Source organism: Chionomys nivalis, chromosome 1 (genome assembly GCF_950005125.1).
Source record: "Chionomys nivalis chromosome 1, mChiNiv1.1, whole genome shotgun sequence".
Taxonomy (NCBI): domain Eukaryota; kingdom Metazoa; phylum Chordata; class Mammalia; order Rodentia; family Cricetidae; genus Chionomys; species Chionomys nivalis.
Window position 1 is genome coordinate 9,824,979 of NC_080086.1, and position 72,089 is coordinate 9,897,067.

Genomic DNA, 72,089 nt, shown 5'->3' on the forward strand with positions numbered 1-72,089 from the left:
GATAGATGCTGAAATTTATCCTGAGTGCTCCTTACAGGTTATCAGAAGGTAATTAGGACAGAGGGATTGGATTCACCTAAGAGACACACTTTGGAGTATATCAGTGGTGGGAAGATCTACCTTGAATGTGGGCAACACCAGCCTATGGGCTGAAGACCTAGATTGAATAAAGAAAAAAAACACTGAGGACAGGATGGAACCAGCATATCTCTTTGCAGTGTGAATGGAATGTGGCCAGTTGCTCCCCGCTGCTACTCACAAAATTTCTCCACCATGATGGAACATATATCCCAATCTGTAGCACGAAATAATCTTTTAGTCTTTAAATTCCTTCTGTGTTTCATATTTGCCAAGATTCATGAGAAAAAATGGTAGATAAACAAAGGCAGAGAGAAGAAATGGTTAGACATAGTGTAGAGAAGAATGGCAATAAAAATGGAATGGGGGATTTTTTTGAAATTTATGTCTTGGAAAAGGCAAAGTGGAAGTGCAGTTGGCTCTCATGGTCCTGTGGAGGAGACACTCATAGAAAATGCCAAGCTTCACAGGGAGTTTTTATGAGCAACTACTAAGGCAGTAATACTGGGTTGTGTTCATGGAATGTGGAAACTGAAATAGACCTCTTCTCAAGAAGGGCAGGGTGCAGTAAAGTAATGACACTGAGTGTTACACCCTTGGTGATGAGAACAAAAGAGGAACTCGTCCCCTTTCTAAAGGACCCATAGAGCTTTCTAGAGAGAGAAGATGCTGTGTCTCAGAGGAGTTCCTTCAGCTGAGACTCACGGGCTTAAAGGAATCAACTAGACATAGGATGAGGTCTTTTGAAAGGAAGTGTTTATGTAAGATATACATCATATACAAAGGAAATACAAGTTTGCATTGGCTCATTGGCTGTACAAAGTCCAGGGGAGAAATGAAAAGAGAATGAGTTGGCACAAGCCCATGGAGATGGCAAATATGGGAATCACAGCCTTGAATACAAGAAACTTCTATAGGACTCATGTGTCATTAACAGTCAAACAGCTTCGTCAGAAGAAGGGGGAGTTATTGTCCATCCTTGTCCCTTCAACTCCTTCCCACTACAGTCGCAAAGACCTTAGATTATGAAACTCAGCTACACTGTTATTGTTAGATCTTAAAATAGCTGTACCAGCTTACACTCCCACCAGCAATGCAGGGGTGTTCCCTTTACCCCACAACCTCTCCAGCATAAGCTGTCATCAGTGCTTTTGATCTTGGCCATTCTTACAGGTGTAAGATGGAACCTCAGAGTTGTTTCAATTTGCATTTTTCTGATGACTAAGGATGTTGAGCATTTCCTTAAGTGTCTTTCAGCCATTTTAGATTCCTCTGTTGAGAGTTCTCTGTTTAGGTCTGTACTCCATATAGCAATTGATGGTGTAAATCTAAAACAATCACAAGTGTATCCACTCACACTGCCATCCTCTGAACCTAAGATAGGCGCATTAAGACCCCAGCATAATCTTGATTGTTCAAGTATAGTGCCAGATATACTGCCGGTTGTTCATATGTCCTCATCAGACAAATAATTGTTTTCGTGTTTCTTGTACAACACATTGAAATTTCATTTTGATCTCCTCAAAATCAAGGTATTCCACTATGGAAATCACAAGATTTCATTTGGAAAACATCTTAATGATTACACAGTCCAAATATTTACAGCACTATCTGAGTTTAGCCCATTATTTCCAAGGCTGAGAATGCAGCTCAATGGAAAAATGTTTGCCTAACATGTATGTGTGTATGCATGTATGTATGTATGCTGGAGGCTGCTCATTCATTCCCTGCTACCCAGACTCAAAATGATCACAATGAAACTATATTAATTGTAACACTTCTTGGCCAATAGCTTAAGTGTATTAAGTGCAATAAGCTAGTTCTTATATTCTAAAGTAACCCATCTCCATTAATCTATGCATCACCACAAGGTTGTGGCCTACTGGCAAAGTTTCAGCAGGCTCCAATGGAGGCATCTGTCTCCAGTAACAGCTATATGTCTTATTACTGACTCCCCCTGGATTCTGAAAAGTTATGTCTACGGTGAATGTCATTGGTTAATAAAGAAGCTATTTTGGCCTATGACAGGGCAGAATAGAACTATGTGGGAAAACTAATATGAATGCTGCTAGAAAGAAGGCAGAGTCAACAAGATGCCATGGAGCCATCATAGGAGACAGACATGTGGGAACCTTGCTGGTAAACCAACAAGCCTCGTGATAAAATATGAAATAATAGAAATGGGTTAATTTAAGATATAAGAGCTAGTTAATAAGAAGCTAGAGCTAATAGGCCAAGCAGAGATTTAATTAATATTATTTCTGTGTGATTATTTCAAGTCTCGTCAGCCAGGAATGAATGAGCAGTCTCCACCAATGTGTGTGTGTGTGTGTGTGTGTGTGTGTGTGTATGTGTGTGTGTGTGTGTGTTCCACCTTTGGCACTACAAAATATTTCATACATGTAATCTATCTCATAAAATGAACAGTCTATGGAGCAAGACAATTTGCTACATGCCTTGATAAGTTTTAATTCCCAATTCTAGGAAATAAGATTTGAGAACCTGGGACTAGAGTTGCACAACTGTTTCACAGTCCCACATTCTGTCCAATTCATTCTCTTATTTGTCAAGTTGTAAAGTCAAGGTGAATTTATTTCTTCTCCATTGAAATGTCTCTTGCATTAATGTAAGAAGGATGCTCTGGTGACATTAGCCCTTGGTTGCTTAGATTTTGGCTGGATTCTATCTTGGGAAAGAAGAACACAGCTTACAAGGAGTATGAGCTAGAGCGTACGTGGTGAGAGGGATGCCTAGCCATGGGGAATGAAGTCACTTGACTTCCCAAACCAGAAACTCACATATCTTCTCAGATCTTATTTTGAATAATGTATCATGAGATACTATTTAAAAACCCAGTTCTACAAGCAGAACCACCTGGTTTTAAAAATTCAACTGGGTGCTGGAGAGATGAATTGGTGTTGGTGCAGACTGCTTGTTCATTCCTGGCCAACCGGAATGGAATAACCACAAAGAAAACTGTATTAATTAAAACACTGCTTGGCCAATCACTTAAGCATATTGCTAGCTAGCTCTTATATCTTAAATTAATCTATTTCTATTATTTTATATTTTACCACAAAGCTCAGGGTTTACCAGTAAAGTTCTTGGACGCATCTGTCTCTTCCAGCAGCTACATGGCTTCTTCCTGACTCCTCCTTCTTTCTTCCTCTATCTGCTTGGAATTCCTACCTAGCTCTCTATTCTGCTAAATCACTGGTCAGAAGAGCTTTATTTATTAACTAATAGAAGTAAAACACATATACAGAAGGACTTCCCACACGAAATCAGCATTTAAGTATATTTGCTGCCCTTGTAGAGGACCCAAGTTCATTGCTTAGCATCCACATGGCTGCTAACAATCACATGCAACTCCAGTGCTAGGAGATCTGACACCATCTTCTGACCTCCACAGGTACCAGCACTCACACTGTGTGCATACATACAGGGAGGCAAAGCACATAGAGTAAAAAAAAAAATCTAAACTTTTGTTGTTTTTTTAAATTTTTTAAAACAATTTTTTTATTTAAATATTCACTTATGTATTTTACGCATCTGAGTACTCTGTTTACATGTATTCCTGAGTGATAGAAGAGGACATTAAATAGAAGAGGACATCAGATCCATTACAGATGGTTCTGAGCCACTGTGAAGTTGCTGGGAATTGAACTCAGGACCTCTGGAAGAGCAGCCAGTGCTCTTAAACACTGAGCCATCTCTCCAACATAATAAATCTAAATTTTAAAATTAACTAGTTGAAAAGCATAGTTCATCAGCTCTGATTGGCGGATTTTCAACTTTTAATAACAAATGATGGTTTACAGTGTCCCTTTTAAGAGAGCTTAAAGTGCCTAATTGTAGAGTATTACGTGAACTAATTCAACCTAAAAGTATAAGCCTACACCCCACCCTTTCTTACAGAGTTCATATCAGAGTCTCAGATTTCATCATGTAGATTTAGAATATCCTTGGCAAGTGAAACAAAAGGAAATGATAAATTATTTCAATTTCTTTTTAAGTTTTAAATACATCATGATTTGTGTGTGTATGATATAGGCCAGCGTGCATCTGAACACATGCCACAAGGAAAACTCTGGGGAGTCAGTTCCACTGTGGGTGCCAGGGCTCACACTCAGGTGTCCAAGCTTGCACAGAAAGTGCCTTTGCCATCTCGCTGGTCCCGTTTTCATTCCTTGATAAGTCATTCATAGATTTATGATGGCATGTCTGAATATAACTTCAAAGCATCGAATGCTTCCTATCAGAGTGGGCTATGCATTCAGAAACATGAGATCAAGTCATGATGGATGATGTTGTGCCTGAGTGTATGGGATGACAGCCAAGGGCCAGATGCCTGTGAATAACAGTTTTCTAAAAAGCACTACATATACACTCCAATTAACACTGTGCTTCTCTCGTGGTCATTCGACAAACAGGGAAAGTCCCCTGCTATCCTGGATTTTCTTCTCTGCTCACAGCAGGTGAGTGGGCACAGCGGCCGATGTTAGATCTCTTTGCTGGGAGACTTTTGCTTCGAGCACAGCAACGCTTGTGCTCCTTCCCTGTGACTGCAGAGATTGATAAATGTCTACCCTGCTTGGTAACATTTTCCAGACATCCAGACAATGAATTCATAACATACACATCCACTTCCCTTGAAAGCATGGGGACTGATACTCCTGTTCCAGAGAATACAGGGTAAGTTTATTTTTAAGGAGAATTAATGGAATAAGAACATGATTGCCTCACTACTCTCCCAGCCACTGTTTATCCAGAGAGCTGCTTGTTGACGTCCGTCTTTTTCCTCAGGGGCCTGTTCCAATTAAAATGGGTCTATCTCCAATCAAGCGCTATCTGGCCATGGCATGCTTGACAAGGAATTCACTACCTGGTCTCTCCTGACTCAGAGACTGTCAGGACAAATTGCTATATTTTGGCTTATGTTAAATGTTGGCTTTGTTGGATAGATATGTGTAAAATGTACTGTTGTTGCTTTTTTGCCTTGTCTGTTTTGATTTCCCAGTAAAAGGGCAAGAAAATATTTAAGAATGAGATTTTCCAATTTCTTGTTGTTCTTTGCAAATTTCTGTGTTTTCTCCATCAGAATGTCTTCATCTGAGGACATGTGTCATATTTAGAGTTTCATGCCATACAGAAAGCTACAACTATTTTTAAACTATAGATCAAGATTATGGGGCTGGCTTAGTTTGTAAATTATGAGGACTTGCTAGCAGGTGGACTTCAGTTCTAACACAAGAACCCATGTATTAAGAAAAGAGGAGTCAGGATTGATAAAATATACATCTCTTCCAGCACTGGGGAGACAGAAACAGGAGGGTCTCTGGAGTTCATTGGCCCATCAGCCTGATCTACTTGGGGAATTCTGGGTCAGTGAGAGAGACCCTTGCTCAGATGTGACACCAGGAGTCATAGATGTCTTGTAGCCTCCACAACCACCTTCACATGCAGACATATGAATCTACACACACACATGAACATGTATATACACACATGTACACAAACACACACACACATCCCACATTTGATTCTTTTACCACTCCTCTGGAGGCGATGTTGATTTCTTTAGATATATTTATGTTGGGACAATCTACTAAGATTAATATAGATAGTGAACTTATGGTGTGACAAATGGCTAATTAATTACGGTTTTCAGAGAGTGTCACTCTGGAATTGAATTTCTCTAAATATTAGTCTACCATGACAGCTTGGGAAATTAGATTGCGGACATGCACTAACTAGCGTTAGAGTCCAACAAATGAGCAGCATTAACCCCGATTCCTCTGCAATTGTTTGACATTTCATTAGGTAACTTGATGACTGTATCTATTCCTGCAAAGCTCAATTGGAATCTCCCAATTAGAGCTGAATTCTTTAATGATGTTCCCAATGCCACAGAGCCAACAACAACCCAGAAACGACTGCAAATTGGTATGAACTAAAAACCTTCTGTTTCACAGCAGGAAGAACACCATCCATGCATGGTCTTCATTCTGCATCCAAGGCATGTTACTTTTCCTAAACCTAGGAAAGTGCAAAGTAACTTATTCTACCAAGTCAGAAGCCAGAAGTTATCTCCAGCAGACTAAATATGTGTCCCTCAACATGCATGAATTGAAACTTAACCTTCAGTATGATATTTGTCATTTGGAAAGGGCTCTGGTGGCATTTGGGTCATGAGAATGAGATTAGTGTCCATACAACAGAGACCACAGAGAGCTATCTCACATTTTCACCATGTGAAGACTCAGTACAAGGAGGCAGTGCCCCTCCCAGGAAAGGTTCCTCACTGAAGGCACCATGCTGCACTGTGAGCTTCCAGTCTCACAGAAAATAAACTTCTGTTGCTTGTAAACTCTTAAGTCTATGGAAATTTGTTGTGGCTGCTCAAACGAAGATGCCTGCTGACTCCACCCCTCTCTATCAAGCAACTTACAAGTAGTACTTCAGAAACCAGGCTTTCTGATTCCAACGTTTCTGGAGTTGGTCCCTGCTTCATTGTCATTCTGCTTCTAGTCCGTGGAACATGCTTTAGCTTTTTCTTCTTTTGCGTAAGTGCATGCACACAGACACACACACACATGCATACACACACATGCATACACATACATACACAGGCACCAGCATAAAATCTGGAGCAACGCCTTGAATATCCTAGGCAGGTCATGTGTTACTCTCTTAGTCCCTGCCTATCCCAAAGTTGCCCTTCCTGCTACATCAAACCTTATGCCTTATTCTACGATCATAGTAAATCACCCACTCCCCTAAACATGTCAAGGGGTTTCATACTTCTGCAACTTTAGCTACTCCAAGCCTTCCTAACCTGTAGTATGAGATCACTTGTTCATTCCCAGCAGCTTAGACCCAAAATAATCGAACAGAAACTATATTATTTACAACATTATTTGGCCAATAGTTTAAGCCTATTGCTAGCTAGCTCTGACATCTAGAATTAACCCATTTTCATTATTTTATATTTTATCAAGAGGCTTGTGGCATACTGGCAAGATTCCAGCTGATGTCTTGTGTGTTTTTACTCTGGTGGCTCCTTAATGTCTCCTGACTCTACATTCTTTCTCCCAGCATTCAGTTTAGATTCCCTGCCTAGCTCAACTCTGCAAAGTCATTGGCTGAAAGTAACTTCTTTATTCATTAACCAATAAAAGCAACACACATACAGAATGGCTTCCCACACCACCAACCCTGTCCCTCAGGTCAAATGATGCCCCTTTTGTGAAGCTTTCGTGGAGTATACTCTAATGAGGGCATTGCCTGGCATACATTGGTTCTACCCCCTTCCCTGTTCCTCTGTTCTATACAGGTTTAGGAATAGTGCATGGCACAACCTTATCCAAATTTAGAGTCCCCATTATTCTATAAGTTTTACAAACCTTTATTTAATTCCATTAGTGATTAAACATTGCTCACATTCATCTTTATAATGACCATATGTAGAATGATGTTCTTTTAAGTAAATAACAGTGCTTCGAAAACTGATAAACACTGATTGGAACTTTAAGGTCAGCCTTAAAGTTCTATGCCACAAAATGAGACCTTGCTTCAAAAATAAAAAACAGCTTTTGAACACCTGTTATTTACTTAACAGTCATCACAGAGATGTAGAGGGGCATTCAGTTGTCTTAGTGTAAAATATGAGAAAGAAATTCAACAATTTGACATCAGGAGGAACACAGAAATACAAGCATGCCAAACCTGGATTCAAAGTATGGCCTCCAAGTTTCCAACCAACAGATTCTGGGCAAGTTTCCTAGTTTCTTTATTAATCACCTGCAGTAAATTATAGGGGGACTGCACATTTTCAACTGAGAAAATTACTGAACTTGACCCTTAGGGTAAGGAATCAGCAAGAAGCAGCAGACAACAGAAATGTTACAGGCAGCCACGAGGTTCAAGTAAGAGAGTAGTTGGGGGATGGGGGCATGAAAGGTTTCTTGGACAGATGCGACAGGAGGATGGAATTGAAATCATACTAGAAGAGCGAAGGACCCTTCCACTAGAGAAAGCAATATGAGTGGTGACACTCAATTAGCCAGGATGAGAGCAGGAAGCAGTTTGGTGTGGCTGGTGGCTACCTCAGCAGACCTGTTGAGCTTATGCAAAGTAAAGAAGGCTTATGAATAATTTACAAAGTTGAAGCTCAGTCCTCAGATGCTGGAGAAGCTGGAACACTGCTGCCTTTCTTGAGTTGCTCCCTGGTGTTCTATGCCACATTCACTCTTTATACTCTCCTCGAGAATATGGTGACCTGCTTCATTTGTTTGTGTCACTTCGTGTGTTTGGTTTCTTTTGCTTTGTTGAGCCTGGGTAGCCCAGTCGTCACTATGTAGCCTAGATTGTGCTTGGTCCATACCAATCCTCTTATGTGCTATTATTCTCGACTAGCTTCTATCCACTGCTGTTCTTTCAGACAAGCTCCCACAGTAACCAGAGTGATCCATCAGATTCAAGTGCAGATATATCAATGTTGATTATACTATTTAAAAATCACTGTTTCTCATGACTTTAAAAAGTATCTTAAATTTCTTAGGGTAAGGCCATCTTTCATGGTCTACACTTATATACTTCTCAGGCTACAATAAATATATTTTTCTTTTTCCTGCTTTTATACTTTGTAGTGTAGAAATCCCAAACCCCTTACAGTGTCTAACACTCACCAGGATTTCTCAAAATACTATGTAACATCTCATCTTACCCAAGAGTCAAGAATGCCCCTCCCATTAGTCTGTCCCTCTTTCAGATATGCTCCAATATTTAATTCTTCTCTATACCCAGCCTGGGTTGAGTAGCAACCCAATAGCAGAACTTGTGTCCATGCCACTTGCTTTTCTCTGTCACACTAGCACTTAGTTTCCTGAAAGGGTATCTTACTTGGGGGCTAGAGATGTGGTTCAGAGGATAAGAGCACTTGCTGCTCTTGCAGAGAACTTTGGTTCAGTTCCCTGCGCTGCAATAAGACTCCAGTTTCAGGGAATCTAAAACCCTTTTCTGGCTTTTTCAGGTAGCAGGCACGCACTGGTGCATGGACATACATGCAGTCAAAATACTCATGCACATACAGTCAAAACATTCATATGCATGCAGTCAAAACACTCATGCAATGAAATAATTTGCTTTTTTGAAAAAATAGTGTCACATTAATCTTGAAAATTCTCCAGTTACTCTGCAAGATATCTAACTAATATATCTGTTGACTAAAAGACAAATTGGGATGTAAAGTTTATGCCAACATAGCAGCTCCCAGAAGACCTTGCTAGCATTCACCCATAGCCTCTTGTGTTGAATAAGCCCCGTTCCAACAGATTAACATGCGCATAGACAATACTTTGATCCAGATGCCTTACTCTGTCCTAAACAAGATGGCACAAAGAAGTGTATCAACTCATCTCTGTGCTTGATTCCATTCCATTGGCTAAGCCTAGAACAATGCCACTTTGATGACAATGAACCATTCTGAATCATTCCAACAGCCACCATTCTTACAAAGACTTTAGTGTCCACATATGTGAGAGTTGGAAGACACAGGAACTTCAGAAGGCAGACAGTCTTGACTCTAGATCTTTTCTTCAGTTGGCAGCATGTATATTGTCAGATTTTATTTTTGCATTTGTGTGCTGGCCACAGAGGCCAGAATGGGGTGATAGATCCTCTGGAGTTACAGGGGGTTGTGAGCAGCCTGATTTGGGTGCTGGGAATTGAGAATGTTCCTCTGAAAGAGCAATTATCACTCCGTTGCCCAATATAACTAGCCCTGTTAATACACATTTGGAAAAGATGAAACCAGGTTATTCTCATGACTGTTCACTTCATTTTTTATCTCATTGCCTGTTCAAAGGGCTGAACCAGAAGAACCGTGATCACCGTGCTGAATAGCTTCATGTCAACATGACATAAGCTAAAGTCATCTGAGGAGAGGGAACCTCAACTGAGAAAAGGCCTCCGTAAGATGAGGCTATAGGCAAGTCTGTAGATCATTATCATAATTGGTGATTTATTGGGGAGGGCCCAGTCTATTGTGAGTGGGGCCACCGCTGGACAGGTAGTCCTGGGATCTATAAGAAAGCAGGCTGAGCAAGCCATTTAGAGCAAGCCAGTATCATCAATCCTCCATGTCCTCTGCATCACTTCCTGCCTCCATGTTACCGCCTTGCTTGAGTTCCCACCCTCACTGCTTTTGAGGACGACTGTTCTATGGAACTGTGAGTGGAAGTGAGCCCTTTCCTCCCCAAGAAGCTTTCTTCATAGTGTTCCATAACAGCAGCACTCCCCCTGGCTAGGACATTGTGCCTTGGAAGTCACCCAGTACAGTACCTGGGATTTGGTGACAGCTGAGGAATGGACCATCTAGAAACTTATAAATATGCTCCTGGCAACATATTATACCAAAAACAGCAACTCTATTTTTAACCTCCTTTTGATTCACTAGAACAAGTGTTGAGTTACAGTCAATCAGCTGCCTTGGCTTTAGTATTCTCTCCCTCCACAGTCCTTCCCATTTATACACAACAGCTTTCTAAGGAACTGAATGCATAAAGGCCAAGTACATTAAATCTCATTTATTTTCAAACAATCACTAAATTTTGCTCGAGTTTTTCTTGCTACTTTGCACTTTCCTCTGGGTATGATGGATGGTAATTGTACATATCTAACCATAAGAAGGATTAGCGCTGAGTTTCTCCTCACAAAGAAAACAGTGATGTCAGAAATATAGTCTACACCAGAGAATATTTGTCCAGAAAGAATAAATATAGATGACAGTATCCTCTTCCTTTACCTGAGTGTCATAAAGGACTATCCTCTGACCCAAAATGTCACTATCTTCCCGTAGTCAGTGGTATCTGCTTGAAAAAGATCATTACAGCCGATTTATTAACTATTGACAATCCCTCCTACGAGAAGCAGAGAGGGTCATGAAACCCTCAACTCATCATCCATTCACTCCTTGAAACCAGTTGCATACAATTCTGTCCTAATTGAATGTGTCCTCAGGGAGAGGCTAAAGTAGATAAGGTGGGAAGGAGTCAGGAAGAAGTGACCATCTGCGAAGCCATGGAGAAGCCATCATCCATGTTGAGTCCAGGTGTTCCGGGGGACCTTATGGGTCACCCACACTCCTGTTCATAACCCTTCACCCATGCTTTCTAAGCGACATTAATAAAGTCACCTACTGATGAATGTTGGTGGACTCAAAGTTTTATTTATTATTAGGGTCTTAGAAAGAGGTGGTACATGTAGCCTCGTCCCCTTTCCCACCCCAACTGAAAAATTGTCCAGACAATATAAAGGGCACATTATCCCTATAGGAATCTCATGCTAAGCCATCTCTGAGTGGTCCATCAGTGCACAGCAAGGTGCCATGCAGTCATAGATGACTCATGAATACAACCTTGTCTAGATAGTCTTTCCCAGAGGTGTTTCATATGATAAACATCCTCTTATTTAGCATAAACTTAACTCTTACTGCAGCAGTCATATAAAACCTAACATTATCAGTCAAGAATGAAGCTAGGGTAGTAGTCCTAGAAGAGAACAGTTGAGATGGAAGAATTCCTGTCTCCAAGAGATTCCATAACTGGCATTGGCATTGTGGTCCCAGTGTTCTTACAGAGGGATCTAGCTTTGGTTCCCAGCATCTACATGATGGCCCACAAACAACTGTAACTAATTCCAGTCCCAGGGGATCCATCACTCTCTTTGGCCTCTTTAGGCATGGCATATACAAGGTACACTTCCATATATACAGGAAGAACATTCAAACACATATAATTAAAATCAATGAATCCTTTTTAAAGTTTACTTTTTTTTAAAGCTAATCTAACAGCAGCTTCATATGTAGTGGTGTGTGTGTGTGTGTTTCTGTGTGTATCTTCTTATGTCAAGGTTTTGCTATGCTGCTAACTAAGTAGATCAAGCTGGCCCTGAACTCAAGATCCTCCTGACTCTACCTCTGAGCAACATGACTACGAATATGCACAAACACCTCTTACTGTGCTTACAGAGTTAGTGTTTGTGTAAGTACACTCCATGCTCACGGGATGATAACATCACCTTGGCAACACATTTCTGAAAATAAATCTTGACTCCAGTATGCAAAAGAATGCCTCATTTGAAATAGAAAGGGAAGTGATCTAAATATCAGGTTTTTATTGTCTCTGACTAATGTTGTGTAGGAGAACTGACCTTAATGTTTTTAAGAGTTGAGAGACAGAATGTGTTGACAAACATGTGGAACAAAGAATGTGAGATGATGTATAAACAGTATGAAATAGAGTTCCTTAAAACAGACTTGTGGCGGCGCAAATGAATGTAGACAGATTATATAGATATATACAGCTTTAATAAGGAAATAAACTTACAGGACCACAGGTTCCCGCGGAGCACTGGAAAAGCGGAGCAAAAGAAAAAGTGCTGCTGGGCTCACGCCCGGCAGATTTATCCGTAAACATTAGCCCGAGGCGAACACGCCCCCAATGGGTGGGGCTATGTCCCTACATCTCCCCCTTTTGTCTAAATAAGATAGAACCAAACCAAATACAACTATATACAATAATAACAAATAATAAATATAACAAACAATATTGAGAACAAAACTTTTGTTAAACATTTTATCTCAAAGAGTTTAAATAACATAGAGAGTAACTACAATTATATAATCTTTAACTCCGTCAAAGATTTGAGAAGGGAATAAATATTACTTAACAATCGAGAGATATCCAAAATGTGCAACAATTGACAGAGACAACTGACTACCTGGGCAATCACCCAAAGTCTCGTTTGCAATGTTGAGTCAACCAACTTTGGCTAAGGCCTAACATAACTGGCATACCATTATTAAAGGCAAGGAACTTTCTTAGGACTATCCTACCCTGTCTTGGCAAGATAAGACAATCCTGTTTTATCCACTTAGGGATATTTTGTATCTTTGTCAGAAGTTGAGGTATGGGCTTTTTTTAACCCAAAGGCCAGTTTTGCCAAGAAGACAAGCTCCCAGTGGAGTGTCTTTGGTGCTCAACGTTTTCTCGGGAGTAGAGTGGTGTTGTCAGGAGTAATTGTGTCTCTTTGGCATAGAAATTTTAGGTTAGATTAAAGGCCATTTTTTACAGCTCTTTGAAGAGGCTGAAGATTATACTATCTATACTAAATATAATCTCTATGTAACTAAAAGACCTGATAAACTTAAAAATAAATATGACAAACATATAATTCTCAATACCTATCTAACTTTGAAGACTAAAAGAATAAACAACTGTGCAATATATGAAGACAATGATCTTCAACTGTAAACAATGTCATAGTATCAGAGGTAGAAATGTACAGTGTAATATGGTAGATGTATCAATACAATATGGACAAAGTTATAAGCATACTCATACAAAAATAGAGGTAGGAACACTCATATTCAATATTTAACATATCAATATACAAGAAACAGTACCAGCCCGGCTAGCTCAGTCGGTAGAGCATGAGACTCTTAATCTCAGGGTCGTGGGTTCGAGCCCCACGTTGGGCGCCAAATGTGGTGGCGCAAATAAATGTAGACAGATTATATAGATATATACAGCTTTAATAAGGAAATAAACTTACAGGACCACAGGTTCCCGCAGAGCACTGGAAAAGCGGAACAAAAGAAAAAGCGCTGCTGGGCTCACGCCCGGCAGATTTATCCGTAAACATTAGCCCGAGGCGAACATGCCCCCAATGGGTGGGGCTATGTCCCTACACAGACTACAGGGTGGTTTTAAGTTAAAAAAGAAAAATTTTATTTTCTTATTTGAATCAAAAGATTCTTTTAATCTTAAATGTCCTAAGGATTCTAAGCAATTTATTTGTTTTAATTTTATGTGATTTTTACTTTTACCTTTTTGTACATTTTAAGCCCTTTATACTTAGTATTTTTTTAAGATTCATTTTCATGTGTGTGTGTGTGTGTGTGTGTGTGTGTGTGTGTGTGTATGTGTGTGGTGTGTTTGGGCATGTGCATGTGAGACCAGATACCTGCTGAGGCCAGAAGACAGCAGTGAATACATGTGGAACTGGTATGACAAGTTATTTCTAGCTTCCCTATATAAATGTTGGGAACTGAGCTCTGGTCCCCTACAAGAGCAACAAACACTCTTTAACTGCTATGCCATCTCCCCAGCCCAGCAACGAACACTTTTCATGAAAAAAAAATGTTCATCATTCCCAAATCCTGAAGACCTGAGGATTCTAAACCCCTCCTTCTGCAAGAGACCCTCAGAGATCAGCAAAGGGGTAAAGAATTGGCACCAGATGCTACTCATCTTAAATAAAATCTGGTTGCATTTTGTACAAAGTCATAGTTACCACCACCAGTGGGTTTCATCTCACAGCTCTTATTATATTTGAAGCTGGTGGGGCTAAGTAAATGTCCTAGCATTGCTTACTGTGGTTAAATCAAGACATGATTTATTTGGTGCAAACTTATCCTCAAAACTCAGTAGCTGAGCTGGCTTTCCCTGAAAGAATCAATGGTCAGGCCACAGTTAAAAGGGCTCATCAAGACCAAGGCTGGGGAACGTGACACTGCTCTAGGGAGGCTGCAGTGTGGGTAGGATTGGTTCTAAAGGAAGGCTTGGTCTTAATCAGGCTGTCTCAGTTTGGGGTTCTTGGCAGATGGTAGTGATTTTATCTTTCCCTTTGAATTTCCTTGTTACCTGCATTTCCTCACTCTATTTAGCAAACAAGCCCTGGGCCACTGCAGACAAGAGAGGAAGGTCCTGGGAAGACAGGTCAGGAGGGGGAAAGCATTCCTTGATAAAGGCTGCTTCTAAGAGCTATAAATAGAAGACTTTCTCCAACTGTGGCTAGATGCTATATTGGGAGTCATGTAACAGTCTACATTCATGCAAGACAGTCTTGCTCAAGCAGCTCTGCTAAGAGAGGAGGTGTCTTTGCTGTCACCTTCGTCACCTTCCGTGACAGTCAAAAGAGGAGGCCAGGCTAAGCTCCACTCTAAATCCTCACTTCTCATTAAGGTAAAGAGTGTGGTGGTTGCCAGCATGTGCAGGCAGAACTGCTGTATTTGCACTATTAGAAACGGGCAGTGAAACCGACTCCCAAAATTCTATTTACTTAATCTCTTGCTGCTATGATTGAAGTGAAATGAATTCTTTTTAAAAAAAAAAGATTGAATGGAGTCTTATATTTAATTTTTCTTTGAATGAAAGTAATTTCACTTTAAAAAGGAAAAAATCCATTCACATACTTAAAACTGTGCCAATCACTGATCTCACACTCGCATGAAGGATTCCTCAGATTCCCAGGGTGTTTATTTTAATGTATGAGATTTTCCTACAGAAGCTCTATCTCGGGGTCTCTGTTCCTTCCATAAATTCTACATCACGCTTGACATACTAAGTAGTTTTTGGTAATAATTCTTACAGCTCTATGGAAAACAGATGTGCAGGATGGGGAAGCTTGTGAAACCTTCCGCTTGTAACCATTCCAAGAACCTGAATATCCACACCATTGGGAGGCACGTCCCTCACAATCAGACCTGTCATTTGAATATCCACAACATTGGGGGCATGTCCCCAACATTCATACCTGTAGCCTGAATATTCACAACATTGAGGGGCAGGTCCCCGACACTCAGACCTGTCACCCGAATATCCACAACATTGGGGGGCATGTCCCTCACAATCAGACCTGTCGTTTGAATATCCACAACACTGGGGGGGGGGGGCACGTCCCTCACAATCAGACCTGTTGCCTGAATATTCACAACATTGGTGGGGCATGTCCCCAACAGTCAGACCTGTTGCCCAAATATCCACAACATTGGGGACACATCCCTGATGCTCAAACCTGTCATTTGTTTTGAATTACAAATGAAACTCCAAAGATGATGAGCAAAAGGAGCCAATTGTGGACACGTGTAAACCTGAAGGTCAATGACAAATTTAGTGACAGATAGGGTCCTCTCCAACTGATCAAAGGGCAGCCCAGCATGACGACTCATGGGACCCGCTCAGGTGCTTGATGCCAAGACTGATGCCCTGAGTTTTATCCCTTGACTGCACTGTGGACAAAAAGAACTGATTCCTACAAGCTGAACTCTGACCTCCAAGCATATACCCTGGCCCATCCTTGAGCACACACAGACAAATAAATGTAAGTTTTAAAATTCAGGAAAAAAAAAAACCGTAAGGGTTTACAAGTTACCTTGGTATTTGCTAGAGTTAAATCTAGAAGATGGGGATTCAGAGGTTAAAAGTTCAGGTATTTAAACCCAACTCAGAGGAACTAAAAGGGTGAGTGGTGTTGTGGTTGGCTTTGTGAATTAAGGTGACAAAGTTAACAATCCAGCAATCCAGAACCCTCTCAGAGGAAGAATGCTAGAAATGCACCCATCACAAAAGAGCTGCCTCTTGCACCTGCCTGCAGCCTAGCATCCCAGAATCCTAACAGTCCAGCATCCCAGCTTCCCCAGCTTCCCAGTGTGTTAGTAAAGCTTCCCTTCATGTTAGTAAAGCAGGCTCCAGCACCCCAGCACCCCAGCTTCCCAGTGTGGTAGTAACACAGGCCCCAGCACCCCAGCACCCCAGCTTCCCAGTGTTTTAGTAAATCAGACTCCAGCACCCCAGCTTTACAGCATGTTAGCAACACAGGCTCCAGCACCCAGGCTTTCCAGCATGTTAGTAACGCAGGCTCCAGCACCAGGCTTCCCAGCATGTTAGTAACACAGGCCCCAGCACCCCAGCTTCCCAGTATGTTAGTAATGCAGGCTCCAGCACCCAGGTTTTCCAGCATGTTAGTAACACAGGCTCCAGCACCCCAGCTTCCCAGTGTGTTAGTAACGCAGGCCCCAGCACCCCAGCTTCCCAGTTTGTTAGTAATGCAGGCTCCAGCACCCAGGCTTTCCAGCATGTTAGTAACACAGGCTCCAGCACCCCAGCTTCCCAGTGTGTTAGTAACAGAGGCTCCAGCACCCCAGCTTCCCGCTCTTCCTGCATCTCAGCATCTACTAAGCCACAGAAGTTCAACCCTAGATTCAACGACCTACATGTGTCTGAAAGAACAAAGGAAAATCCTCTGGATGGTTAATATCATATGAAAGTCATCCAGTTTTTCCCAAATACTTTATAATATGTATTATTATAAAAGCAAATAAAACCAGGTATGCAAAGAAAGATTACACTGTGATTGGACCTCAAGCCATAAAACAATTATACCTAAAATCTCCTAAAATTACTGCAGAAAGTAATTTGTTACAGGAATAGAAAATACAAAATGTGGCATAGATGCTAGGCGAAAAAATGAATCAGAATTTTAATTTAATAACAGAAATGATATAGAGTAATGAGCTATAGAGGGGATAATGAGGCTAGGGCAGAAGGAAATATTAAAACTCATCCAAAAATCAGTAGTGAGGACAGAAAAGATGGAAAACTGGGCATAGCAACCCACAAATTCAAAAAGTCCAATGAGTGAGAAAAAAGAAAACAAAATAATTATGAAAAAAATCTTTATCTAACTGCTCTGTATCAAAGGAAGAAAAACAAAATGAGGAAACATTAAGGAAGAAAAAAAAGAATAAGAATAAATAATTACAAAGTGAATTAAAAGAAGGAACAGATTCAAAGTGGATTCCGGATAGTTAAGTTGATATTGTTATGAAACCAAGGAGGGCCAGCGCTGCGGCTGAGTGGTAGAGCACTTGCCCAGCAGGTCTGAGATACACATGATAATTAACACTAAATAAATAGCTAAATATATCTCTTATGATTCAAACATAATGCTAAAAGGACATAAGCAAAAAGGCTCCTGGAATTAAAGAGATATAGAATAATAATAAAGTTGATCAGTGCAAGCAGGAAGAAAGTGGTTAAGAATAAACAGTTCAGGAGAGTAGAGAGCACAATAGTAGATCAAAGTTCAAATAATTTCCCAAGTGTAAGCAAACAAAATACTGCACTCAAGAGACACAGTTTTTCAAAGTAGAAGTAAATAAATGTGTGTGTGTTACTACACAGAGAGCTAAAATATGGAAATTCATAAAGGTTAATAAGAATGCAAAAGTTCAAACAGTAAGCTAATATTAGGTTACTTGATGGACAGTGAGTTGAGTTGATAACTTAGAACAAAACCCAGCTTTCTCCTGAGGGTTATCCCAGAAGATGTAGATTACAAACACAATAGTAAAACTGTTCTCAGTAAAACCAGATTATGAGACTAAGATTCATTTTCAAGACAAAGGCAGTTAACCATAAATACTATTTCCTGTACAATAAGGAAAAACATGAACTGAATAAAACAATAGAAAATCAGTGTAGAAAATATACAACCTAAAAAATGGAGGGGTAATTTCAAAACTAAAAACTTATATAATGTCTAAAGCTAAAATGTGTAAGAATGGTCTCAACAACAGGATGCATTTGCTATAGATAAAAGTTGTCTTCATGTGCAGATAAAGCTTATTCAGCTAAAGAAACAGAGCAGAATAAATTTTAAAAGAAATGACCAAAGTGCAGGAAGGATGGCTCAGCAGTTCAGAGTACTTGTTTCTCTTCCACAACCTATAGTTCAGTTCCCAGAAGTTTACAACTGTCTGTAACTCCAACGTCAGAGGATTGCATGTCCTTTTGTGGCTCTGTGAGCACTGCACTCACTTGCACACACCCACAAATAGACACACAGTCAGACACACATACGCAGAGAAAGAGAGGTAAAAATAATAAAAAAATAAAACTTTTAGAAGATAACCAAAGGCTTAAGGTCCCATAGGACAATATCTATCAGAAGAACTTAAGGTAATGTATTTAACACAATTATGCATAAAAGTTTAAATATCAAAATGCAATGAGATGATTTTTGTTCTTAGACCTCCCGCTGTCTTTAGACTGTCCTTCATAAATTTAATAAGAAATTCTATAGTATTCCGAATTCCCTCCCAAATATATAACTTAGCAGTTATTAGTTTGTGGGGTAAATATGTGAGCAAATGCTTTATTCATTTGTTTGTTCTTTTTAAACAGGGTCTGACTCTGTACACCAGACGGGCCTTGAATTCACAGAGATCCACCTACCTCTGCCTCCAGGTACTGAAACTAAAAGTGTGCACCACCATGTCCAGTGGGCAATTGCTTTTCCCCATCGTTCTTCCCAGTGTTGCTATTTGCATTGTTTTGCTTTTGTCTCAGAGTTATTCGGTGAGAGCCTCCCTTTGAGGGACATCTGAGAGGCCAAAGTGAGGTGGGTCTGAGGTCTATAGTATATAAGCATAGAAAGATAATGAGAAATAAACCTATTATGTGTACACTGTCTGACCGCATGCATCTGTCCAAGTGAATGCTAAGTTTGTGGTTATTCCATTAACTCATAATTCTGAGAATACTTCCATGCTTTGCCCAAAGTCGAATACATGACAAATACTAAATAAGAAATAGAAATTTATTGATCCAGCCAATAATTTCCCAGATAGAATGTAAGCCCTGTAATGCTTGGTGTTTCTCTCCTCCAGAGGATGATGTCACTTCCACTTTGTTTTGAAGGCAGTCGGCACAAATTGTTCTGTAAACAGCTCAATGAACTACAGTGTGGGCTGAATTAACTCTCTACTCAGGTCCACTTCATATCCACAGGAGGGGATCTTCTTAGTTCCCTTGGGCTGGCAACAGAAGGCCAGTCCCAACAGTCTTTAGTCTATTTTTTTGATATTTTTGATTAGTCCAATGGTACAAATAACTTTGATATGTAATGTGCTTCAAATAAACACATTTTATAGCTCACTGATTTCTAAACTGTCATTATGGATGAATACAGGGTTCTGTTGTTGTCAGTAAGACTGCGATTACAACAGATATTGGCAACAGAGTATGTGGGAAGCTGTAGGACCCAGAAGGGCTGATCAACAGAAAATGACAACCAAGTGTTCTTTCACTGTATGAAGGAGTAAAAAACACAAAATATCGGCTAATGTCCTGCATTGTCAGCTTGATTTGCAGATGGCAAAAGCTCCATTTCACTAAAGAGCAACACTTTGTGTTTCAAAAATCCAAATCCTGAGCTGTGGATCACTTTTCAGGTCGCATTGAAACATTTGGAAAAATAACAAAAATATTGCTGGAAAACTTAGAGACAAACATAACATGCTCTCGGAACATGTCCAGGTCAAAAATGCATCTGTAAGGTTGATGGAACCTGAGGTTATAGGTAAGAAGAAGTTAGAAGATGCATGCCCAGAAACACATACAAGAGGAAGGCTTGAATTCTACTGGACCCGAAAACTTTCAGGCTGAAAGTGTTGGCAGCGTGCAGCTGAGTAAGCAGAATTAATAGCTGCTGGACTATTTAGCAGTGGCATAACTAAGTTGGTACTGTGAAGATTCTAATCTTAAAGAAAAAAAAAGAACGTGGATGGGTGAAGTGACTTGCACAAGAGTCTAATTGTGGCAAATTTTATAAAAATTTTTAATTTCATAGATTTTCTTCCAAAATACACTTTACTCTCTGTTGATCATTAAAACAATAACAAAAATGTGGCTGTTGTGCTTCACAGGTGTTAAAGATCTTTTCATGCTATACATCGTCAGTTCAGCAGCTACATCACATGGTAGCTTCGTAGAAGTCGGATCACTGGAATTGTTTTATATATTTCAGACACTGACAATCATAGTTTGACTCAAATATAATTCAATACTAAGTTTCTTTCTGGACTAAATACACTTGAATTGTCTTATTGCCAATTTATGATGGTTTTTTGTTATATTAAATTATATACTAAAGTTGAACCAATAAAAATCAGAGAAAGAAAAAAATGCATCTGTAAGTAAGAACTGCTATGTTATTTTAGAGTCATAGAGAATAAGACATCATCAGTGATCACAGGGGATGCTTAGAAGAAACCAGCAAGATTCATGAAGAAAAACGTTATGATCTTGAGCAACAAATTTCAAAGTCTAATTAAATACTTTAAATCATTAGCTTTACTTGGTAAGTTAGTGTATTCATCAGAGTTCTCTAGACAAAGAGGGCAAAATACAATATATATATATAATATAGAATTTATTTATAATTAATTATAATGTTATGATTATATTATAATTAACAATCAATTATGATTAAATAGTAATAACATGCATTGCTCATGACTAAGAGGCTAAAAAGCTGGTACTTAGTCCATGAGGCCAGATGCCACAGCAGTCCCAACCTGGCACTGAACACCTAGGGATTCCTGGAGAACCCCTGGTCCTCAGTCAACAATGGAAGATTGGAAATACTGGCTCCCATATCAGTGAAGGGATCAGCTGCAACAGTAGCAGCAGAGAATTTGCCATCATCACCATCCTCAGCAGCAGCATCCAGATGAACCAATCAAGAGCAAAGGTTAAGCAAGAAAAAGACAATAATCTTCCTTCTGCCACACCCTTTTTAGTCTGGGCTGCTACCAGAAGGCGCTGCCCACATTTGAGGGGCATGGTTCTACAGCCATTAAGGCAATCAGGACAATGACTCAGTTGAGGCTCCGTGCTCAGGTGGTTTTAATTTGTGGCAAGTCGACTATGAAACCAACTATTAAAATGACTATTTCTTTAAAATGTAATAATCTCAGTAAATGGGTCTCTACTAACAAAGTAGCTTTCTCAGAGACAAGTTAAATATATGTGTGTGTTATGAATGTTTTACCTTCATATATGTAAGTGCACCGCCTGCGTACCTGATGCCCATGGAGGCCAGTCAAGGGCACTGGGTCCCCTCGAACCGGTCTTACTGACAGTTGTTAGCCCCACCATGTGAGTACTGGGAACTGAACCCTGGTCCTCTGCAAGACAGCAAGTACTCGTAACTGTGGAAGTGTCTCTCTAGCCCTGAAAAGACAATTTCTGAAGAAAAATCCCTGCTTTTTCCTAATTAACTTTCAAAAGGTGGGATTTAAAGAAAAAGGTAACTTTTCCTTTTGTCTCCTGTCTGTCCTGAAGAAGTCTCTTCATGCCACTAGCCCCTGCCGTATGGTGTTTTATAGAGCAGGGCCAACCACCTTTGTGCTAAATTCTCTGAAACAACCTCCTGATGGAAGGAGAGACATCTCCTCAAAGCACTCATGACATACTATGGAGGCTGAAATCCATGCCACGACCAAGCCCGCCAGGGTGTTTCCTGTTACTTAACCCTAAACTGTTGTATTAGAATCTGGAAGGGGCACACGAGACGGTCTGTGTTTAACATGCCAGGTGATTCCTATGCTTAGGGCTTATGAGCACTTCTGTGACATCAGCAGGGTTCAAAAGGTATCTCCAAAGGAGTTCAGGGCCGGGCGGTGGTGGCGCACGCCTTTAATCCCAGCACTTGGGAGGCAGAGGCAGGCGGATCTCTGTGAGTTCAAGACTAGCCTGGTCTACAAGAGCTAGTTCCAGGACAGGCTCCAAAACCACAGAGAAACCCTGTCTCGAAAAAACCAAAAAAAAAAAAACCAAAAAACAAAAAAAAAAAAAAAACAAAGGAGTTCAGGGTTCCTGCATCCTGGAACAAAGAAGGAACTGGGCAAACAGAATCTATTCAGAAAGGGGCAACTAGAACATCTCAGTAACCCTAAAATACAAAATGTTGGGGATTCTACATCACATTTCTTTTTTTAAAAAAATCTTTTTCTAAAAAAGATTTATTTATTATATACACAGTGTTCAGCCTCCATACCTGTAAGCCAGAAGAGGGCACCAGATCTCATTACAGATGGTTGTGAGCCACCATGTGGTTGCTGGGAATTGAACTCAAGACCTCTGGAAGAGCAGTCAGTGCTCTTAACTTCTGAGCCATCACTCCAGCCTCTACATCACATTTCTTTGACTGTTTGATCCATTTCCACAACGTGCATGTTCTGAGCATGCTCAATCTGTGTCATGTAGTTCTAAGTACAACTTCATGCATCACATGTCTTACTAGCATTTTGTTCCACCCAGGGGTGTGTGTTCCAATATTGCAATAAGCTAGAAGCTAGCTACTCCCATGCCTCTGTACCCATACCTGTGTCTCCAGCTAGTCTTAGACCTCAAGGCTGGGGAGTTGAGTCCTGTTGTGGCTAATTTGTTTGTTGAATTTTAATTTCTAATTCTATTATTTTATAAGTATGAGTGCTTTGTCTGCATGTATGACTGTTCAACACAGGCCTATCTAGTGTCAACAGAAGCCAGAGGAGGCCATTGGATCCCCTTGGTCTGGAGTTACAGACAGTTGTGAGCCACCACATGAGTGCTAAGAATTGAACATGGGTTTTCTGTAAGAGCAGAAGCCAAATCTCCAACACATGGGCAGCTTCTGCCAGACCTACTGCCTATGGACCATGTTAGCATGCATATGGGAGCATGTGTGTGGGTGTGTATATGTGCCCACTCTTTCTTGTATAAGTGCATGTGTGTACTTGTGTGTGGGGATACCAGAGGTCAAGAGCAAGTGACATTTCTCAGACATATATCGGCTTTTTCTTTTTAAGACATGGTCTCTTGCTGGCCTGGAACACCAATTCAGCTAGGCTTGCTCATCGGCCAGAACAAGGAATCTGCCTACAAGCAATATTAGCACATATTAGGGTTGCTTTATCTACCATTTCACCCTGTGGGTTCAAAGTAAGATGCTCCATCTAGACAGGTACAGGACTGGAAGATCTATCCATCTCTTACCTTCTCTCCCCTCTCTTAAAACAATCTTGCCTCTGTTTCACAACCTCATAATGTAACTTTCAGATTCTGCTTCTTCACCTAGCAACCCGGGACTACTGACTTCTGCTTCCAGCAGCATACTGAAATCCTGTGTGGTAAGGATAACTGTGGCCTCATCCAGAGTCCCTGTGGATATTCTTCTAATTTGATTTCTTTCTGACTTGCTGTGGCATAAGTCACTATAGACTGTTCCCTCTGTCTTGAACTTCTCCCATACGATAGATGTGGCATCAAGTACATAAAATTCTCTAAACACTCACTAAAGCATGAAGCATGAAATTTAATAGAAGTCTCCTTAATCCAAGAGCAATACACACTGAGAACAAAAAGCATATAAACTGCCTACACATTTTGGTCTTTGGCCCATATTGACTCAATTTCCCTGATAGAAGCTGCCAGAGGCAGCTAGGCATTAGTCCATGGTGGCTGTGGTACTTGAGGACAACCTGGGTACTAAGACAGATTTAGAGCCCTTACCACACAAGCTGCCTGAGAAGCTGATACTCACCTCTGAAGCTCACCTGCTCGAGTCAGACTTCTGCTGCAGCTGAATTTTGATAACTCTCTAAAACTGCCTGCTGGAAAAAAAGAAAAACAAAATGCTTGAAGAGGCACGTCATCACCCTAGCAGAGTACTAGAGACTGGGGGATTGATAAAGGGGGAAGGTTCATGTGGGATCATAGTTTGGAAGCTCAAGAGCATAGTGCCGTTATCTGCTTAGCCTCTGATGAAAGGTTTGCTTTGTATACAGAGGAAGAGCAGACATGGAAACAGCAGTGAAAGAAAACAGACAAACAGGGCAGGACACCTTCTAACAGCCCACCTTGGTGATAACTAAACACTCCAGTAGGAACTGTGCTAATCCCCTGCTAAGTGTGGAGCCCCATGGCCCAGTGACCTACAAAAGGCCTCACTACCTCTCAGTACCATCCTTGAAGGAATTCAGTCTCTACATGTGTGACCATGGGAGCAAGTCATATTCAAACCACAGAAAGGCTAAGAATGAGACAGGGCAAGTACTGTCTCAATGGAGTTTTCAAAGCAGTTGTATGGCTGGCGGTGAGAGGCTGTTCTCCAACAATATGCTGGCTTCCCGAGGACAATCTGGTGAAACAGCGTGTGCTGCTTGAACCTCCAACTGAGGTTTCTTTCTGCTCAATGATATCCAGTGAATGTCTGTTATATATCAGGCAGTGTGTTGGGCAATAGAGGCTCATGGAGAAGAAAGCACATCCACTCTTCTTGAAGAGAATCATCTAAATAAACCGACCTTTTCAACAGCGAGGGTCAGAAAGCCTCCTCCCCTTATCTGTTGGGCCCCCTCTACCCTCTTCTGCTGAATTCATCACCCACCATGGAGAGGAACCCCAAATTTCACCCCAACCCTCCCTTATACTCCTCTTCACACCTACAATTCTGGGTTCCTTCAGTGACACAGTGAATGAAGATTTTATTACTCTTCTACTCAGTATGTTGAGTGCTATCACATGTATTACTGGAGGTCTCCAAGAACCACTTCCCTCTGTCTCTTAGCTATGCTAGGCTGTTGGATAAAACATTGGCAGGGTCTTTTGGCTCATCCTGTGTTATCCACACTTCTGTGCCTTTCATAAGTATTCCTATTGCTTTGGGATTTGGGTCGTTAAAAAGACAATCAAAGTGAATCAAAACAAGTATGCAATAATGTGCAGGCCAGGGTTTCCTGGCATCACTTACCAGAATTCTGCAGCGTTAGAGAGTATTGCCCAAATGTTTTGTTTACACTCAACTTGTCTGAAGGTATTACTAAGAATAGAAATGAATATATAGCTTGTTTGCTTGCAGGATTAAACCCCATAACCAAATTTGGGCTGGTTAATGTAGGATGTCCCTCATGAATAGAGAATATGGAATTGAAAAATGACTAGTATGGAGGACAGAATGACTCAGAAATCTAAAAATAACCAAATCATGGGAAAGGACTCGAAGCCTGCCTCACAACGAACTGCATCTGCCTCCCTTACAAAACCAGCAAATTGCCTTTATTTAGATCTAAGCCAAATAGCATTTTACAGCATTTGATCTGCATATTTAATTTTATTTGAGCTTGGTATGGGCTTATCTTTTGCTGAAGTAATTTATTGGTTCAAAAGTATACTCTAGCTCAAAAACAAGCTGAATCTGGTTGATTTTTCTTTATTTCTGTCTGTTTATAAGTTAGTAACTTGGATTGCATAAAATGTTTGACTTATTTAGATTTATTTTATGCAAAGGAGTGTCTTTCCTGTATGCATGTATATGCACAGTATGTGCCTTGTGACCACCAACCCAAGCAGAGGGTACTGGGTCCCCTGGAACTAGAGTTATAGACTGTTGAGAGCTGTCATGTAGGTACTGGGAATAGAACACAGGTCCTTTGGAAGAGCAAGTACTCTTAACCATTGAACAGTTTCTCCAGTCCCTATTTGAAATTATTTTAGCAAGAGATTTGAAAATCAACTTTGGGCAAACCAAACACTCCTTGGAGACCAAGAAGATAATAAGCCATCAAAGCCCTGAGAATGTAAATGAAGTCTTGATTACATGGGGGTTCAGTATTGCTCTGGTACTTTCTCTGTAGAAGAAAGTTTCTGTCCTGCCCAGTTCCTCAACCATTCAGTCCCAAAGAAACACACAGAGGCTTATAAACTGTTTGGCCTATTAGCTCAGGCTTATTATTAACTTCCAACTTAAATTAACCCATAATTCTTGTGCATGTTTAACCACGTGACTTGGTACCTTTTCTCAATGAGGCATTCTCATCTCGCTTCCTCTGTATCTGGTTGGTGACTGTGTCTTTGCCTTTCCTCTTTCCAGAATTTTCTTAGTCTGGCTACCCTGCCTATACTTCTTGCCTGGCTAATGGCCAATTAGCATTTTATTAAACCAAAACAAATGACAAATTTTTCCAGTGTATAAGAGCATTATCCCACAGCATGTCTCCTCTAGGATCCTGTGAATAATCAAGTTTTGTACCAATGACATCTTTAGCTGGTTATAAACTAGACACACAATGCTTATAGTCTGAATGGAGAACTTCCCAGTGTTTGAGAACTTGGTCCCCAGGTACTTTTTAGAGAGGTTATGGAACCTTTAGGGGATAGAGTCTTTTTGGAGAAAGTCAGTCACTGGGGACAGATCTTGAGATTTTCATATTTCTGCCCAACTTCTGTGTCCTCTTTTCTTCCTACTATACCAAGATCTCAGCAGTTATAGAATCTTGGCTGTAAGCTCCTGCTACCAGGGAAGGCTCTTAAGGCCATGACCTTGACACTATCATAGACTGTATCCGCCTCAAACTGTAAGCCCCCCCAAAATCTTTTCTCCCTTAGTGACTTCTTGTGAATATTGAGTCACAACTATTTAAAAATTATCTAATACAAGAACTAAAAATAGGGCTGGCAAAGTGGCCTAGTAGATAAAGGCACTTACTTTGTAAGCCTGGTGAGCTGAGTTCATCCCCAGATTCCATACCAAGGTAGAAGGAGAGACCTGACTGTAAAAAGTTGTTCTACTGTCTCCACACACACTACAACACAGAGAAGCATTCATACATGCAACCTTTTCAATAATAAACATCTTTATGGAAGACCAAAATCAATCTCAGCAGACACAGTATTCATTTCTCAAATAACAGTACTCATCCGTGAAACACAGCCAAGGAGGGAGCTCAGAGAAGGTCACTGGGCCTGAGGCCTGACTGTGTCAATCACCACCACAAACTGCTCTCTTAATGCTGACTTTTCACCATCAGAGGTCCTAATCTGATCAGAAGAAAACTCTGACCACTGACTCCTTCAGAAGCCTTTGTGAAATTCCAGATCTCATGTATGGTCAAGAGGAAGATTTCTTTTCTTTTTCTCTCTTACACACAGTAATGTGGTTATCATCTTTACCACCCACCAACACCATATCTTTGTCCTACCTGTAAGTCCCTGCATCTTCTAGTTTCAAAGCAAAGGCTCCACCTCCTTTATTCCCATTCTTATGCATTCATCTCCCATTTATTTCCTCTCATTTTGGCATTTTGATTGTAAGACTAGTCTTTAATGATTGAGCCATCTCTCCAGCCCACTACCAAGGGGTTGAATGGATTTTCAATTTATCTCAGCACATACCCATCATTCCTAATTTATTGGCCTTTTCATTTTGGTACATCCCTCCTGTCTACTTGAACCACATCTTTAAAAATGGTTCACCCTAGACCTATTCAAATCACATCTATGCTGCTTAGGCTTCTAGTTGCATGTATTTACGTCTCTCCCACCACAATGTCACTCTCTACCCATAAGCCTCACCATCATGTCACTCTCTACTCATATGCCTCAGATGCTAAGGTGAATGGACCACTCCATGTCTTTAGACACTGTGGATAATCTCTAGTATTCACTTTCCTCCTTCTTCACTCTGGATGTTGGGGCCATTCATTATAAATGCACTGTGGTCATCATCGTTAACTCTCTCAGACATTTTTCTCCTCTATACAAGCTCACTACAACTCAAATATAGTATAGAATCAACCACTTATATCCTTCTCCAAAACACTACACAAAAATTACATGGCCCAGTGACTTCTTTTTATTTTAAATGTATTTTCAAAATGTTCTTATAAATTCTTTGAGAATTTCATGCCCTGTAGTTTGATCATATTCGCCTCTCTTCCAACTCCTCCCAGATCCTCCCATTTCCTTACCAATCCAACATTTTGTCTTCAATTTTTAAAAAACCCTCCAAATTCAATTTGCTGCCCATATACTATTGGGCATTCCCTGGAATGTAGAGAGCAAGGGACAATAGACCATGAGGTCCTACCACTAGCTGAGGAGCTATTGTTAACTCACACCTGATAAGAGAAGGAGAGTTTTTTTAAAAAATATATTTTTTAAATCAAATTGGTATTTTGTACTGTGAGCAACTCATTTTGTAGTTCTTTAATAGGCTCACTTTGCTATGACCAAAAGGCTGATTTCATGCCTATCCAGCTTCCTCAAGCTTACTGCTGGTTCCATTCTCGATGGGTAACTTGGTCCCCTGTGACAATTGAGCAAGTGGCATAGTCAGTTGGGAACTCTTCTGGTTTCACCAACCCCTCTGCATACAAACAAGATTCTAAAAAGAATATGTCAGCGTGGCAGTGAAGTAGAAGTGATCTGCACCTACTCTTAAAGGAAACCTCGATTTGAATAAGCATCCATGCATGGAAAGACCTTCACAAGACCTAAAAATCAGTAGGTCCATACTTTGTAGCTATTGTGCAGAGCTGAGAAACAAGCAAAGGATAGACAGAAAAGAGTGGGTGACTTGATATTATCTAAACCACCCCACCCCCTCTCCTGAGCCTTAGCAAAGAGGCTTTGAAAGGGTTATCCTTCAGTTGATAAAAGGAGAGTGAAATGAAGACCTGACTTCACAGTAGAACTTAGCACGAGTCCCAGCGCCAATCCAACAGCAATAGATCCAAGCTCCTTACTGACTCAAGCTCCAATCTAGTCCAGTCAATGACTATAACAGCAAGCTCAATTGTGGATCCAGCCAATGGGCCACTCTCTGATGGAGGTGGGTCATCTTTCTATCTGTTGTTTCATTGGTTAAGTAATAAAGAAACTGCCTTGGCCCCTTTAATAGGACAGAAAATTAGGTAGGCGGAGTAAACAGACAGAATGCTGGGAGAAAGAAACCGAGTAAGGGAGTCGCCATGATTGTCTCACTCCAGACAGACGCAGGTTAAGATCTTTCCTGGTAAGCCAGCTCGTGGTACTACACAGAATATTAGAAATGGGTTAGATCAATATGTAAGAGCTAGCCAATAAGAGACTGGAACTAATGGGCCAGGCAGTGATTAAAAAAATACAGTTTCCGTGTAATTATTTCGGGGCATAAGCGAGCCATGTGGGCGGCCGGGTGCCAGGGACGCAGCTCCGCCGCTCCTATTACAACAACTCTCATTCTCTAGATCACCTGGGTGTATTAATGCTAAGTATGTCTCCTTGAAATGAACTGGAGCTAAGGAAAGGCTGTCAGAGAAATAGGAAAGTCATTATGGATTCTACTTTTCCCCATTTCATTGCCACCATTTCCTGTATTGTAAAATATCTGCCAGTTCTTCCACTAAGATGTGTTTCAGATCCACCCATTTTACTCCATTTTAATCACCATGAGTCCATCCTAACTCACCTCTACTCTTTATTCCTTGCATGTGTGTATGTGATGTGCATACATGTTTGCATGTGTGCGGTTGCTTGTGCTGCCATTGGGAGTCTCCCTTCATCCCTCTCCACCTTATTAACTGAGGCAGGGTCTCTTGATTGAACCCAGAGCTTGTCCTAGCCTAGCCTCACAGCTTGCTCTGAGGATTCCCTCTGCTTTAACAGGGCTGGAGTAGCAGTGGGGAGGGGCACCACACCCACCTGGTCCTCACAGGTTCTAGGAAAGCAAACTGTAGTCCTTACACTTGCTTAGCAGGCATATTTTCTTCTGAGCTCTCTTCCCAGCCCCACTACTCTCTCTTTTCTATGTTTCCAAAGTCTCTTACAAGGGAAAAATCAAACTAGGAACTCTGCAGTCACAAGGCGCTGTGTTTATCAGAACCCTGAATTCTACTTTATGCTCTGCTGCTGTTGGCTTACAGCTTTTATTAATTTTTGATCAACATGCCCCACCTTTTAATTTTGCACTGAGTTTTACAAATTATGTAACCTTCTGTGTCTACACTTCTCTTTTCTCCTCTTCTCACTCACTGGTCACTAACATGTTTACTGTGGGGTAATATTTTTAGTTTTAGGAAAATATTTTAATCACTTCATTCTCTCATTTAAACCTTATGGATGGCTTTCCATGGCATTTAGTATGAAGTCCCTCTTCATATAAACAGGAATTGCAGAGACATTCCCAATTAGGTCAAAGACCTCGTGTCCCAACCTCGTGCCCCTTGTACTTGGTGCATAGAACAGCATTCAGCTAATTGTGTATAGAGGTTACCTTCGCCTCCTTGTAACCTTCCCTCCCACCTGATATCCCTCAACACTTCTAAGTCAGGACACGTGAGTTTCCATGATAACACAGAGCTCAGTGGCTTAATGAAAACCACAATGGTTTGTTTGCAGTAGTGCCAAGCAAAGGCACTAACTAGTGTTAGATTTCCACAACCAGCCATCATAATGGAATTTGAATTTAGTGGTCCAAACACATCCCAGGGCCTCCATTCCTTCACTGGATCAACTGGATCTATCTAGCAAGGAGATGGGAGAAGATCACCAGTGGTGTCAAAGGGAAAGTGTGACATTAGGGCTTAAGGGGGAGAGCTATTTTTATTCATACTCTATTGCCACATGTAACTATACAGGGCTGATAAATGTTTCAATATATATCAGACAGTTTTAAGCCACAATCATTATCACGATATTTATCTCCCTATCCACCAATCCTTTGGATGAGGGTGATAATTGAAGTTCTAGACCAACCTAGAAGACACAGCTCTGAATGGCTTATGAGGCTATTTCTAGAGAGGTTTGACTGAGGCGAGCCCTGAATGTGAGCAACATCACCCCATGGATTAAAAACATGATTTGATTTTTTACTGCTGAGTAGTACTCTAATATGTATATATTCCACACTTTCTTCATCCATTCTTCCGTGGAAGGGCATCTAGGTTGTTTCCAGGTTCTGGCTATTACAAATAATGCTGCTATGAACATAGTTGAACAAATAATTTTGTAGTATGATAGGGCATCTCTTGGGTATATTCCCAAGAGTGGTATTGCTGGGTCCTGGGGTAGGTTGATCCCAAATTTCCTGAGAAACCACCACACTGCTTTCCATAGTGGTTGCACAAGTTTGCATTCCCACCAGCAATGGATGAGTGTACCCCTTTCTCCACATCCTCTCCAGCAAAGGCTATCGTTGGTGTTTTTGATTTTAGCCATTCTGACAGGTGTAAGATGGTATCTCAAAGTTGTTTTGATTTGCATTTCCCTGATTGCTAAGGAGGTTGAGCATGACCTTAAGTGTCTTTTGGCCATTTGAACTTCTTCTGTTGAGAATTCTCTGTTCAGTTCAGTGCCCCATTTTTTAATTGGGTTAATTAGCATTTTAACATCTAGTTTCTTGAGTTCTTTATATATTTTGGAGATCAGACAATGACTTCTTGAATTTTGCATGCAAATGGATGGAAATAGAAAACATTATCCTGAGTGAGGTAACCCAGACCCAAAAAGATGATCATGGGATGTACTCACTCATAATTGGTTTTTAGCCACAAATATAGGACAGTGAGCCTATAATTCGTGATCCTAGAGAAGCTAAATAAGCTGAACCCAAAGAAAAACATATAGTTATCCCACTGGCTATTGGAAGTAGTCAAGATTGCTGGGCAAAAATTTGGGAACTGGGGTGGGGTGGTATGGGGGAAAGGGGAGATGGGGAGAGAAAAGTGAGAAGGGGAGGATAGGGAGAACTTGGGGGAATGGAATGGTTGGGATAATGGAAGGTTGGATATGGGAGCAAGGAAGTATATATCTTAATTAAGGGAGCCATTTTAGGGTTGGCAAGAGCCTTGACTCTAGAGGGGTTCAGAGAGATGTGCCCAACTAGGTCCTTGGGCAGCTGAGGAGAGAGAGCCTGAAATGGCCTGATCCTATAGCCATACTAATGAATATCTTGCATATCACCATAGAACCTTCATCTGGTGATGGATGGAGATAGAGACAGAGACCCACATTGGTGATATGGGAGTGATTTTTTTTAATCTGTTATTTTTATTGGTTAATTAATGAAGAAACTCCTTGGCCCTGATAGGACAATTTCACAGAGGATGAGACCCTATGGATTACGTCTATCCCAATATGGTATGATAGACCACGCCCTCCTAAAAGGTTGTTGTAAACACCCTCAAAAAATTACTTCACTCAACTGCCAACTGAGATAAAACTAGCACACAGGTTATCCCATAAAAGACCTAAATAACAGTGCTCCCATTCAGCAAAAAACAATTTGAAAAAAAAAAAAAACTACGCCCAAGTTCCCAAATATTGTTTATAAATATTCTTTTACACTTAAAGGGGGATATGATATAGATATAAATAATATACATTGGTATAGATTTTAAGGTCAATTTTGTTATATGTATATGTATTTCTGATATTGATTAAGGTATTATGATTATGTAGTTCATTTAAAAATGTAACGTATAGAGGTTGTTAATAGATAATCATCAATAATAGTCAAGCTTATCGTCATGTTAGTTAGATTTTCTAGATATATAGAGATATATTTCAGTTAGATAGACATTCTTCATATCTTTCAAAGACTACAAAATATGACATTTAAATGTTTTAATAAATTAGGGTTTTTCATGACAATGAGACACGTCTGCTCCTGGCAGTACCAATCTACTTCAAGAGGAAGATGGGCATCAAAGAGGCTCCTTATGGAGTTTGATAGCCATTTGGGCAAGAAACTGTTCTTGCCTGGACTGTTGCATAAGCTGGACACAAAGAACCCACAGAGAGAGGACTGCTAAACTTACCAAAAGGTGAGATGGTCTTTCAGGGTTCCTGACCTATGAAAGAGTCTACGAGACATTCTACAGGACACAGCAAAAAGTGACTAAACTGTCTTTAAAATTTCCTGCTTCATGAAAATGTCTGCTAGATACTATGGGCCTGAAGGTTGAAAATGGATGCCCCAATGGTACAGAAAAACTTTGGGTGACTGTCCAGGTAGCGAGATGTCTCTGACATTTCTAGAGTTTGAAAGTTACTTATTTCCTGTTGGCTTATATCCTTCTGGAGTCTTTGATGGAGTTAAAAAATAAATAGATAATTATAGTTTTCCTTAGTTATGATAAAAATAAAATAGATAAAAATATTGTAACTGTAATTCTTGCTTTATAACTGTTTTGCTATATGTAATTGTACTATGTTAAAATGAAAGCCTTCTTTTTTGTTTAAACAGAAAAAGGAAAAATTATATGGGAGTGATTTCTTTCTAATCTGTTGCTTTCATTGGTTAATTAATAAAGAAACTGCTTGGCCCTGATAGGACAAAAAATTAGGTAGGCGGAGTAGACAGAACAGAATGCGGGGAGAAAGAAGCCGAGTCAGACAGTCGCCATGATTCTCCCACTCCAGACAGACACAAGTTAAGATCTTTCCTGGTAAGCCAGCTCGTGGCGCTACACAAAATATTAAAAATGGGTTAAAACAATATGTAAGAGCTAGCCAATAAGTGGCTAAAACTAATGAGCAAGGAAGTCAAGACCGCAAGGGGGGCACCCACCCACTGAGATGGTGGGGCTGATCTATTAGGAGATCACCAAGGCCAGCTGGACTGGGACTGAAAATGCATGGGATAAAACCTGACTCACTGAATATGGTGGACAATGAGGGCTGCTGAGAAGCCAAGGACAAGGGCACTGAGTTTTGACCCTACTGCATGTACTGGCTTTGTGGGAGCCTAGCCAGTTTGGATGCTCACCTTCCTAGACCTGGATGGAGGGGGGAGGACCTTGGACTGCCCACAGGGCAGGGAACCCTGACTGGAACGGGAGGGGGGAGAGGAGTGGCCTGGGGAGTGGGGGGAGGGGGAGGGAAAAGGGAGGCGGGAAGGAGGTGGAAATTTGTAATTAAAAAAATTTAATAATAAAAAAATAAAAAATAAAAAAAAGATATTCCAAGCAAATGGACCTATGGGAAAAAAAAGAAAAAGAAAACATGATCTGAATCAAAATGAGAGAATAGGACACCAGCATGGTCTGCTCCCTCACTGCAATGCCATGTGATCAGCCTCTGTACATTCCAGCTGCCACACCGTCCCCATCATAATGGACTGTACTCTTACTAAAGCATGGGTCAACTGAACTCTCCCTTCCTTGTGTTGCTTGGTCAGGTATCTGGTCATAGCAATGTGAACACTGACTCACAGTGACAGAGATACAACCTTTCTGTCCACCTTTATTACCATGACTGTGATTTCTGCTCAGGGAGATTCCTGGCACTTTTAAAGGCAGTACACACCTACGTTTAGGAATTTCTCAGATCAGAGCTTTAATTGTGTGTGTGTGTCTGTCTGTCTGTCTGTCTGTCTGTGGGTGAGGAGTGGGGGTAGAAGTGTGAAAAAGTATAATCATTCATGTTGGGCAGCTCACAACTGCCTGTGACTCCAGCTCCAAGGAATCTAAGCCTCTGTATACAAAGCAGGTGTACTACACTTAGCAAATGTTGTTAGCACAGGTGAAGATCATGGATTGATGGAAACTGCTTGATAAGAAACAGAAGATGTTGGTCTCTGAATAAGCAAAGTACTCAAGACAAAAAGAAGAGGCAGCACATTCAAAAGCATTATGAAAGGTCACACTTGTGTTACCATGAAAAGACATCCAGAACTTCCTGTGAATGATCTTTTCTGAAAAAGAATAATATCCATGGGTATCTTCAAAATTCAGATATGTGAATATTTTTATATTAATAATAATTTTTATCTGAACTACAGAGAAGCAAATCTGCAATCAATCGAACATAGGTGTTTTCATTATGACAGAGCATGCCGACAACAAATTAGCAAAGACATAGACTGAAAGTTAATCAGCAGTGTAGATTTTGTGCCTGTCATCTGCATAGCACATTTAGTTAACTAGGTGAAACACATTTATGTATCAGTTAGGTCTTATAGGGAGAAGAACAACCAAAAAATTATCAAAAGTGACCATATGATCAACCACAAAACACACAGCATTTTTGTAAAACAACTTTCCCTTTATAATATATTTTTATTTCTAATTGATACATCATAGTTGAATGGATTTCTGGTCACGGTATGACATTTCTGTGTGTGCATATATCGATTAATGGCCAGATCACGTAACTCCACATATCCATAACTTCAGACATTCCTCCTCTCTCTGTGTTGGTAATCATCAACCCTCTTATTAGCTATAGTGAAAGAAATTAGGCTAGGAAGATTCTCAGTGGATAAGAAAGCTTGTTGTACAAGCACAAAGTTCTGAGTTGCAGTTCCTATAACCATGTAAGAAGTCAAATGCAGTCACACAAGCCTACACTACCAGCAAGGTTAGAGGGAGGGGACAGTAGGATTACTGGAGATTCTAGCAACCATCTGCTACATGTTCAATGAAAGACTCTACCTCAAGAGTTGACAGTGATGGTATTGAACACCTGATGCCCTCCTATAACCTCAACCACATATGACATATAACATATGTGCATACATCAAAATACACACATTTAACTAATTAAATCAGATCTACAAGCAACACCTTCATTTCTCCTAAAATCAGTTCTATTCTCAAGTATAGGTAACTACTTGTATTTATTGACAGGATAGAGTAGTGCATTAAAGTAAAATTATGGGAGCAGAATGATTCAGTTTAATTCCTAGCTGTACCGTAACTAGCAATGCAAATGTCAATCAATCACTGACCTTTAATGCCTTGGTTTAATCACTTATAAAGTGAGAATTTAATATAAGCAACCTTAAGGATGCCATGTGGATCAAATGAATGGATGCCTATCAGGGGTTTGTGACAGTGTCTTACACACATGAGGGACAATGGAGCCATTATCTGGGCTCCCAGCTTTAGGAGAAGGCATGGGGTGCCATCTCTCTTCATGTTCAAAGCAGGTAAGGAAATGCAAAGATAAGGTAGCCTAAATGTCATTTTTATAATCAGTGCTCTGCATGAGAAGACTGAGCCTGTCATAAAAATATTAACAACAAGAGGTTATGGTTTTAATTGAATAAAATTTTAGAAAAGATACCTACCAATAGCAATATTTTCAAATGTCAGAATGTAAATTCTACATACACATATGAAAACATTGGAATAGAAATGGGAAGCAGTAAAAGACTAGAATCTTCCTCATAAACAATTCAGACCCCATTGTCATAAAATTGGCCATTTTACTTGGTGTTGCATAAATCAAACATTGGTCTGACAACATTGTCTTTTAACTTCCTGAGTAAGTCAAGGTCACTACATAGGAAAGATATCAGTACCATCTCTGTTATTTAAAGGTTAGTATTGACCACAGTGTACAGACTGTATTTGTTCTTTTGTGTAGTAAACTAGAAAAACAATGAAGAGACTTAGAAATCACCTGGCTATTTGACATTATAGCAAATCGGTGTTATTCGTAAGGTGTAATGAAATAGATTGCTTTTTAAAAAGCATTTTTAACTTTGAGAGATTCAAAGTGAAAGGTTTCGAGAAAGACAAACCATATAATGCTTGGGAATAGACATAAGCAGGGCAGGAGGGTGCTTAGAAGCAGGCCGAACTGTGAGTTCCCAGTTCTGGTGTACTGACAGCTCCAGAAGCTGAGAAATGATGGCATGGGATTTGTTATGCTGTTCTCCCTTTGTGTGTGATTTGGATTTCCATGACAACGGCTTTGATAAGATGCTTGAATTGTCATCAGCAACAATTCACCCAAATTTCATGAAACCATAGAGAACCTGAAATGAAGTTTGAGGACATATTTGCCCTCTCATAGAAGGTACTGTAATAGTGAGTTCACTCTTGTGAAATAAAACACAATGTACAGCCTGACACCTCTTAAACCAAGGCTGTGCCCATAAGTGGGGAGGGAGGGCCAGTTTTCTTCAGGGACACACCCCCAGTCCTAAGTGGTGAACCACAAATACGTATGCATGAAGCAACACGAAGTGGACTCAGTAGTTTGTGTTATATGTATGTGCGGTTAATATGCACACACGTATATATGTCAGCATTGAATACCAAAGAAGAGATCATAACTTTGAGAGAAACTGGGGGAACGTAGTTAGAGTAAAATTGGGAGAAGGGGGTGTGAATGATGCCGATGCAATGACTGTGTATGAAGTTCTCAAATAATTTTAACAAAGTTAAGATCATATTCAGAAGTTATATTTATACATCATTTTTGTTTGTTTGCCTCTTCAAATACTAAAATAATATCTATAGACCCTCAATCTGCAATTCGGAAATTCTTCATTAAGATAGGAGAGGAAGGAGAAAAGAAAGTCAAACTTTCATTGACATTGTTCTTCTTCCAGGCCGGACATGTGACCACAATGGTTTGTGTGTTCTGCTCAATTGTCCAGTGTAGGCACTAGCTGATAGTAATCTTCTTTGATTAATCTCTCATGCAGATTATTACAAGTATTTCTCTGAGTGAGTGGAAATTCAGCTCAACTAGTAAAGTTGACAAACCAAGTAGGAGCTGTTCACACCAGAACTGTATGTGCTCCTAACCTGATCATCGCTCCAACAAGGAGCTCATCTCCTCAGGAGAAACTCATTTTTGTCAGGAGAAGTCCAATACTATTTTGACAGATCATTTTGAAGACTGTATGATTGGCATCTCAGATCCAGGTAGAGTCTCACATCAAAGGAGCCCTCAATCTTACACCCCCCAAACCTTGGTATCATACGATAACTATACTTGCCAAAGCTTATCATAATACACTGAAGATGAGACCATTTTCACACATAGTCCAAACATTAAGAGAAAATATAAAGGGGTTTAATGAGTTGAAAATAATGCTTCTACTATATGTATTTTTGAATATGAAACTATGACTCAAATAAAATCCCAATTTTGTCTTTATCTATATGAGGTAAACAAAATTTCAACACCAATAATAAAAGAATGATCATAGGACTCTCCCAAGCTTTTTTATGATATGCTAAATAGATCAGACAAAACACATAGACTCTTTTTTAACAGACTTGTTTTTCTTTCTTTTTTTTTTTTCAGTTGAACAGAGATTTATTAAGCACATATGGTAGAGGCTGATTAATGCCCCGAGCTCCCCCCCCCCCCCGCCGCACCACCACGCACACGTTCTCCATGTCGATGAGGCTGCTGTGCCTTCGGTTCCCTTCTTGGTCTAACACAGCCAGCTCTGGGTTCAAGTCAAACTCTGCTGGGAATGCTGAGATCCAGTACCTGACTAGGTGACACGTTTCACCTGTAGAGAATTAGAGTTGTCTGTCTAGGATTGCTGATAGAAGTGGAGCAGTTTCACAGCCAGCTGAGAGGAAGGTATGTACCAGGGGTGCATCATGAGAAACACGCACACTAGCTGCGGATCTCGTACCTCTCCAGAGTCATCAAAGGCTTCGATGCAGCCTCGCAGCAGCTCCTCTATCGTGCAACCCTTGTCCAAGTCCAGAGTGCTCGCTATGGCCGCCGGTGCCGGTGGGCTGGACCCAAGCTACACTCCCACGAGGCTCGAACCCTACCCTTGTCCTGGGAGAAGCAGAGTGGGCCAGACTTGTTTTTCTACTACTTTTGTTTTCAGGATAATCAGCTAAAAACAATCTTTTTAAAATACAACAAAACTAGTGTTTATCTAAGATAATATCTTCATAGAGGAGGACCTTCTAGATAATGATAGTGAAATTCTAACTTGCCCCAAACCCATTGTGGTAATCTCTAAGTACAAGACATGACATGGATATTGAACATTTTTAGAGTTTGATAAAGAATCATTTAACCTGCGTAACTAGCAAACACTCCCAGAACATGTTTGTCAATGAAACTCAATTATGACAGAAGGGTTGATGAGGGATGGGAGTTGGAGACTTTCAAGTCTGATCCTTGAAAATATCTTCTCCCCCAAATCAATAGCCTAATCTAATTTAGATGGAAGGAGTTTGGGTTCTAATGAGTAAGTAACTATTTGACATACATTAGTTGTGGTAAATAGGAAAAAATTTGTTTTAAAAATCTCAGATTCCCACACACATAAAGTCTGAGCATATTTAAGACTTACAAGGCCATCATTAATGCCATGATTACATCCATTTTCTTAAGTGGTTTTATTAGAGTCACCAATTTGGAATACTTAATATTTAATGACAGAGGCTAATTGACAATAATTAGATTCTGGAAAGTAGCCAATTGAACCACCTTAAAGTAATGTTCACCTCAGCAGACTCCACAGTCTTGGTAAGTAAGAAGAATGAACAAAAATGTGAAATCGCTACCATGACATGTTTTCAGGGCACAAAAAGAATCAGAGAGGTTAAATGCCTTTCTCTGAGTCACCTTAAAAGTGGCTTCCAACTACACAGGAAAACAAGCAGCTGCTGAGGTAGCCAGCAATACACCTAGGTGAAGCCAAGCAATCTAAAATCACAGCTATGCTTTTGCTTTTTTGGTTCAAAGAAGATAAAGAGATTAAGACCAATTATTATAGCCAGAATGTAAATATCTATATATCACAGAATTCCACTACAGATATATTTGTCTTCTCAGACGCATATTCATGAGAATGTGTTGCAATTAATAAGAATATATTAGGTACATTATTAATGTGCTTTAGTGTAAATGCCTGCCGTCTGAAAACCATCAGTTTTTCTAAACTTGCAAGGTGGTGCGGCAGGTAAAGGCATGTGCAACTTAAACCTGGTGACCTGAGCTCCATCCCTAGAACCTTGTAACCAACTTCACAAAGTTGTTCTAGGACCTCCACATGTGTGATGGGCATGTGTTCATCCCAACATACACACACACACGCACACACACATTTCACCTACATATACAATAACTAAAAATAAATTTTAGAAAAAGAAATTAATCTCTCTTCCTAATTTTACAGCTAGAAAAGATTTAGATCTATCAATTGTTTTAAGAATTAAAATAATGAGTGTTCTTGCAGTACCCGTCTCCTGAAATGCCCAATAATCACCAGCTACTTGTGTTACTATAGCCATTCTCATGTAGGGATTCCTGAATTGCAGGAAAGCCCACGGAATTCCCAAGTAAATCTGAGTTTCAGATTAAAAAAATAAAAGGTAACTTTCATCAAAGTTCATCAGGGAAACCAAGGTGTTTACTAGGTTTCACACAGAGACGGGTGTGAGAAGCTATGGGCAGGAACACAGGTGGCCTCACTGGAAGTCTGTACCTAGGATGTATGATGGTTCCCCCATGCCTACACTGATGGAGACACCTCCCCTAGTTCTTCCACACCTGTACACCCAGTCTCTCCCAAAGCCACATGAAACCAAGACAGAATTACATGGATATGGTTAGGGGGCTTGGTGAGGAAATTCAGGATTCTCCTGGCCCTCCTTCTCTGAGGGACCATAAAGCCACCAAGCCCAGCTGTGATACTCTTTGGCAACCCAGCAGGTGAGAATCTGGTGACGGTGGAGACAGTTTGGCTGAGGAGATAGTACTTTATACTAGCATTTGGAATATAATTATTCTAAGTCTTTAATCATTCTTTATCTGAAGCCAAGATTAACTGGGAATCTCTCTCTCTCTCTCTCTCTCTCTCTCTCTCTCTCTCTCTCTCTCTCTCTCTCTCTCTCTTTAGTTTTTGAGATAGGGTTTCTCTGCAGCTTTGAAGCCTGTTCTGGAACTAGTTCTTGTAGACCAGGCTGAACTCAAACTCACAGAGATCTGCCTGCCTCTGCCTCAAGTGCTGGGATTAAAGGTGTGTGTGTGTGTGTGTGTGTATAAATACATAAATGTAAGTCAAGAAAATTAATGTGTCACTTCACCAAAAATCTGCTTAAATAAAAATATCCAAGTTAACTAAATGAAATGATTCAATGCAATCACGAGTATTACTTAAATACCCTCAGTCTTTTTTAAAGTGTGTGTGTATGCATTGTGCACATGTATGTGGGTGTGTATGCATATGTGCATGCATGTATATATGCATGTGTGTGTACATGTGTGTGTGCGTGTGTGCATGCATATGACTGTTATGTGTGTGAGTGTGGCCAGGCTTGTGGAGGTGAGAACAACTTTTAGGAGTTGTTTTTCACTTTCCCGTACAAGTGTCTCTGGGAGACAGAACTCAAGAGGTCAACGTTGCATGGCAAAAGACTTTTATTGCTCAGTCGTCTCGCCAATCCTCTAAGTATTTAATCAATGTCTAAACACCTTAGTCCCAAAAGTTTATTTTATGACTTTCAAGATTCTAGCCTTGCAGGGTTGCACTTATTTTAAAAGGTCAACGTACGTTTGTGGAGACGCTTGAGCCTTTGAGAGGCTTGACAGAAAAAACTGTTGGTCTCAAGAAGTCCCCCCAGTCGAGCTCAGACAGTACCTCTGCTCTGTCTTCTGACATCCCTGTTACCCTAAAATCCCAGACTGAACCCCAGACTTTGGCTCTCACAGCGTGTCCTTGCTGCAGCGCTCTCTGGCTCCCGTCACGTCCCTGAATGTTTCATCTACCCAGACTGTGCTCTGGAATGCTGTCGTGTTTTCTCAGCATTTCCACCCTTGTTTTGTTCCTGGCTTGACTTTGTACCTTTCTCTCCGTGCCAACGTCTTGCACAAGTTCCATTTCGCTGTGTTACTAACGCGGGAACCAAATAGATTAGACTTCACAAATTAGCGAAAGAGCCAGATAAAACAGGAACCCCGATAGCCATGAGAAATGACTTCAAGCCACCTGCCAGCTGTGATAGGCTAGCATAATAGTGGCTGGAGCTGCTCCAGACCTCAGCAGTGCACACCACAGTGGGAGACCCTTTGGCAACCAGTTTAACCTCACACCCATTTTAAAGATGAAGAGAATGAGGTCACAAGGCTAGGATGTGTCAGAACTAGAAACGTGTTTCTACAAAGCACAAAAGGCTGCCTGCTTACCAAAAGATGTGGAAAGTAAATGCATCCTGACCCCCTAGTGCACGGTCCTTTGGATGGACTCACTGGGGTGTCCTGCTTCCATTTTACTGTTATGATAAAATATCATAACAAAAAGCAATTTATGTGAGGAAAAGTTCTGTTTGGCTTACAATTCTGAGTGACAGGCCATCATCTAGGGGAAGTCAAGCTGGCACTCAAGTCACACCACAGCCATAGTCAAGAGCAGAGAGCAATGAATGCACCACACTGCCTACTTGCTCTTTCTGCTCAGCCAACTCCCTTCAAGCTTACACAGGTCAGAGCCCAGCACGTAAGGTAAAACGCTGCTGCCACACTAAGGATGTGTCTTTTCTATTTTAACTATCAACCAACATAATACTCCACAGACATACTCACAAGCCAATCTGAGATAAATAATTTTTCATTAGGATTACCTTCCCAGGTGGTTTTAGATCGTGTCAAATCGGTGATTAAAAATAATCTGTATGCAGTCAAAAAAAGATATGCATCTCATGGCTTTCTAATACCGTCAAATAATTATAAAAGTAAATTTGCTCAGATAACTCACTCTATTATAACTAAATTGAATTCCACATTTGAGCTTATACTGTAGAATTGTCAAAAAACTTCTAATTATTCCAAGCAGAAAGAAAAGAGAGGTAATTAAGTAAATTTGAAATGAGGCGTAACCAAGAGCCCACTGCTAGAAAGGGAGGCCACAGGCCTGGGTGGGGAAGCTGCTATTGTTTTACTAAATGGAAATGAAGAGTCTGTCAAATTGTCTTCTACAGATTAGAGCTGCTGTAGATTAAATTTGGTCTGATCGCTGTGGTCATCAGTGACTGCAAAAATTCAGATCTGGTCAAAGTACAGAAAATAAACAGCTATTGACTTCCATGCCATAAAGTGAACATCTATTACCTCCTCTATTGCTCAGGAAACCTCATAAGAACAAGAGACCAAAGAATATAGGAGCCAGAGGCAGGGAATGGGAGGATGTATGGAAAGATGACTTCATGGAATGATGTGGTTATTGCAGTGTCAAACTCACAAAACTCACAATTATCAGGACAACGTCTCTGCAAGAAAGGGTTTGACAATAGTTTATCACAGAAGGGGAAGGGAATCCTGGGGTCCCAACCCTCACCAGATTTATACACAGTTACTGCTGCGGGGAGGAAGAAGTATCTTTTCGGTGGTGTAACCACTGGTCAGTGCTCATCGAGTTCCTGAATAAAACCTCTCAGATTTTCCCGATAGAACCAGAAGATTCACCCCTACTGAATGTTCATGGTGCTGACGGGCACTCTGCACACTACAGGAGGAGGAAAGTCATCCTCAATATCACCCAGGTACACATCCCGAAACCTGCGTATAAGATATACTGCATGTAAGATACAGTGGCGCGGATGTTACCAACCACTTTGTGCTTGGCTGTAAGGCCCATTCCATCAAATGGAACCCATAAATGACTCTGCTAAAGTTGTCAAGAACCTGAGACTAGATAGGTCGTGGGCTTAGGGAAAACCTACTACTGTAACTCTGCTGAAGAAACATGGCAAGGAAATGGCTCCTATGACATATTGCTGTACCCGCAGATCAGAGCATCACTCCAGCCTCGTCAGAGAAGCTGCTTCTTGGGAAAGATGACAACTAATAAATAAATCTACAAATGGACAATGTGCAGGGTGAAATACCGGAGCTCTCGTCTTCAAGGCACGGGAATCCATGAGGAAAAGGCTGCGGAAAGAGTATGAGGTCAGGGTGGCGTGTGACTCCAAGGAAGCAGAGTCTTCTAGACACAGGACCAATACACAGATAATTCACATTGAACAGTGACAGCAGCCACATGACCTGCACATACTGAGATCAGACAAAATCCCAGCCCTGAGATGGAGACGTGAACACAAGGTCCCACCCTTAACTAAGAAGTGATTGGCAGTTGATAACTACTGTCAGTTTTCTTTGGTACAGTTTCCCTGCGTATATCAACCACGTTCCGGGATAGTTCCCATGCCCAGGAGAGTAGCTGGTCAACAGAAATGAACTTCATGTTGTTATTGTTGTTGGCTGGGGTGTTCGGTTTTTGTTTTGTTTTGGTAGTTTTTTTTTTTTTTTTTTTTTTTGTCTTATTCTTCTCTTTTCAATTTATCTGTCTTGTTTTCCATTTTCTTTTTCTCTGGGTTTTTTCCTCCTCTTGGCCTGTTTTGAAAGAAAGAGAGAGAGTAAAAGAACATGAATTTGGATTTGGGTGGATAGGGAGGTAGGAAGTATCTGGAAGCAGTGGAGGGCAAAATATGATCAATCCATATTGTATAAAACTTTTAAATAAAAATTAAAAAATAAAAAATTTCCCATCCAAATGCCTGTAAACAATCCTAAGTGAAACTCATTTGGGTTATAAACCAACAGAAAGATTTGATTGTGTGAAGCAGGGAAGGGGAGAAGCTAGTTGGAAAAAGGAATGGGATCAGTGTGAGTGCATCAGGGGCCAAAGAGGGCAATGGGATATAAATAAGATTGAAATACATTATGCATATGTAAAAAAGTCACAATGAAACCTATTATTATATATAACTAATTATGCAACTAGAACATTTCTAGGATGGATGTACGAACCAATATAATCATTACCACTTAACTGTACATTTAAAATTAGCTAAGGTGATCATCTTGCTAATCTACATTTAATCACAATAAAAATATATGTAGGAATGAAAGGGAAATGGGAGGGGCAATTTTACTTGTGTCTTGCTTTCTTTTTTCCTATTTATAGTGTTTAAATTTTAAGGCTTAGAAAAATAAGACTAAAATCATTTATTCTGAATTTAAAATTTGGGGGAAGAAATGAGAACTGTCCCTTGGATTAAAATCCTAGCTGTCTGCCAAGAATGCAACAGGATTGCAACTGTAGCAGAGAAACCACTAAAGTCCAGTGACCTGATGGCAGTAGGTCAGTCTGGCCCAGGTCCCTGCCTTAGTTACTGTTTTATTGCTGTGACAAAACTCTATGACCAAGACAATTGGACTAACAGTTTCTGAGGGTGGGAGACCATGACCATCCTAGCAGGGGCTACAAGCAGGCAGGTGTTGCAGCTGGAGCAGCAGCTAAGAGCTCATATCTTGATCCACAGCCACGAGACAAAAAGTTAACTGGTAACAACATAGGCTTTTGAAACTTCAAAATCTACGCTCAGTGACATAACCTCCTCTGATGCCACATTTCTTAATCCTTCCCAAATGGTTCCATCAACTGGGGACCATGTATTCAAACTTAGGACTCTAAGGGGCCATTCAAACCTCCACATGCCCTTTCCATTAGTTGTGCAAGCCCTCACAGGAAACAGTGTGGGATTCCTTGAAGATGTGTCTGATGTACACACCCAACCAAACCCATTATGAAGGTAATAATCTCTAATAAAATGAAGGAAGCCCACTATAGTATAGTTCTAGTCTTGATTTTGTATGTCACTACACAACTTGTTCACATAGGTATTTCTATATAAATCTTAGTTCTGCCTTTTAAATTTGATATTACAATTAAATTAAATTACAATTTTAATTTCACATATCATAGCTCTTTAAAAGATGATTTTTATATCTTTGGTTTATTTCTGTTCTTAAATATTTTATTATATTTATCTATTTTGTTGGGGAGAGGCATGCATATCAAAGAATGTATGTGGAAGTCAGAGGACAACTTGTAGGAATTGGTTCTCTCCTTCTACCACATAAGTTCTAGGGATCATGAGGTCATCAGGCTTGGCAGCAAGTACCTTTGCCTGCTAAGCCATTATACTGGGCCCATTATAGCTTTAATTAGATTCATATGTACCACTTTAGATGGTTATATAGCATTCTTTGTTGCTATATCATGATTTACATACCTATCTCCCATAGTTGGATATTTGTGTGGCTTTCAGTTTGTGACAACTAATTGAAATGTTACAGGAAGTGTTCTTTAATGTACTATTATTTGTTTAGGATTGTGTTCATATGAATAATATTACTCAAGAAAAGTATTTTAAATATATATTAATATTTAAATTACCTTTTAAAATACCAATTATATACTTTCATGACATAAAGCCTCAATTAATTTGGATTTTTCAACACAGTTTAGTCGAATCCTATCTAACACAGACTGATGGTACAAGTTCATAATAAAGAAATGAAGAATAATTGTTAAATTTAACATCTTGACAATAGTAAATGTCATACAATTCATGTTCTTCTCAAAAGATAATTTACAATTTCCAATCTTGATTTAAAATGAACTAACAATGACAATAACAACTATATCTTCGTAAGAGACAGAAGTAAGTGTGGAATTAGTAGATTAAATTGACCATTCTTCTGTAAGAATGCTAACTTGATGTATCAACCTGAAATATACACAATGTTCAAGATACTTTGAAATAATGAAGACTCCAGACTATTAGTATGAGCTTTATGTATCCTTCCTTCTTCTTCCTTGTTTGTTTTTTTAAATTGAATTTCATGTAGCTGAGACTAACCTGAAACTCTCTATGTAGGAACTGGGGGAAGGGTGACAGCAGGTCTCTGCCATTTGCAGGGGCATCTATGAGGACTGCATATGACAGAATGTGAACCAGGAACACAGCTGCAGCTCTCCACAGACTGGATAAACCACATCCATCAAGCTATGAAATTTGCTCATGAGAGAAAGAACCTAGCTTGACACTATCTGGAGTTTGCCTTTGTCATTTCTGTATCATTTTTGTTTTCTGAAACTCTCCAGATATGGTCATCCAGAGATGGTTGGACCTGGCAATGTCCTCTTTTGAGCTTTTTGATGTCTCTCAGTTTTCATCTCAAAGACTTGCTGAGAATTTTCTTTGTGATAAGCGAGAGGACAGGGTGACTCCTGAAGGGATTTGATAGCATGAAAATCTGATGAGGTAAGATCAGGAGTCACTGGGGTTGCTTAGAACATGTCTCTCACTGCATGCGGGGTTTCTAATGAGATTCCTAGAGAATATAGGTTGACAGCCTGGATGGTGGAAAGGCCTTAAACAAGTGTTATTAATGATGTTGGAATTCTTGCTTCTCTGTTGAGAGGATGCAACAGCTCCTGGACTGGGGCTCCATTCTCTTCCCATGCACCATTAATCTCCCCATTTTATTTGGCCTTGTTTAAAATACAGCCGGTGACTACTAATCCTCTGACCTACATAATTTGGGGACAATTCGTCCTAAAATGAGCGACTGATAAAGCCCACGATGAGTATGTGATTAGAAAATTCTGTACACTTTTTAAACTTTGTTTAAACAAGCTTGAACCGGTTTTCAAAGGCAATGTAAAGAAAGGAATCACATATTACCATAGAAATTGTACTATTTTGACAGCGAATGATTAGTTCCCTAATTTGGGAATGGATGATTCTTTATTTAAAGATGTTAATAGGTTTTGTTTTTTAATTTGCCCACAATGTAATACGTTTGCTCTGGCATTTTTATATATGGTTCAATCTTGTGGATTCTCTTTCCCCACCCCCACCCCTGCTACCTTTCTTCTTCTCCCCAAAACCCCTTTTTCCGGTTTTATGTAACTTGTACTGAGTGATCCTGTTTTGTTCTGTTCCCCTGCTGAGGTCTCTCTTTTCCTCCACATGATCTGTTTTCTGCTGATTTATATCTACATACAAACACATAGACACACATATATAAAAATGAAAGTCTGGGTAGGCTATGCTTATCAGAGAAGACATGAAGTATGGTCTTATAAGGGCTGGCTTATTTCACTTAACACAGTAGTTCCAGGTCTGGGTGCTTAATTCTTGATGGTCTAATCTCTGCCAATTGTGGCAGTTACATTCGCAATTGCTACGACAGCAGGCAGATACAGTGACTTATCTCCAAAGCAATTCAAATCTACTAGTTCCTTAAATAATGAGTCCATGAAAATAAATACTCCATCTAGAAGGAGATTTCTTAACTACTAAATTTTATTTTATAAATACAAAGGAAATCATCTCCTACAGTATAAGCACACGAAGGGGTCTTCACTAATCCAGAAGTTTTACAGTTGAACCCCTAAAGTTGCATCTCACAAAGATTCTTTGTCTGCAGACTTTAGCGGCCCAGCAGGTGACTTCTCCACAAAGAAGACTTACTTGTTTTCACCTGTGGATATGCCTTAGTATCACTTCTGAAGAGGTCTCAGTTGTGGGGGCAGGGGGCACAGTACATGTTTCAGAGAAATAAAACTACATTTTTGCATTTTGTAGATAAGGACAATGAAACACAAAAATTGTCACCAAGTGGCCTGAGATTCAAATCAGAGGAAAAGCAGTCGTCATTCCAGGGTCGGGACCCGAGAGCTATAAATCCTGACTTGACTTATGGCTAAATCTTGTTCCAGGCAGTTTCCTGTTTTCTTGTTGCCATTCTTTGAGATTGGGTTTGAATTACTTCTCACATTGCTTTCGTGATTTATTTTCTACTGCATTAGATGTGGAGATTAAAATGTCTGACTTTTTGCATTTTTCTGTAAACATGGATCCTATCTAGAAAGCCCCACACACACTTCCCACACTCTGTCAGCAAATAGCAGAGTGGGTCACAAACAAGTTTCTCAAGGTTGAACTGACCAAGAATGACAATATTCTGGGAGAGAATGGACCCTAAAGAGTTAATAGCTTCTGTTTGTAGCTTGTTCTACAATAAGCTAGTGGTCATTTAGCAACATTTCAGACAGTCTTGCTAGAAAGTGCCGTAGGATATTAGCAGTTAGCACATATATTCAAGGACAGAGAACAGAGCAATATTTACCCTGCCAGCCTAAAGCCCTAATTTGTAAACATACTTTCAGTTTTTCTCTATCATGAAAAGTCTGTAAATTTAATGCATCAAATATTGTAGAACACAAATTCCCTTAACCCATTGAGCCATCTAGTTTAGAAAGGTTTTCTCCAACATTGTCAAGACAATTGCCTCTTAAAACTTTTCAAAATTGGGCCCAACATCTGGAGGACCATGGACTTTCGTATACTAATGGAGCTGTGTAGAATAACAGATGATGAAATGCAAAGCAAATTGAGTTCCTGACAACATTTAAAGTGTGCGTGCACCTCTCAGCTGAGGAAATAAATTAAACTAGATTTCCTGTTACTGTAATTGGTGGAAGTAAGCCGTCTGAAAAATTACTAAGGAGGGCAGGCACCTCTTCTCCACAGGAGATATGTTCAAAGATACCACCCAACTGAAGATGCCTGAAACCACAGAAAATATCGAACTGTCTATATAGCTGTGTAGTTTTCTATATGCTCTACAGCACTGTCTTGTGGCACACAGCCAATCTACCCTCCTAAGTGTTATGTCCTGGTACCTCTGTCTATCACTTTTCTTGCACACTGGGGCCATTGTTAAGTAGAATAAGGGTTACTGCACTAGACACACTATGATGTGATGGAAACCCATCCCATAATCAAAGCTACTGGTGAGTGACTGTTGGGCAGGTAACAAGAAGTACAGACAGACAGATGGTGCATCAAGGTGTCTGACACCTTGGGTAGGGTGGAGGGGAGTGATCTAAGACTTCCTCATGCTGCTCAGAAGAGTGAAAAACACTACATTTGTGAATTATTTCTGGAATTTTCCATCTAGTATTTTTAAACCACTATTCTCTGCGGGTCACTAGACTATGGAAAGTGAAACCCCAGGGAAGACGACTTTCTTGACATAAGTGTTTTTTTTATAAACAGTCAATAAACGAAACACTTTACACTAGACATTTTCAGATTGTAACTCCAACTTTACAGTTATTCTTTGAGCAGTAAGTACAGTAACTGGATAGGATGATTAATGTACAGATTCATAACATGACTTTATCATCACATAAAATGTTTCCGTGAGGAACTTCTTCAAAAAACAAACTGCAACTCCATCTGGCAACGCAGATCATCTGAAAACGGACTGGGAGCCAACCCAAGTGGACAATGTCTCCTCTATCAATTAAAGGGACTCCCTTAATTACACATTCACACGTCAGACCCTCTGTCTTGACACACTCCATTCACTCCCCACCCTGAGAAACCTATCACCCAAGGAAGCAATTATACCCACCATTGTCATGAAACTTGCTCTGCTATTATTACCTTGTTTGATGCTGTGTAGTTATTTAGCACAAATGCTGTCACTTGAATGCCTTCTCAAAGTACAAAAGTGTTTAATATATGAAATGAAGGGTTTTAATAGTCAGCTTTACCCTAGCAAATTACACAGTACCTCCTATCAGGCAAGAACTGGCAGAGCCATTTTATTGGTATTTTTCAAAGCCATGAAGCACACAAAATACTACAACAGATGGAAGACAAGCAGGAAGCAGGGCTAGGGGTCTAGAGTATTATAAAAGATGGGGAAATAAATCTATAAACATGCATCACATTGTATATAGCAGTGGTTCTCAGTATACCTAGTGCCGTAACCCTTTAATTGCCGTGACCCCCAATTATAAAATTATTTTGTTGTTATTTCATAACTGTAATTTTGCTACTGTTGTGAACTGTAAAGTTCATATTTGATATGCAGGATATCTGATATGCAACTCCCAAAGGGGTCATGACCCACAGGTTGAGAACCACTAGTATAGCCCTTTGTATTGGGGGATACAAGTAAGGGGACGCTTACGGACACACAGCTACTAAAACGGGACTTCAGATGCCCTTTTCCATCACTCTCTTCCTTATTCCTTTGAAATGGGATCTCCCACTAACCTGCATCTAGGCTGCCAGCAAGTTGAAATAATCCTCCTGTCTCCACCCACCACGGAGTTGGGGGTGCAAACATATGTGCTCCTATGTCCAGCTTTCAATGCGGTGATGGGATTTGAACTCAGGTCCTCATGCTTGTGCAGAAAGCCCTCTTAACCCACTGAGCCAAAAACAAGTAAACTCCATTTGCTCTTAATTTGTAAAAGTAGTTTTGTGAGATGAGAGCATTTTGATCTACTTCATAGCATTTTATGGCATAGTTCTATCACACAGTATCATAATGTGAACCTTAAATAAAGTAACACTTACTAAATCAATAACAGAGAAAAAGTTTCTCTTTTGTGGCTTGAGAGTCTCTTGTAATTTGATTATAGTTTTAGAGAATGATTAACAACAACAAAACAAGATAATTTCATAAAAAGAAAATATCTCACACTGATGGTATATATATTCACCTAATTTCTACCTCACCAAAATCAGTTGAATACACCACGTACAGCCAGGAAAGTACATCTGCAAAGTGTTTTTTGTTGTTGTTGTTGTTGTTGTTGTTTAGGATTTTTTTATGAAGTGTGCATTAAGCAAGCATTTTGACAGCTGTTTATAGTAGACATCTTCCATCAGAGATTTTTATGGCCACATATTTTCCTTTTTGCAAAATGACTAACAATTTTGTGTATGTGTGAGAAACATCATACCAACCGCCAAATTTGAGATTCTTTTTTGCAAAAGTTTAAAGGATTTCTGATGCAACTGAGCCACAAGAATTATCACCTTCATTATTAGACTGTCATAAAAATGTGCAAAGTCACAGGTGTGGCTTCTATGAGCAAGGTCAATTTGAACCCAAAACCTTTTATTTCAAGTTCCTGGTTAGCCTTGGTCACCTCCTCCCTTTTGTTCTCATCTGTGGACTGCTTCTGTCTCTATTGCTCATTTAATTGCTGGGTTTTGCTCATATTGTTAATATGGGGACATCTACCCAGCATTTCTCAAGATGAAAGAGGCCACAAAGTAGTAAAAACGGGATCCGATTCCTGCTGTGGAAAGGACGTGAGCATATGCAAGTACAGTTATTATTTTATTTCAGATACTAACTCACCCCTGGAAGGGGAACACCTGGGCAACTCCCAAATGTTCAGGCTCAAGGGGAAGGATCTGGGCTTGTGAGACAATTCAACAGGTAACAGAGCCTGCCACCAAACCTGACCACCTGAGTCTGTCCCTGGAACACACATGGTAGAAGAAAACTGATTCTTACAAGTTGTCCTCTGACTTCCACACACGGGAAGTAGCCTGTGCATGTATACACACACACACACACACACACACACACAAATGAATGAATGAATGAATGGATGAATGAATGAGTGAATTAATGAACCATTTTAAGAAAGCCACACAGGCTAGCATTTTGTGTGCTGGAGCTATTTCTCGTAAACATAAATGGTGACTTCAATGGATCAGATGTAGGTGAATGTTGAAGGAGCTGCGGGCTGTGTTCCTACCACCCAGCTCCCAGTCGCCTGGCTAGCTTATGCCCCGAAATAACAACACACAAACTGTATTATTTTAAACACCGCCTGGCCCATTATATCTAGCCTCTTCTAGGCTAAGTCTCACGTATTAATTTAGCCCATTTCTAATAATCTGCATAGCACCACTAGGTGCGCTTACCGGGAAAGATTCAGCATGTCTGACCTGGCAGCTGGCTGCATCGCGTCTGGCTCTGAGAGGAGCTGCCCTGCATCTGAGCTCACTTCCTCTTCCTCCCAGCATTCTGTTCTGTTTATTCCACCCACCTATGTTCTAACATATCAGGCCAAGCAGTTTCTTTATTAATTAACCAATGACTTTCCTCCATCAGGCGAAGGCTGCTGGTTTGTTCTCTGCCACCCAGACCCAAAATAATCACACAGAAACTATATTAATTAAAACACTGCCTGGCCTATTAGCTTAGGTTTCTTATTAACTAACTCTTACATCTTAAATTAATCCACTTCTACTATTCTATCGCCACAAGGCTGTGGCTTTCCCGGTAAAGTTCTGGCATCTTGTCTCCTTTGGCAGCTACATGACTTCTCCCTGACTCCACTTTCTTTCCTCATCTGTCTGTTTGGAAGTCCTGCCCTCCTCTATTCTGCCCTGTTGTAGGCCAAAGCAGATTTATATTAACCAATAAAATCAGCACATATATAGAAGGACATCCCACACCAATCAGAGGGGAAAAAGTTGAACTCTCAGCCTTATTTTACATTCAAATGTTTTAAAATAATAGCACATAACTTTATTAACAGTGACAGAACCTGCTGGTTTATTTGATGTCAAAAGAACTGATAACAAAATTTAAAGTATAGACAGTATTATATAGGTAGTACATAGGTAATGCATAGTCAGGTTTCAAAGCCCTCCAAACCCGAATTTGTCCCTGGAACATTCCTCTTTTGTAAGAGCATATTTGCAATAATAACTGTGTATGCACATATATATATATAAATCGTTTCATATTTCAAAAATTATAAAATTTCTTTGCTTTATCATGAAAAAAAATGGATTTTCAGCCACTTATTCCACGTGCTTGCTGAGACCAGCCAAAAGCTCCAACTGCAATTTTTAGATCTGTTGATGAAGGGATTTGAAGGGATCCTGGAAGCTTCTTGCTGAGCTGCTCACATGGAGACCCCAGGGACGACCTGTCCAGATATAAACTGCCTTCGGTACTGCACCAGGGTCCAGTGTCACAACTTACCACATCAGTTTCTACAGAGGAACTTTGAACTCTGCACAATAAGTCTAAAACACACCACATGTCTAAAACTGACAAAACTGTGTCTTGGTCTCCTGGAACTGAAAGGCAGGGAAAAAGACAAACCCAGCACCTCTGAAGATAAACAGAGCCGGGCAGTGGTGGCGCATGCCTTTAATCCCAGCACTTGGGAGGCAGAGGCAGGCGGATCTCTGTGAGTTCGAGACCAGCCTGGTCTACAGAGCTAGTTCCAGGACAGGCTCCAAAGCCACAGAGAAACCCTGTCTTGAAAAACCAAAAAAAAAAAAAAAAAAAAAAAAAAAAAAAAAAAAAAGATAAACAGAAAGAAAATCAGTTTCTCTCATGCTTCAAAAATGTCCCTAAGTGAAAATATTCATGAGCAGTCAGTGGTTTGCTGGGTTCCTCCCCTGGTTCCTGCATTCTCTGGAGGGCTGGGCGCTAGTGGGAACTGATTGGTGGATGTGGTAAACCGACCAGCATAGCTCTTTGTGAAGGGAATTAATAACATGAAAACATAGCAATTAACCTTAAGCCTCCGGTAATTAACCATAAATAGACCAGACTATTCAGTCTGTCCTGATTTCAGGGAATAGAGACCACAGGCTGCACTGTGCCTGGTGCATGGATGGGAGGACTGCCTGCAGAGACCACAGGCTGCACTGTGCCTGGTGCATGGATGGGAGGACTGCCTGCAGAGACCACAGGCTGCACTGTGCCTGGTGCACGGATGCGACTGCCTGCAGAACGTTTTTACTGTTAGGAAAAAATAATTGTTTGGCTAGTGCCTTGAAAATGGTGTTTGGCCAGAGTGTTTGAGTCTACAGCTTCCTGTAGGCAGCCCCAGCGTGGGGCGTGACACAGTAGCCAAATACTCAGCTGTTTGCCGAGGCGTACAGTTGGCTCAAGTGTGTTGGGCAGTTTCGGGTAGTGTTTGAAATAAGCACCAGTCTTGAAAATGATTACCTTAAAATGGGAATTGCCTTGCCATTTTATTTTGAAATATGCTTTTTAGCTGTTGGAATGCAGTTCCACTCGGTGTTTGCTTACTTAATTGCTTTCATAAAGCAAGAATTGTCTAGAGATTGCTTTAACACCCCAACCTCTCCGCAAAGGGCCGCAGGTAAAACACTAGCTCCCTTTGTGTTGAAAATGTCACATCTTCATTTCTATGTATAACACTGAATTTAAGGGGGAAAAGGTGTGTGTGTGTGTGCGCACGCACACACACACACACACACACACACACACCTACATCCACACAGGCACCTGCAGAGAGTGTGGCATTAGCTTCCCTGGAGCTGGAGTTACAGGCCACACCGTGAGTCACTAACATGGGAGCTGGGAACTGAGCTCAAGCCTTCTGCAAAAGCAGCCAATGCTTTTACCCACTGAGCCATGTCTCCAATTCCCTCTGACATCCATTTTAAGCACAGTATTTTAATATTTACTTATATTATTAAAGAAGTTACTTTGGCCGCACATACTTGAGTCACCTTATGTGATTAGAAGCTAAAATGCAGCTGGGTGGTGGTGGCACACACCTTTAATCCCAACAATCATGAGGCAAAGACAGACGAGTCTCTGTGAGTTTGAGGTCAGCCTGGTCTACAAGAACTAGTTCCAGGACAGGCTCCAAAAAGCTTAAATGCACCAGAGTAAATACAACCAATCCCTACCATTTTCCTAGGGATTTGCCTTTTGCCTGAAGGATAGTTTGACACCACTGTATAATCTTATATCTCCTTAAGTTTCTGGTGTTTTCACCAGAATTATATGGTGCACTTATGCCTGCCAAGTCGTGTCTATATCCTTTCCAGAGTTACACTATGCCTCTGCTCCTCTCTTTCTGCGTCTGCCATTGCTCTTGGTTGAAATCCTTTACCAGACTCGTATACATTTGCTCAATGGCCTTTGACATTGTTATCTGCTCAAATCTAACCTACAAATCACCCCTTTATTCACATAAATAAAATAAACCTCAGGAAGTTAATGCTGCATCATAAACACATTATTCTGTAGCTGGAGAAATGGCTGAGAAGCTAAGAGGACTTACTTGTTCATACGAGGACCAGCAAGTTCATTATCTGATGTGGGAGTGTCATATAACCGTTGCTTTCATTGGTTAATTAATAAAGAAACTGCTTGGCCTGATAGGTTAGAACATAGGTGGATGGAGTAAACAGAACAGAATGCTGGGAGGAAGAGGAAGTGAGCTCAAAAACCATGCCTGTTCTCTCCAGGGCAGATGCGATGAAGCTCCGACCAAGGATGGATGTAGGCTAGAATCTTCCTGGTAAGCGCACCTTGTGGTGCTATACACATTAATAGAAATGGGCCAAGCAGTGTTTATCTGAATACAGTTTGTGTGTTGTTATTTTGGGGCATAAGGTAGCCAGACGGCCAGGAGCCGGGCGGCAGGAACACAGCCCACAACTCCTTCTACAATTATCCATCAATGACATTGGGGAACTCTCAAGTGTACCTCCAGCACCAAGAGGTCCAATGCCCTCTTTGCTCCTCAACAGGTATCTGCACACATGACTGCACACAGAATCACAGACATATGCACACATACACATAAAAATAAAATAAATCTTTAAAATTAATAATCTGGAAATTTTTGAGAATAAACTCTAGTGTCTCATAACCTATACATCGACTCCCCTATATCTCTGTAGCCATCATTCCCCTACAGAGGACATTCCAGTCACCTACTCATTTTAAAATATTTTATTATAGAAATTCATTGAACATGACATTGCATTATATAAGGTTATTTTCCTGCATTGTATATACAATGCTTTGAGCATATTCCCCTGCAGCCCCACTACTCTTTCCTTCTCCTCCTGCTCTCTTCTGGGAATGCCCTCTGCTCCCCTGGACAGTTTTTTTTGCTTCTACTTTCATATCATTATGCATATATGTTTTTTAACCTAGTCAATGTATCAAAGAGATACCTGCATATCAATGTTTACTGATGTACTACTCACGATAGCTAGGTTGTAGAATCAACCTAGGTGTCAACAACAGAGTAGTAAATAAAAAAAAAGTAAGTGCACATGGTTGACGCTGCTTCCATCATAAACAACACACGTTGTTTTCAGAAAAAATAATGGATGAAATAAGTTGATCCTAGGAATTAAGTCAGTCTCAGAAGGACGAGTACCATGTTTTTCCATTCTTGTTTTCCATTCCTCATCACAGTTACGAGGAGCACTCAGTCCTCTCCTTTAAGGGGACTCTGTCTACCCTGGTTACTGCTGTTTGTTTGAGACAGTCTAAGTCTGTAGCATGCTAACCTGGGGATCAGTTCTCCTGCCTTTACCCTCTACATGCTAGAATCATAGACATGAGCCACCACTTCTGGTTTATCCTGTCCATTCTAAGTATTTGTGTTTGGCTGTGTGAATTTCTTCTCCTTAGTTCTACCTAATAGAAGAACCACTTACACCCGGGTGTTCTTACCAAAATTACCCAGTTCAACCTCATTTAACCATCTTGCAAACAAAAGCTAGAAGTTAGAAGAATGTTTTGTGGTATAATAAATAATACTCCACACAAACACACATATACCCTCATACACAGATACTCACACACATATACACACACACACATGCACACTCACACACACATACACAAATGTGTACACACATTTATGTTTTTGTTCTCTGTCTCTGGTTCCTGGCACAATACCTGCTTGAAATTTACTGACTTGTATGTTTCATACCTTGGTTGTGTACACTATCAACGATGAAGGAGGAGTCCATACCAATATCCTGTTAATATCCTACTGGTTACAGTGAGGCCAGGGTTCTTGAGATCCTCCTTAATTACTTCCAGTGTGTAAGGACACAGCAGAAAGATGCCAACCACAATTCACACAGCAGTCCCTTACCCAGTCTGCCTGTACTTCGATCTAGGAGTTCCCAGCCTCCAGAACTTGATGGACAAGCTCCCCTTGTTTACAAACCACTTCATTTGCAGAACTTCAGCATAGATGTTCAAGCCAGCTGAGATGGGGTCAGGCCTAACTCCAGGAGTGAGTGTCAGACATGCCCAGTTAGTGTCAGAGCATTGGTGTCAAAATGCAGCTAGCAAAAGGGAGGGCAGGGGACAAGGAGGCAGCATTAAAGGGTGAAACAGTGATGTGCTAGACTTAGCAAAGAAATGACAGCCCTAGAAGGATGAGCTCTTGATGATAGAAACTTCCCAGGGTGATGCAAAACTGACCCTTTTTGGTAAGAAAATCGACGACTCCTCCAGGCATGTTACACACAACAGAACCTGGATCGGTCTTCTCAATGCTGGATGGCATAAGGCTGTACTTGGAATGATAGAGAAAACAGCAGACGCTGGGGAAGGCAAAGAGTATCTATGTGAAATGAAGTTCTTTCCCATACTGCACAAGTTAAACAAAGTTCATCCTTGTTCCGAAAGGACAATGGGATGGGAAATTAGAAGTTTCTCTTGCTAACCACTTAAACAGAATTTAACATCAAAGTAAATGTCATTTCTGTTAAGTATGTGTGTCCAGTTTTTTTTTTTTTTTAATTGACACATCGTGGTCTCCCTAAACCAAGAATGGTAAGACTTCTCCAAGCATTGTTATGAATCCATAGGCAGTGTATGACTGCAGGCAAAGTCCTGGTGCCGGCCGGAAGCAAGTGTGCTTGGACTCCCTCAGCATTTTGCCCTCACCTGGCCTCTTTGTATATAGATGCTTTGTTTGTTCTGTTTATCTTGAACTATTGTTTACAAATTCAATACATGCTTTGCAATAAGATGATAAATAAATACGTACAGATAAGACCTGGGAAAGACTCCAAGTTGGAAATGCGCAAATTGTTCTGGATGTCTAGAAGGAAACATATCGAATGTAGCAACTATTGAATCAGACAGCTAATTAAATACACACAGGAAGTGGGTGGGGAGAGCAAGCTGAGCGATGTGTTAAGAAGCACAATGTCTACAGCTTGATGAATGGACGCATCCAACAGGCTCCTTATTCACTCACTGCCATGAGAAACAACAGACTTACTTTCTCTCGAAACTTGCAATGCCTAGAAAACATGGGCCTCTTTTCTTTACCTATTTTCAATATTTAATATTTTATGCATTGGGGGAATTGTGATAAAATTGAACAATTTTTACCCAGAAATATATTCTCAAACTTTGGTTCACAATATCCCAGGTCATCTGTTTAAAATCTCCAGAAGTGACCTCATGTTTTCTGCAGATTTGTAGAATACTGTCCACCCGCATTTCCTTCAGCTCTGCAGCAAACAATCCCCATGCATTCCTCACCAAGTGGGGAAGGCAGACAGTCTCATAAGCACAACTTATAAGATACCAAAAGGCATGAGAATCAGTGCAAAGTAAAAATAACCACAAATTTTTAAAATCTTACTTACCACAATATACTTTATACTGTGTGATTAGTTTTCTGTACTAATGTGGGAAGACCGTGGTACCAGATATTTGTCCAAACATTATTCTGGATGCTTCTCTGGAGTTACTTTTTGGTGGGGGAACTACGAAATTATCACTGGAAGAACCCCTTCTCTAGAGCATAGCGTTCAGATTTACAGTTATGGAGCATCCAGGAGCACAGCGTTCTTTCAGCTCCAGAGAGCATTAAAGCTGCAGAGCTCACAATAGCCAAGAAACAAAAACAAACTTCATGTCTATCACTGGAAGAATGGATGGAGAAAATGCGGTATGCATACACAATGGACTTCTATTTGGCCATAAAAAGAAGAATAAAATCCCGTGGTTTGCAGAATGATTGAAACTGGGGACGGTTAAGCTAAATGAAATCCTGGGCCCAGGGAGACGGGACTGTGTGGCTCAATCATGGAGAGTGAAAGGAAGTCAATCTATGTCATGGAAATATGGAGTGGGATGTGGTTACAAGAAGCCAGGGACATGAGGAAAGAGAAGAAGGGATACAGCTGATCTGTGGGGACAGAGTTAGACTGGCGTAAGAAACTCTGGTATTGCACATCAGGGTAATCGCACAGAAACACAATGTACTGTATTCTCAAAACTTTGAATGCTTTCCATAAAGAAATAACAAATATTTGAGGACACAAATGTACTTACTTATTCAATCAGCACACAATTTACACTCTATCCTTAAATTTTAATTTTTTTCAGTTAAAAATCAAAAATTTTAAAAGGCAAAGCAAAATTTCTGCAGTAGTTTTCGTTTGTTTTCATTATGCCTAGGTACTTACTGACACCACAGCATATCTGTACACATCTAAGGAGACTACACATGTGGACAGTATTTTTATAAAGAGTCAAATTAACAGTATAACCCATATTTACTCATTGCAAATATATCTTCATGATTTTTCCTACGTATTTTTCCCACTGTCTAAATAAGGTGCCTAGACTTGCCTTAAATTCACTATGTATGCAGCCCAGTCCAGGTTTGACCACTTAACAGGTCTCCTACCTCAGCTTCCTGGGTGCTGTGATCACAAGCTTGTGCAAATAACCCTTGCCACCACCATTATTTTTTAATTTTCAATGGTACCTATTTATTTATTCTGTGTATGTGTGTGTGTGTGTGTGTGTGTGTGTGTGTGTGTGTGTGTGTGTGCCACCGTATGCATGTGGAGGTCAGAGAGCAGCGCTCAGGAGTCAACTCTATACTTCCATCACATGGATCACAGGGAACAGACTCAGGTCATCTGGGTTCAGCGGCGAGTATCTGCTCATTGAGCCATTTCATAGGCCCACGGTTTTTGCAACACTCCAGCTCTGACCTCACAATCAGTTACAACACAAAAGGACCTGAAAGGAGAGTGAACCCCCCACCCAACCCTCACCCCACCCGCTGTGGAGTACAGGATGAAGTCAGATGAATAAAGGGGATTTAGCAGTGGTGACAGAGGACAGGGTGGAAGCTTGAATGTGCTCTAGGAAATTGTGAAATCATTTTCTCTAGATGCTTCATGGTGAAAATGCTGTCTACCACGTACTTGCCTGCAGGGACGGAAAGGGTAAGTACATATTTATTATACTGTCTTAGCTCTAGAGCCCCAGCCATCCCTAAAATGAAGGGAAAGGGGCCTCTGTTGACCGAAGAGGCATGTTTATCTGTGACTCACTCACATTATTGGCTCCAGGCGGAGAGCAGATGTGGGTCATCAGGAGGCTTCCATGGCTTTTTGGCTCATCTACCAAACTCCAAACTCCATCATCTATAGTTCGCACAAGCAGATGTGTGAAAACTACTATCATTTACTACTTCAAAACAAGAGGAGCGTTGCCAGCCGGAAGGAACCAGATCCAGAGATTTACACACCGTTTTACCACATTAAATATAACACATGTCTAGTGAAAATCTGTCTCTCCCAGACACAACTCTACAGACTCCAGAGCAAGGCAGAGGATGCTGTAAACTGCCCCCTCTTTCATTTTCCCCCAATATGGTCAAAGCTCTGGAATTTGGGTTCCCTGGCTGTGATACCTAACTTCTGTTGTTTTTGTTTTTGTTTTCCAAGAGAGAATTAATCTGAAAGTATAATTTTTTTCCTGGCAATACTCTACTCTCTTTTTGGCTGTCCACAGATAAGCTGCATATCTGCACTGATAAAATACAGATTGTCCGGCTACTGATGTTGGGTGTGGGTGCCTGCCGAAAAAGCTCAAAAGCCGAACAGTGCAGGCTCCAGGCCATCCTTGTTCCCTATAAACGCTGACTGCATCCAATGCCCAGTCAACATTAGAGGAAAACGCACTCAAGGAGTACAGACCCCTGGGTTTACATAACTAAACTCAGATTCAGTCCTGTGACCACCATTAGAAATTAACAGAGCTTAGTTCCAGTGAGATGGATCAATGGATAAAGGCATGTGCCACCAAGCGAGATGACCTGAGTTCAATTCCCGGGACCCACATGCTGGAATGAGAGAGCTGACTCCTGGAAGCCGTCCTTTGACCTCCCCACATGTACTGTGGCACCTATACGTTCACACGTGCGCACACACACACACATCACATTAATAAAATAAATAATGTAAAATAAAAGAAATTAATTGAGGCTATAAACACCACACATTGGGTGAACATTTTTAAACTTTCTCATCTTGTTTGTTCTGTAGTAACTCATTATTGAGCAAACTCACATGATTAAGTACTTAGGCTTTCTTCTGCTGGCAGGTTGGGAGGTCAGCAGGGAAACACGTTCATATCTGCTGAGCTAATGTTGTGATGGGCATTTCAGCAGACAGCCCAGCTGATGAGATACTCTGCTCTGGCTGATGCTATTGTTGATGCTGCTGTGGTGGTCATGAGTCATAAATGGGACCTAACAATTTTGTAAAGCGGATATTTGTATTTCTTTTTTACAAATCAAAAAAAAACAAACAAACAAAAAAAAAAAACCGGGTGTTTGAAGAATAGAGTAATCTCTGTAGGTCAGGAAGCCAGCAGGTGTTAGAATCAAGATTGACACCCAAGCGAAGACTTCCTCCCGTGCTCTTCCAACCATAGCAAGATTTCCAAATGGTCCCGTTTAAGTCCCTAGGGAGAGAGTACAAAAGAAGCAACGAGAAGCAAACTGTGTCTGATCCTGCAACCAACTCAGTCTCTGCTACACAGCCCTTTAGACACTTGGTGTGTCTGCACGGGCACACACACACTTAGTATCTGCTACACAGCCCTTTAGACTCTTAGTGTGTCTGCACGGACACGCGCACACACACTTAACCTCTGCTACACTGTCCTATAGACAGTGTGTCTGCACGGGAATACACACACTTAGTCTCTGCTACACAGCACTTTAGATGCTTAGTATGTCTGCACGCATGCACACACACTTAGCCTCTGCTACACAGCCCTTTAGATGCTAGTGTGTCTGATTGGACACACACACACTTAGCCTCTGCCAAACAGCCCTTTAGACATTTAGTGTGTCTTCACACACACACACACACACACACACACACTCAGCCTCTGCCACACAGCCCTTTAGATGCTAGTGTGTCTGCACGGGCACACACACTTAGCCTCTGCCACACAACCCTTTAAATAGTAGTGTGTCTGCATGGGCACGCACACACTTAACCTCTGCTACACAGCCCTTTAGACGCTTAGTGTGTCTGCACATACACACAAACACTTAATCTCTGCTATACTGTCCTATAGATGCTTAGTGTGTCTGCATGCACACACACTTAATCTCTGCTACACTGTCCTATAGAAAGTGTGTCTGTGGCAGAAAAGTAAAACCTAAAAGGGTCAAAACATGTGAGTAGTTAGAAACCCAGGCAGCCAGAGCTCCAGGTAGTTTTCTCCACCATCAAGACTATCTGAATGAAGCAGAAAGAAGTCTTACCTTGCAAGCTACCCCACTAGATAATTCCTAGTTTTAACTTTCCAATGTATCAGGTCAGCTTCATGTGTTCAACTTAGGATTTTAAGTCTCCTTTCTAGCTAGAAAGATGGCTGAGTGGGGGAAGTGCTCACTGCACTCGCAGAAGGAGCTGATTTTGGATTCTCAGTACCCATGTAAATGCCAGGTGCATGTGCCTACAACTCCAGTGAGGGATGGAAATAGGAGGATAAGTGGGGTTGCCTAGTCAGCCAGTCTACTAAGCTCCAGGCTCTGGGAGAGATTCTGTCTCAATAAAACAAGATGGGGCATGATACAAGATTGGGTGACACCTAGTGTTGACCTCTGACCTCCTCATACAATACACATGTGGGCAGTCACATGCGTTCTCCCCTGGCTCCCTTCCATTTACCTCCCTTCTTTTCCTGCAGAAGGTGGACTGTAGCTTGAGGAACCAACCACCACACAACTAATCACAAAGGAGAAAGTCAAAGGCTGCTTCCAATGCACTAGGCTTACAAAGCTGGGCCAACAATTTATAAAGTGCAGACTTTCCTAACACGGGACAGCTGTTGTCTTGACACAGAAGCATCAAGATGTTAGTTATCTGGCCCTTCCTCATAAGGCCTCTTCGAGCCCAAAGCATGATCAAATGTGATGAATAACACAGAAACATACAAATCCTGGTTAAGATACTTAAATCAGGTAGTGTCTTCTGGCCAATGACCAAATTCATCTCACTCCAGAGAAGCAGTAGAAGCTGCTGGTTTGGGGTCTGAAAAATCTGAATGCAAAATCTGTTCACCTCTCTGTATTTATCAAGACATTTCAAGCTCCATGAAAGCAGCAAGCTCCAAGCATCCTGCCATGAAAAGGTGGATTGTTTCATTTACCCAACTCATTAAAACTAGAAAAACCCTAGCGTGCAACATCATACAAAAGATTTCCCACCAGAAAGAAAATACAACAAAACAATTATAAACAAATACCAAAGAAGACAGTGGAGGGATGTAAGAAACACTGAGGTTGGCCAGCTATGGTGGTACATGCGTTTAATCGCAGAGCTGGGGAGGCAGAGACAAACAGGTAAATCTCTCTGGGTTCAAAGCCAGCTTGATCTACAGAGTGAGTTCTAAGACAGCCAGGGCTACACAGAGGAAACCTTATCTGAAAATAAATAAGGGAAGAAGGGAGGAAGGGAAGGACGGAGGGAGAAGGAAGGAAGGACGGAGGGAAGGAAGGAAGGAAGGAAGGAAGGAAGGAAGGAAGGAAGGAAGGAAGGAAGGAAGGAGAGAAGGAAGGAGAGAAGGAAGGAAGGAAGGAAGGAAGGAAGGAAGGAAGGAAGGAAGGAGAGAAGGAAGGAGAGAAGGAAGGAAGGAAGGAGAGAAGGAAGGAGAGAAGGAAGGAAGGAAGGAAGGAAGGAAGGAAGGAAGGAAGGAAGGAAGGAAGGAAGGAAGGAAGGAAGGAAGGAAGGAAGGAAGGAAGGAGAGAAGGAGAGAAGGAAGGAAGAGGAGAAAAACTGAGGACAGGAAGAAACTGTGATTTTGAACAAGAGAATGTTCCAAGACACTACAGAGCCAACCATTCTCTAGGGTTTTCCCTGATAGGATGGTGTAGTGGTAGGAAGACCAGGCTCCGGTGGTCATGTTGCCTGGGAAAACCACATCCTTGTTCTTACTGGGTTTTCCTTCTCTATATTGTTGTTACTGGAGAAACATGTTCCTTAGCATGTGTTTTCATGCTATTTCCTGAAAACCTCAGGTTCAATTTTCACAAAGACAAGAATAAATTAGGGCTCAGTGGCTGGGAAAGAAATTTGGTTAGTAGAGTACTTGCCTGACATGCATGACGCCCTGGGTTCAGACCCCAGCACCACACACATTACATCTGCTGGTGCACATGCCTATCATTTCAGCAGTCTGGAAGCAGAGGTAGGGAGGATCAGAAGTACAAGGTCACCCTTGAATACATAGTAAAGTTTGAATTTAGCCTGGCTATGTGGGATTGCATGATTTTTTAGTCTCTGCCCTAAAATTGATGGTCAACAAGTTCTGTCAGCTGGTTGGCTCTTGTGCCCATCAGCCCACATCACATAGCTAAGCAAAGGCAGCCTTAGGCAATTTGGGACACAAAAAGCAAGAACAGGCTGGCTTACATGCTGGGCAGTTTCCTAAGGAGACTCTCAAAGGAGACCTTCTAAGCCGTAAACACTGCCTTGACTATTGATGCTACGAAAGAAATGTCTCTTCCTGTGCCTAAAAACAACCACTCTCCTCCCTAGCAGGGGTGCAAGGGGTGATCGTGAAACTGTGTGAAATATAACTGGCACTTCATTTAAGCATGTCATGAGCATGTAAAACTATAAATGATTCCCCTGCAAGCTTTGCTTAAAGTAAGTGGAATAGAAAGACCATCCTTTCCCTCTGCTGCATCTGAGTTAGCTGGAGGACTTTGTTTCTGTTAGCGTACCAGATTTTCTTGGAACTACGAATGGCTGTAGGATGATTGTGTCCTCCAACGTTCTGTCCCTCAGTGTCGTAGAAATGACAAATACTTGCTTATACACCAGCATTCCCAAGCTCGTCGGTTGTCCAATCTGGTATCTGTCACAGTGACGTAGCAGACTGTGTATTCATTTCTGGAAAGTGTGAACAGACTGAATTTCTAGGTGTATGAATGAGAAAGAAGAAAAGAAAGACAGCACAGGACTTTTTCCATGAGGACCAGGCAACAGCTTTTCATATATGTGTCCAGAAAGGAGGGTCTGTCAGTTCACAGGGGAAGCATGGCTTCTACTAAATTTGAAAAGAGACTTTTTCTTTCTTTGAGAAAGATAAGATTCAGGCTACCGTTGATAAATGAGACAATAGTCCTTGAGTGTGCAAGTCATCATAAGCAGTATGACTCTAAATAGGTGTGTCTTTGTTTAGACTCAAATACACTATGGTTTACTAGTCATGATGTTAACGAGACTCTAATTTTCATGACAGCATTTTTATGGCTGAAGTATCTACACAGTATAAAAGTAGCAGCAACAAGAAGAAAAATGTGTATTAGAAAATAATGATAGAAACAGCACCCCAGTTCCCAGTACAAAGTACACACATGAAACACACGACATATTATATTAAGAAGTGTCTTCATTTCAAGGAAATAGAATTGAGGAAAGCCCAAAGGTAGGCTAAAAGAGACATAAGGGAGACTTCAAAACAACTACTGCTAATTATTACTTCATGTAATCTTTTTACATTTATTAATCTGTTGGAAGGGTGAGCAAGCTACCGTGCATGTGGAAGTCTGAGGACAACTTTCAAGAATCAGTTGTCAGTTCTCTCCTTCTGCTTTTGGGGATTAAACTCAAGTCATCAGACTTTGTGGCAAGTGGCTTTTGATGTGGGATGTCCTTCTATATATGGGTTGTGCTTATTGGTTGATGAATAAAGCTGTTTGTACCAATGGATTAGCAGAGTAAAGCCAGGTGGGAAATCAGAACAGAGATGTATTAAGAGAGTAGATAGAGTCAGGGAGATGCCATGTAGCTGCCTAAGGAGAAAGACACTGGAACCTTACCTGTAGTCCATAGCCTCATGGCAATATACAGACTAATAAATATGGGTTAATTTAAGATATAAGAGTTATCCACGAATATGCCTAAGCTATTGGCCAAGCCGTGTTGTAATTAATATAGTTTCTGTGTGATTCAGGTCTGGGTGACCGAGAACAAATGAGCAGTCTCCTTCTACAGGCTTTGCCCACTGAACCAACTTGCCAATATTTCATTTGTAAGTAAGAGTTCCTGAGAAGTATGTGGGGTCAACACATGATTCTGGGGTAGACACCTTAGGACAGTGGTTCTCAACCTGTGGATCACAACCCCTCTGGGGGTTGAACAACCCTTTCACAGGGGTTACATATCATATATTTATATTATGATTAATAACAGTAGAAAATTACAATTTTGAAGTAGCAATGAAAATAAGTTATGGTTGGGGGTCAGCACAACAGAAGGAACTGTTTTAAAGGGTCACAGCATTAGGAAGGATGAGACCCACTTCCTTAGGACATGCTCTATCTGTGGGAGTTCCCTGAAGGCTCTTCAGCAATTTGAGAAATCAGGATCATGTTTATGATCCCACCAGGGGTAGTGTGCTTTCCTGTTCCCACATGTGTCTCCACAGAACCCAACGGGTATGTCATGTAAAACTACGGCTCAGCCCCAAGGAAGGATGCCCAAGTGTGCTTGTTCACAAGCTTTAGCAAACTGATTTTAACTAAGAATTTCCTTGAGGAATCAATAGAAGTTAATAATGGTATTAAATCTCAATACTTTTGTCTATTTTTAACACCCTGCAATGTAATGGGTGGCAAACATGAAGCTCTCTGCAGTACAATAAAGTATAATGGTTTTGCAACAATAATGAATGTGAGATTTTGAACCACAAAGTAACAGATCTCAAGGATCTTTTTTGTTTTTAAATGATGCCAGACAGACTGTTGTTAGACAGATTTACCCATTTGGCTGATAGTTTCTTCAAAATGAAAGAAGTCAGCCAATCTTTTCAAAGGAAACTCACAGGCCTGTAGCCTATTATAAAATTTAAGTTTCGAAGAAAAAAATAGAATTTTAGAAAGCTTTTATTTGTCACCACAGGCTTGATAATTACTTTTTAGAAGCTTTTAAAATGAATTTGGTGATTTTAATGAAAATATTTTTTAAACAATTTTTTTCTCATTTTATATACTGATCCCAATTCCCACTTCCTCCCCTCCTCCCACTCCACCCCTCATGCACTCCTCAAAGAGAATAAGGCCTCCCATGGGGAGTAAACAAAGTCTGTACATCACTTTGAGGCAGGACCAAGGCCCACCCACCCCATATCTAGGCTGAGCAAGGTATCCCTTCAAAAAAATGGGCTCCAAAAAGTCAGATCATGCACTAGAGATAAATCCTGGTCCCACTGCCCAAGCTACACAACTGTCACCCACCTTCAGAGGGCTTAGTTTGGTCCCATGTGGTTTCCCCAATGTCAGTCCAGAATCAATGAGTTCCCACTAGCTTAGGTCAACTGTTTCAGAGGGTATTTCCATCGTGGTCTTGATCCCTTTGCTCATATTATTGTTCCACCCTGTCTTCCACTTGATTCTGGAAGCTTGGCCCAGGGCTTAGCTGTGGATCTCTATATCCGCTCCCATCAGTTGTTAGAAGAAGGTTCTATGATGACAATTAAGATAGTCATCAATCTGATTTACAGGGCAAGGCCAGTTCAGGTACCTTCTCCACTATTGCTTAGGGTATTAGCTGGGGTCATCTGTTGTGGTGAAAGACTTAGATCTATCTTTGAACGTGTTGGGCACAACACAGCTCATGATGAAATCATCCCCAAGAGCATCAGGAAGGGGAAGCTGAGTGTCCATGGGAAGGTGTCTACCTTTGCATGGAAGCTCTAGATTGAGCTTGTCAAGGGGTACTATGACAATCCCAAAGTCTGTGCACTTTACAGTCATCCTTGTAGATCCCTGGGAATTTCCCTAGTGCCAGGTTTCTTGCTAGCCCCAAAATGGTTCCCTCAATCAAGATATCTCTTTCCTTGTTCTGCCTTTCTGTCCTTCCCCCATCTCCACCATTCTGTTCGCTCACATTCTCCTCCCCAATTGCCTTCTTCCTCCCTGTCCAACATGCTCCCAATTTTCTCAGAAGATTTTGTCTATTTCCCCTTCTCAGGGGAATACGAGTATTTCTCTCTTAAAGTTCTCCTTGTACCTAGTTTCTCTGGGGTCATGGATTTTAGGCTGGTTATCCTTTGCTTCACATCTAATATCCACTTATGAGTGAGTACATATCTTGTTGGTCTTTCTGGGTCTGGGTAACCTCAGTCAGTATGTATTTTTTTTTCTAGTTCCATCCATTTGCATGCAACCACTGAGTAGTGCTCCACCACGTAAATGTACCACCCTTTCTTTATCCATTTTTCAGTTGAGGGGCATTTAGATTGTTTCCAGATTCTGGCTATTGCAATTAATGCTGCTATGAACACAGTTGAGCAAATGTCCTTGTGATATGAGTGTGTATCATTTGGATATATGCCCAAGAGTGATATTGCTGGGTCTTAAGAGAAATTGATTCCCAATATTCTGAGAAACTGCCATACTGATTTCCAAAATGGCTGTACCACCCACCTTAGTGGAGGAGAGTTCCCCTTACTTCACATCCTCTCCAACTGTAAACATAAGGGCCGGGCTGCTTGTTGGGGTTTCTGTCCTGCCCAGTTCCCATAGTTGGAAAGTCTCAAAGAAAATCACATAGAGGTCTCCATAAGGTATAAACTGATTGACCCATCAGCTCAGGTTTCATATTAGCTATTATAATGTATATTAACCCATTATTCTTATATATGTTAGCCACATGGCTTAGTACCTTTTTCAGTGAGGCAGATCACATCCTGCTTCTTTGGTGTCTGGACAGGACTGCAGAGAGAGCTTCCTTCTTCCCAGAATACTCCTGTTCTCATTGCCCCACCTTTACTTCCTGTCTGGTTATCCCACCTATACTTCCTGCCTGGCTACTGGCCAATCAGCGTTTATTTAAAACATAATTGACAGAATACAGAATTGTCCCCCACCTTCCAACATTGACTGTCATTGGTGGTTTTGATCTTAGTCATTCTGATTGGTATAAAGAAGATGGTATCTCAAAGTTGTTTTGATTTGCACTTTCCTAATGGCTAAGGATGTTGACTAGTTCCTTAAGTATCTTTTGGCCATTCTCCTATTTAGAATTCTCTGTTTAAATCTGTACCCCATTTTTAATTGGATTATTTGGTATTTTGATGTCAGTTTATTGAGTTCATTATATATTTTGGAGATCAGTCCTCTATCCAATGTGGGGTTACTCAAGATATTTTCCCATTCTGTAGGCTGCCTTTTTGTCTCACTGTGTCTTTTGCTTTATAAAAGCTTCTCAGTTTCAGAAATGTATCTAAATGCAATAAAAGCAATATACAGCAAGCCAACAGCTAAAATCAAATTAAATGATGAGATCCTCTCAGCAGTTCCACTAAAATCAGGAACAAGGCAAGGCTATTCACTCTCTCCATATCTATTCAGTATAGTTCTCAAAGTTCTAGCTAGAGCAATAGGACAACAAAAGGAGATCAAGGCGATACAAATTGAAAAGCAAGAAGTCAAACTTTCATTTGCAGATGATATGATAGTAATCATACATGACCCCCAAAATTCTACCAGGGAACTTCTACAGCTGGTAAACACCTTTAGAAATATGGCAGAATATAAGATTAACTCAAAAAATCTGTATGCCTCCTATGTTCAAATTATAAAAGGGCTGAAAAATCAGAAAAACATCATCCTTCACAATAGCTACAGATAACATAAAAATATCTTGGGGTAACTCTAACCAAAGTAGAGAAAGACCTATATGACAAGAACTTAAGTCTTCAAAGAAAGAAATTGAAGAAGATATCAGAAAATGGAAAGATCTCTCATGTTCATGGATAAGCAGGATCAACATAATAAATGTCAATCATACAAAAATCAATCTACAGATTCAGTGCAATCCCTATCAAAATCCCAACAAAATTCTTTACAGACTTTGAAAGAAGAATACTCAACTTCATAAGAAAAAACAAAAAACCCAGAATAGTCAAAGCAATCCTGTACAATAAAGAAACTTTCAGAGGCATCACCATCCCTGACATCAAGCTCTGTTATAAAGCTACAATAATAAAAACAACTTGGTATTGCCATAAAAACAGACAGGTGAACAATAGAATCAAATTAAAGACTAATAGTAATCCACACACCTATGAACACCTGATTTTTTACTAAGAAGCTAAAATTATACAATGGAAAAAAGAAAGCATCTTCAACAAATGGTACTGGCATAAAATAACTGGATGTCTACATTTAAAAGAATATAGCTAGATCCATATCTATCACTATGTACTGTTGGAAAGGGGCCACTTGTTGGTTCCTGACTGCGAGGCTAGCTTAGACCTGAAATAATTACACAGAAACTGTATTAATTAAATCACTGCTTGGCCCAATAGCTCTAGCTTCTTATTGGCTAACTCTTACATATTAATTTAACCCATTTCCGTTAGTCTGTGTATCACCATGTGGCAGTGGCTGAGCAGCAAAATTTTGGCATGTCTGACGCTGGTAGCAGCTCCATGGCATCTCTCTCACTCTGTCCTTCTTTTCCCAGCATACAGCATAGCTTTCCCCACCTGGTTCTGTTCTTCCCTGCCATAGGCTCAAAGCAGTTCTTTATTCATTAACCAATAAAGCAACACATAGAGAGAAGCACCTCCCACACCACGTGTACAAAACCCAAGTCCAAATGTATCAAAGACCTCAACATAAATCCAGCTACACTAAGCCTGACAGAAGAGAAAGTGGAAAGTTGCAGTGGCATTTCAATTGTATTTGAATTAATAAAGTCTACCTGGAGAACTAAGAGTAAAACAGTCCCACTGGTCAGCCTTACAGACGAGGTTATAGTAACACACACATTTAATATCAATAGCCACAATGACACACACCTTTAATACCAGTAGCCAGTCACACTAGTTGCCATAGAAACTGGGCAGTGTATGTTTTTAATGACAGTGGTGTACACCTTTAATGCTAGCCCTAGAGAGGATTATAAAACAGGAGGAGACAGCTCTCAACACGCAGTCTTTCTGAGATTCCTGGAGGCAGAATCACCATTTCAGACTGGGATCAAGGTAAGAGCCAGAGGCTGGCAGGTTTTTTTTCTTTAAATCCTCAGGATGAACCCTAATTTCTCTCTCTGAGTTTTTATTAAT

General features: G+C 40.6%; 1 non-coding gene across 1 annotated transcript; it reads left to right on the forward strand.

Moving 5' to 3' along the window:
- Window positions 1–13,548: 13,548 nt before the first annotated feature.
- On the forward strand, window positions 13,549–13,621 carry Trnak-cuu (transfer RNA lysine (anticodon CUU)). Its single transcript has one exon. It is a non-coding gene; the product is annotated as a tRNA-Lys (tRNA).
- The last annotated feature ends 58,468 nt before the right edge of the window (window positions 13,622–72,089 follow it).